The 64,493-nt window shown below is 47.7% G+C and overlaps 2 protein-coding genes and 1 long non-coding RNA gene across 5 annotated transcripts in view; 1 reads left to right on the forward strand and 2 right to left on the reverse strand.

Moving 5' to 3' along the window:
• Window positions 1-608, reverse strand: part of Commd7 (COMM domain containing 7) — a 14,861-nt gene extending 14,253 nt beyond the window's left edge. For 2 of the 3 annotated variants that reach the window (XM_032904480.1, XM_032904479.1), the window contains exon 1: window positions 434-608. In XM_032904480.1, coding sequence (XP_032760371.1) covers window positions 434-517 — 84 coding nt within the window. In that variant the 5' untranslated portion in view covers window positions 518-608. The remainder of the gene's footprint in view (window positions 1-433) is intronic. The other variant, XM_032904478.1, reaches the window with a different exon arrangement.
• Window positions 609-16,435: 15,827 nt separating this feature from the next.
• Window positions 16,436-56,340, forward strand: LOC116902148 (DNA (cytosine-5)-methyltransferase 3B). The gene is made up of 22 exons (XM_032904481.1): window positions 16,436-16,528; window positions 29,520-29,697; window positions 30,227-30,288; window positions 30,760-30,876; window positions 33,211-33,336; window positions 33,873-34,067; window positions 35,467-35,625; window positions 37,561-37,668; window positions 38,505-38,649; window positions 40,461-40,583; window positions 40,742-40,786; window positions 42,731-42,810; window positions 43,089-43,201; window positions 43,610-43,796; window positions 44,369-44,456; window positions 45,195-45,340; window positions 45,602-45,692; window positions 45,924-46,072; window positions 46,895-46,980; window positions 52,324-52,393; window positions 52,988-53,106; window positions 54,884-56,340. The coding sequence occupies exons 2-22, from the start codon at window positions 29,526-29,528 to the stop codon at window positions 55,023-55,025; spliced, it is 2,523 nt and encodes an 840-aa protein (XP_032760372.1). The 5' UTR covers window positions 16,436-16,528; window positions 29,520-29,525; the 3' UTR covers window positions 55,026-56,340.
• Window positions 31,511-39,118, reverse strand: LOC116902149. The gene is made up of 2 exons (XR_004388044.1): window positions 38,801-39,118; window positions 31,511-34,107 (listed from the first exon to the last, which is right to left on the reverse strand). It is a non-coding gene; the product is annotated as an uncharacterized LOC116902149 (long non-coding RNA).
• Window positions 56,341-64,493: the final 8,153 nt, after the last annotated feature.

The following is a 64,493-nucleotide window of genomic DNA, read 5'->3' on the forward strand; positions in this document are numbered from 1 at the left end:
GTAAAGGCTGGATCTGAACTCCTGCTCCCACCTCTTAAGGACTGGGATTGACAAGGACCACTGTAACCCATTTACTCCGGGCAGATGCCCTCACTTGGCTAATTCCTGCAGTGTGAACAGGAGGCGGCATTCGGAGCTCTGCAACAGGGACAGAGCCTCCAAAACATGCACCTTTCCTTTCCTGGGCTGGAAAGGGGTGTGGTCACCGGTCCTGTCTGAGCCTCTTCCGGCTCAGGCCCAGGACCCCACTTAGGCCAGGCCACACTGATACCCACACCCCATTTGCAGTTGATTTGCCCTCCCTAATCTGGTCAATCCGGGGACTCTTGGAATCCCCTCATTCCCTCCTCTAGGAATCTGGTCCCTAGAGGTCCCCACCTCCGAAGTGCGTCGGCCCATTCCTGAGCCCCTCCCACGCCCAGGCGAGGCCCACCTGCGCGCCCAGCTGGTTCAGCTGCTGCATGTCGCCACGCACGGCCTCGGGCACCGGGTCCTGCGTGCAATGTAGCCGGCCCATGGTGCCAGGAGCCCCGCAGCCGGGTAGCGGCGCTCGCTTCCTCCTCCCGGGTCTCGCTGCGCTTCCGCAGCCGCACTTTCGCCACACTCCCAGCCGCCAGTCTCGTGACAGCGCACGCGCGGCCGCCGGGTTCCAGGAACCGCTCTGAGCATCCCAGTAGGATTCCAAGTCTCTGCCTGGAAGACCCTGTATATAAAGCATTTGTCCTATCTGAGCCTCAGTTTCACACAATAGTGTTATCTAGGGTGGCTGCTGGGGTTTTCATCCTCCCAAAACTTTTGAGTTTAGAGTCTGGAGAATAGGTATTCCTCAGTCGATAGCTTGTTGCTGTTAAACATAGGATACGTCTACTATCAAATATATCTACCCTTTTTCTTTCTCTATCCCCTCTATACATTTAGTTTGGAGAATTAGTTCTGGAGCTTTACAAAGTCTTGGCAAGGACTCTGCTACTGAGCTGCATCAAAAGCCCCCAGAAAATACTAAATGCCTACCAGAGGCCAAGCACTGGTAACAAGGAAGGGCATAGACCAGACTATGGTGTCCCTTTGAGAGTCTATACCAGAGTAAAGTAGCAGATCTGAAACTTGGACAGGCATTAGTGTCATCTGGACAATTTCGTGTAACTGCCAATTGCTGGGTCCCACCACCAGCCTCTGAGTTCTGAGCTGAGAGGCTTGGCAAACAGTCAGATAATGAACATTTTCCATGAACTCCCAGGAACCAAACTTTGAGAGTCTCTGGAATAGAGGAATCTGATCCAGCTAAGGACTGTTGAGGGCCGTGGACAAGGTGGTGATCAGAGGGGTGAGATAATAAGACCCACGGCAATTATGACGGGGCTGGGGTCAAACTCAGAGCGCTTGCCCAGGATGTTCACTTTCAGAACTCGGTCCCTGGCTGGGTGGGAAGACCAAACCTGAGTTCTCTGAGTTCTGTGCAGCCAGCCACTAGGTGAGTGCGGACTTCACCCTCCTTAGACCAGAGAAAATAAGGGTATACCCCCTGGGTCCTAAGCAAGGGCTGTGTCTGCCACCAGAGTATCCTAAGAGTACCCTGGAAACCTGGGGGTAGAATTGGCTGGCCTTCTGGCACAGCTTTTGACTTTTACACTTCTCTGAAAAGTTTCCCTTTGGAAAACATTGATAAAAAAGAGTCCTTTATCCAGAGACTAAGCGTATCCAAGAGTGTGCAGCTCACAGGGCACAGGTGGCCAAGGAGAGCTATGAATTGTCCCAGTACAAAACTGTAATCACCTAAAACATGGAATGTGGCGGTGCACTTTTAAAGCCAGTACTCAAGAGGCAGAGATAGGTGGATCTCTGTGACTTTGAGGCCAGCCTGGTCTACACAGCAGAGTCCAGGCCATGCAGAGCAACATAGAAACCCAATCTCAAAGAAAAACAACAACAAAACAAAACAAAAACAAAAAAAATATAAGCTTTTCCTTTGTAATTTTCTTTTGTAATTTAATCGCTCAATTCTCAAGTCTCAAGTGTGAGCTTTGGAGATGACAGTGTCCTGTGGCAGTGCCAAAAGCGTGGATGTCCCTGCAAGTTAGTCCTTCTTTCTTTCTCTCCTACCATTTGCCAACCCTTGCTCCCAAGATCTAGCCATGTAGCTACCCGGAACTACGTAGACCAGGAACCAGGCTAGTTTGAGTTTGTAGCGTATGCTCCTGTCTACCTCTTAAGTGCTGGCATGGCAAGCCTGCCCATGCTACTATGTTTGCTCTTTCCTAGTCTCCTTTAAACTCAAGTTTAGACACGGGGACTCCCTGTATAGTGCAGGCTGGCCTCAAATCTTTCCTTGTTGCTTTTGTTTGCTTGTTTTGAAACAGTGTTTCTCTGTGTAGCTCTGGCTGTCCTGGAACTTGCTTTGTAGACCAGACTGGCTTTCAACTCAGGGATCTATCTGCCTGTCTCTGCCCGCCTCAAAATCTTAATCCTTCTGCCTTTGTACAAGTGCTGTGCTGAGATTCCAGGTCCGTGTCACCATAGTCTCTCATCATTTTATCCCAGCATTCGCTTTACAAATATTGACCCCTTGTAGGGATATGTAAAGCCACTGGCTGACCAAGCCTACACCGAGGAATACAATATGGAATCTCAGGCTTAGGAGACTAGTGAGGATCAAACTCATAGCCTAATGCCTGCTGGGCACTTGCTCTACTACAGCACACTCACCCTAACCCTTAGGGTTTGCATTAGCACAAGCAGGGTAGGACCTTCTGTCTCCACCTCCTGAGTGCTGGGATTGTAGGCCACCAGGCCAAGTTTATGAGGAGATGTGGGTGAACCTCAAGGCTGTGCTCATACTAGACAACCACTCAACTTGTAGAGCTCCACGCCAGCTCTTAGCGATCAGGTTTTTTTTTTTTTTTTTGGTTTTTTTTTTCGGAGCTGGGGACTGAACCCAGGGCCTTTGCGCTTCCTAGGTAAGTGCCCTACCCCTGAGCTAAATCCCCAACCCCCTCTACGATCCAGTTTTTTATGTGTTGGATTTTTTTTTTTTTTCAGAGCTGAGGACCGAACCCAGGGCCTTGCACTTGCTAGGCAAGCGCTCTACCACTGAGCTAAATCCCCAACCCCATGTGTTGGATTTTAAGTAACGGAATACACATCATGTATGAAGATATACACCACATTGTCTGTATATTGGTCCCACTGGTTCTTTCTTTTCTAACTTTTGTGGTCCCAGGAACAGAGTACTGTTTCTATTTTCTGTTTATCACATTCTTGTTGTCTTCACATTCTTTTGTTTTGTTTGAGACAGGATCACTGGTGAGTGGGTCTAGTAGGTAAAGATGCTTGCTATGGAGCCTGAGGACTTGAGTTTGATTTTTTTTTCCAGTTTCATATTGCTACACTTGAAAATTTTTTTTGAGCTTAATTCTTGAAATATATAAATGGAAGGAGAGACTCAGCTCTTACCTCCATTCACACACACACACACACACACACACACACACAGAAAGAGAGAGAGAGAGAGAGAGAGAGAGAGAGAGAGAGAGAGAGATGAAATTAAATAAACACATAAGTTTAGCAAGTGCCAGGGTCTCATGTAGCCCAGGCTGACCTTGATCTTACTATACAACGAAGGCTGCCTCACCTCCTGAATGCTCTGATTATACATGGATGCTGCCATGTTTATTTAGCCTTTCTTATTTTTTGATTTATCTTAAAATATATATATATATATATATTAGTGTTTTGCCTACATGTATGTATGTTGCCTGCAGAAATCAGAAGAGGGCATTGGATTCCTTGCAGCTGGAGTTATTGGTGGGAATTATGAAGGGTTGTCAGTCACCATGTCACTGTTGGGAACCTTACCCAGGTCCTCTGCAAGGACAAGTGTTCTTAACTGCTGAGCTATCTCTCCACTCTCCAGCCACCACCACCACCACCACCACCACCACCACCACCACCATCATTATCATCATCGTTTTGACACAGGGTCCTACAACATAACCCTGCCTAGCCTGAAATTCAAGAACTTGTCCATGGATAGTCTTATCCTACAGGGATCACAACCATATTCCTGGTTCTGCTTCCTGATGGTTGAAATCACAGGTATGAGCCACCACTCTCCCTGCCTCTGCCTTTGTCCCTGGAGTGCTGATAGTATAGTTGTACACCATCACACCTAACTTTCCTTTATTTTTCGGTTAAAAATTTCACAATCGGGGTTGGGGATTTAGCTCAGTGGTAGAGCGATTGCCTAGCAAGCGCAAGGCCCTGGGTTCGGTCCCCAGCTCCGAAAAAAAAAAAAAAGAAAAGAAAAAAGAAAAAAAAAATTCACAATCTTGGGCTGGAGAGATAGCTCAGCGGTTAAGAGCACTGACTGCTCTTCCAGAAGTCCTGAGTTCAATTCCCAGCAACCACATGGTGGCTCACAACCATCTGTAATGAGATCTAATGCCCTCTTCTGGTGTGTCTGAAGAGAGCAACAATGTACTACTAATAAATAAATCTTAAAACAAAAAACAAACAAAAAAAGAACTTTGCAACTCACAGAGACAATACAGTGGGCTCCCTTTTTACTTTTTTTTTTCTTTTTTCTTTTTTTCCGGAGCTGGGGACCGAACCCAGGGCCTTGCACTTGCTAGGCAAGCGCTCTACCACTGAGCTAAATCCCCAACCCCTCCCTTTTTACTTTTAAAGCTTTCTGTGTTCTGTTTTGGTCTGAAAATGTTGAGCAAAACATTTCGGAAAAATACTAATTTATGCATTTTAAATTGCACACCTCTCTGAGTAGTGATGATTTCTTTGGCCAACCCAGTCTGTTTTACCCTTTGTTCGGTGTGTCCACATTATATAAGATACTTGCCTTTCAGGAAAGGATTTTTTCCCCCTCTTTGTTTTTTGAGCTGTGGTCTCAGTTTGTGTCCTGGAATGGCTTGGAGCTCATTACATAGATCAGGCTAGCTTTGCATTTATTGCAACCCCCCTGTTTTTGTCTCCTAAGTGCTGGGATTACAGGAGTTTTGAACCACACCTGAACATAACCTGTTTGTTTGTTTATTGACACAGGGTTTCTCTGTGTGGCCCTGGTGTCCTGGAACTTGCTCTGGCCACAAACTCTGAGATCTGCCAGCCCTTGCCTCCCAAATGCTGGAATTAAAGGTGTGCCCTACCATCACCCAGCTTGAACATAACCCTCTTGTTTATAGATGGAGATTGTCCTGTGTTGCTATGCCTACATTCAAGTTCTATAAGATCCCCAAAACACACAAGTAGGGTGATGCTGGCAATATGGTTATACCAGACAAAAGAGCCTCCTTTAAGTAAAAAGGTGAAAAAGTTCTTGATGTAATAAAGAAAGAAAACAAAACATCAGTCTGATGTGGTAGCACTTGCCTGTAATTTTAGCACTTGACAAACTGAGGCTGGAGGATGGATGGGACTTGACTGTCCTGGATTGAGTTGTGAGAATACAGCCAGAGGTATACAGCAAACCCTGTCTCCAACAACATTTGTCCTATGCTTAGGAGCAATGATGGGAACAAATCTTTTTCTGTGAAACTGTAATGAAGGGAAAGTATTTGAGGGAACACACAGGTGAACCAGTGTGGGGTGGTGTCCCAGCACTCCAGAGGTGCAGTTACAAGGATCAGGACTCAGGATCAGCAAGGACATGATAAGAATGGCCACGTGTGACCCTGTCTCAACAAAGGAAACAACAACAACAACAAAACAACAAGTACAGAGAACGAAGTATGGTTTATAGAGCAAGTTCCAGGCAAGCAAGTGTTACACTATAAAACCCTGTTTCAAAAACAGAGTGGGTAAAGGCACTCACCATACAATGCCTCGCCCTCTGAATTTGATCGCTGAGACCCACATGTTGAAAACAAACAGCTTCCAAAAGTTGTCCTCTGTAGCTGTTCTCAGACACAGTAGAAGAGGGCATAAGACCCCATTACAGATGGGTTATGAGCCACCATGTGGTTGGTGGGAATTGAACTCAGGACCTTTGGAAGAGCAGTCAGTGCTCTTAACCACTGAGCCATCTCTCCAGCCCCCTAGAAGCTGTCTTTGCATATGTGCTCCCTTAATCCCAGTACTTGGGAGGAAGAGGCAGAGATAGGAGGATTGCTGAGTTTAGGGCCAGCCAGGACCACACACACACACACACACACACACACACACACACACACACACACACACACAGAGAGAGAGAGAGAGAGAGAGAGGTAATGGTGTACATGCCTGTAATCTCAGTACTAGGAGGTTGAGGTTTGGAGGATCAGACTTCAGAGTCACCACCATTGGCTACGTAATCAATTCAAGAGTAGCCTGGCTACATGAGGCACCCCCTTCTCCAAATGTGGCATTAAATTTGTAGTTAGGAAACATGTATGTATGACAGCGAAATGTTGAACCAGAAAGCACAAACCCTGTAGAAGATTTCCTCATGGGACTGACTCCCTGGAAGGTGTGGCTCTAGGTCTTTACCACAGGATGGACTAACAGTGATCAGAAATAAATTTAGATGGGAAAATATAAACACCCTAGCAGAGTCTGTCTCTACCTTTGAAGAGCCCGATACCACATTATTCACATCTGTCTGTCTGTCTGTGACAGGGTTTCTCTGTGTAGCTCTGCCTGTCTTGGAACTCTCTATAGACCAAGCTGGCCTCGAACTCAGAGATAGGCCTGCCTCTGCCGTGTTAGGATTAAAAGCATGCACCACCACTCGGCTCGCTCGCTCTTTCTTCCCTTTTATTTATTTTTTATTTTTGGTAGGAGGATTTCACGTGTGCCGCCAGAGTACCTGGTAGTGTGAAGGACTGATTTAAAAATAGAGAACGTGCAACCGCACCTGTCAGCCCAGTTCTGAGAGAGCAGAAGCAGGCTGGTGTACGTATTAAACTCCAGGCCAGCCAAAGGTATACAGTGAGACTCCTTCTCACAAACAAAGCAGACAAAAAGCTCGAAACACTTTTAATCCCAGGCGTGGGGGAGGGGCGGAACATTTCCAGTGCTCACTCAGGGTTTGAGGACCGACTCATCCTGGAAGTGCTGAGGACCACTTTTTTTTTCCGGTCCCCACAGCCTTGCTCAGGAAGGAGAAAGTGCCCGTTACTGTAGCAGGAAATGCATGCCCAGAGGCTTCCCTTCCACAGTACCTCCCACCCCCACTGCAGACTTAATGAGGGACCTGCTCCCTTCATTCACTTTAAAATATCCCTCTCGCTTCTTTTCCTCTGCCCTCCAGTGAAAAGCCTTGTAAAGCAGGGGCCTGCTCAGGCCGGGATTCCTACTGTGAAGCTCCAGGGCCCACATTTCCCCTAGGGGAAAGATCTGAGCTTGCTGCTCTAAAATGCTGCCTTAAAGCTTTTTCTTAAATTAAGCCTTTAAATGTTGTAAATTCTTATCTGATTGAGAGAAATAATATCCCTTGCCACCTTCATCTGGTTTGTCTGCCTGCAGGATTCCTCCAGATTCAAAACATTCCATCCCAGCCAGGCCTCGCTTTGGGCCTAAGGGCCATTTTACAAAACGTAACTCTCACCTTAACCTCCTGCTTAGCACCTCTGTCCTAACAGCACTTCAAAAATGCAAAAGTGAGGGTGACTTAGAGTCTTGCCGGCTCTGTAAAAAGATGTGCAAGTCCTCTATAGACAAAGGAAGGACAAAGAATTATTATACATCAAGAGAATCGAAAGCCAGGCATAGTTAGAGACAAGCCAGTTTGCCTCCAACTTAGACTTGAAAGCAATCTTCTACTAAGGACCACCTAGATTCCTTACTGCTTATAATTAAATTAAATCTGTTTTCCAGCTCCTACCTGTGATCACAGCTGGGAGGCTGAGGCAGGGGGATTGCTATAAGTTTGAGAACAGGCCTGGTTACATACCAAGTTCCAGGCCAGTCTGGCTTTCTGTCTCTGTTTCTGTCAGTCCCACTTCTCTCAGACACAACACACACACACACACACACACACACACACACACACACACACGCACGCACAAGACATCGTGCATGCCTGCAGGCTGTGTGCCAGTCTGCACTCTCACGCAGGCACAGTGTGAAAGAAACTGAAGAAGAAGGTAAGGTTTGAGGTGTAGTTCCATAGTAGAGTCCCCCTCTAACATTCGAGAGTCTTGGGATTTGATTTCCACCTGATACTGAGAAGGGTGGAAGCCAGGAAAGAAAGGAAACGAACTCATCCTCACTGAGGATGGTGAAGAGAACACTAAATTTTTGAGATTGGTTCTCGGATTGCATGGAAGCCAGAGTGCTGGGTAGGAATCAGATCCATGTTTTGTTTCTATCATTACGTGGGGGAGTGATTGAAAACAGCCCTCCAAGAGACATAGCACAGTCGGGAGAGTAGTCGCCTAGGCTGCATGGAGCCCTGCTCACCCCCATGGTTGCAAAAGCAGGTGAAGGAACACATCCCTGTGGTTTCAGCATTTAGGAGCCACAGGCAGGAGGATCAGAAGTTCCAAGTCATCCTTGGCTGCACGGTGAGTCTGAAGTCAGTTTGAGCTACACGAGAGGCTGTCCTTCCAGAAGAAAGAGCCCTTTATGGGTAGCCTCACTTCCTTCATGTTTCTTTTTCAAGACAGAGTCTCACTATGTAGTTCTGGCTGTCCTGGAACTCCCTTCGTAGACCAGGCTGGCCTGGAGCTCAGAGACCCTCCTGCTTCTACTTCCCACGTGCTGGGATTAAAAGTATGTGCCAGTATGCCTGTCTGTTATCCCTAAAGGGAAGCTCCAATTCTCCAGTTTCTCTATAAGGTTGGTGAACCTTGTTTGTTTAAAAAAAAAATCCCTCCAAAACTAGTACTGGCCATGGTGGGACATACCATTAATCCTAGCAAGAAGCAAGAGTCAAGGGGATATCTGTAAATTCAACGCCAGCGTGGCTTGCAGAGCGAGTTGCAAGACAGTCAGGACTACAGACTATGCACAGAAACCCTATCTCAGTAAATCAATCAATCAATCAATCAATCAATCAATAAGTAAATCTTCCAAACTTTAAATGGCTTTTTGGGCATTTATTTTAAAAGTTCAATTCCTCAAGTGACAGTGTTTCCCTTTCAAGATCTTTTGTCTCTTAGCACTCAGGAAGCAGAGGCAGGAAGATGTCTGTGAGTTCCAGGCCAGCCTGGTCTACATAGTGAGTTTCAGGCTAGCTAGGACTATGTAAGAGAAATCCAGTCTCAAAATAAAAAATTTAAAAAAATAAATTAATTAGAGCTCTTTTTGCCTAAGCTCCCTGGGACATTAAAGCTGTCCACCTGGGACATTTGCCTTTTAAAGGACCCATTGCCAGCTCCTAGTCTGAGGCGCGGGTGATAATACCCGAACCTTACGGAAATCTCACCCCTCATTTCAAATTCATGGCAGGAATTACTTTGCGGGAGAAAATGAGGGCCAGGTTCTCCATTGTCTACTCTGTTTTCCTCTTTGGAACAATTATAAAGTGAATGCCTGTTTCGACCCCATGGAGAATTGCAAAGTTGGTCTCTGCAGGGTGCCGTGAACCTGGCTGGGGGTTTAACTTGAGAAGTGTTACCGAGGAAAGTCTTCTTCTAAAAATACTTTCCTCTCCTGTGATACGGAGGAGACCATTCAATCATTCAATCCGGAAGGGCCTAGCTATTTAATAAGCACGTACTCTGTAGTGGGAACAAAGGGGAGGATTCCTTCTGTGACTTTGTGTCTAAGGTATATTGTTTGTTTGTTTCCTTTTTCTTTTCTTTCTTTTTTTTTAACTGGGGATTGAACCCTGGGTTCTCTTGCATGCTAGGCAAATGTTTACCATGCAGTGTTTGAAAAGTCACCTAAAGCCACTGCAAAGGAGAAGAAATCTAGGGGCCGAGTGGCTGTTGGCAGGTTTTATGGGCTGTAGCCAGTCAGTGAGGGGAGGGAGGGGAGTGGGCAGGTTTGAAATATGAGCAAATATGAAATAGTCCCTAACTCTTGTCAGGTTCAGGACACCTGACAGGACTGGAAGTGGGTGAGAGGGATGTGTGAGACCTGTCATTCCTTAACTTCCCAAATAGCCGCTGTCTGGAACATTTTTCTAGGACCAGTCCAAGAAGGGCTATCCGCAGACTTTGCATGTGAACTTCAGGGAGCTTGGAGGAGGTAGTCCGGAGCAAGCAGTCTGGACCTAGAACTGAGTAGGAAGTAGACTGGGTACGGGGGCAGGTAGCCAAGGGCAACAGCGAGGTCCAAGGCCTTAGAGCCTGCCATGACATCTGTACCCAGAGAGGGAAAGCCACAAGCTTTCCTAAGTCCCTCACTGACTTCCAGAGCGGATGAGAATGCACTGGGCAGCTGATGTTGCCTGTACCTGTTCCTTCTTGGGGATCAAGACTGTGCTTCTAGGAAGTTTCAGGGATGCTGACTGATTTGTCTGAAGGCAGCGCAGTGTATGAGGGGAGATGGTAATGAAGGAGAGATTCAGGAGACAGGTGTTTACTGAGTGCCTAATTTGGAGTGGAGGTGTTGCTTGATCTTGGTAAGCAAATAGGGTGGATGACTTAAAGTCACATCAGGGGGCTGGAGTGTTGGCTTAATAAGTGTGAGACCCCCTGGTTCCAGACCCCAGCACCGCCACTACCACCACCACCACCACCACCAAACGCTTAGTCTAGTCAGTACTAGTCAAGAAAATAGTCAGTGGCCCATGGGGTGTTGTAGGGGTTTTAAATGAAAGGACCAGAGCAAAAGGCACGAGTGTTCCTGTTGAAAATGAAAAGTGAGGAGTGGGAGAGGTGGCCTCTAAGGACACATCAAGCCTGAGCACTTTACAATGGGCTTCTTTCTCTCCCCAGGGCTGGGAGAACCCCTGTAGTCATTCTGGGAAATGGGCCCCATTCTCATTATTATTCCAATTAAAGTTGGGATGGGGGGGGTCTAACGTCTCAGCTTGGTACACAAAGTGGGAGATGGGGGTTTGCTCTTGGATGTAGGGGATCGACTGGCTGCATTGTTCCAGCTCTCCCACCAAGCCAGCTGTGAGCTGTGGCTCTCAGACAAACCTTCTCCCCGTAGCTCAGCCTCAGTTGCCTCAACTGTAAAACGAGGCTCTTCATGTTTGAGGCAGTGTGAGTGAAGACCTTGAGGAGAAAATGGGCTAGCCTTGAAAGCAGGTGCCCAGGAAGAGCGCCTGTGAAGAGACAGGAGAATGTTCCGTGCAGAGGAAAAACATTTCCACTCAAGTTCTCATTAATTTTGTTGTTAATTTATGCGTGAACGTGAGTCTGCCTGGCTGTGTCCTCCCGCAGGATGACCTCCTGCCACAACGTGTGCAGAGATTAGAGGACAGTTTTCTAGAATCACTCTTTCCACCACAGGATCATCGGGAATTGAACTCTGCTCACTGGGATTGGTGGCAAACACCTTTACCTGCTGAGTCCACCCTCACTGCATTTTAAAACAAAGTCATCGTCTCTCTCCCATGCTGCCCTCCATCTCCCAGAGCTGAGGATGACCTTGAATCATTTTTTTTTTTTTTTTTTGGTTCTTTTTTTCGGAGCTGGGGACCGAACCCAGGGCCTTGCGCTTCCTAGGTAAGCGCTCTACCACTGAGCTAAATCCCCAGCCCCTTGAATCATTTTTAATTAATTTACTTTTACTCATATGCATGTGTATGAGTTTATGGGCAGCACATGTATGCAGGATCTGGAGCTGCAAGCAGTTGTGAGCTTCCCGACATGGGTGTTGGGGAACTGAACTAGGGTCCTCTCTGAAGAGTGAAGGGTGCTTTTAACTGATGAGCCATCTTAACAGCCCAACCTAAAAACAGGCTATCTCAATGTAGCGCCCCATTCCCCAGCCATTCTGGCTGTCCAGGAACTCACTCTGTGGATCGGACTGTCCTTGAACTTAGAGATCTACTACCTGTTTCGGCTTCCTGAGTGCTGGAATTAAAGGCATGTGCTGAATTCCAGGTCACCCACCTTGAATTTTTGATCCACTTGTCTCTGTCTCTCTCAAGAGTGATGGAGTGATCAGCATGGGCTCTTATGTCCAGTTTAATTGCACCACAAGACTATGGTTATTTATTTATTTATAGTTTATGTGTGTTGGTGTTTTGTCTGCTTGTATATGTGAGGGTGTTAGACCTTGGAGTTACAGACAGTTGTGAGCTGCCATGCGGGTACTGGGATTTGAACCTGGGTCCTCTGAAACTAGTCAGTGTCATCTCTCCAGCCCCCATACACTATGGTTTTATATAACAACATCTTAGTGATTTTTTTCTTTTTTTTTCTTTTTTTTAAAGTTTTTTTTATTTATTTCATGTATGTGAGTACACCGTAGCTGACTTCAGACATTACAGATGGTTGTGGGCCACCATGTGGTTGCTGGGAATTGAACTCAGGACCTCTGGAAGAGCAGTCGCTGCTCTTAACCGCTGAGCCATTGCTCCAGCCCAGTGATTTTTTTCAATGAGCTAGGTACTGTGTGAGATGCCTTCTGTGTGTTTAATTACATAATTCTTCAACAAACTTTGAAGTAGCTAAAGTTATCATCTCTGTTTTTTTTTTTTTTTTTTTTTTTGTTCTTTTTTTCGGAGCTGGGGACCGAACCCAGGGCCTTGCGCTTCCTAGGCAAGCGCTCTACCACTGAGCTAAATCCCCAACCCATCATCCCTGTTTTAAAGATGATTGAGGCATAGCATCTAGGCTTGGGTACTCATTAAAATACTTACCCCACAGTGAGGACCAGTATACATTAGGCACTCTGTCAAAAACTTCACAGTCAGGAGGCCAGGGATGTTGCTTAGTGGTAGAGTGCTAGAGTGCTAAGTTCTGAGTTTAGCTCCCTGTACTGCTAAATAAATAAATCAATAATAAATTAAGCCAGGTATGGTGGTGTATATCATTTTTTTTAAAGATCTGTTTATTTATTTTATGAGTACACTGTCACTGTCTTCAACACACAAGGAGAGGATTCCATTAGAGATGGTTGTGAGCCACCATGTGGTTGCTGGGATTTGAACTCAGGATCTCTGGAAGAGCAGTCAGTGCTCTTAACCACTGAGCCATCTCTCCAGCCCGGTGGTGCACATCTTTAATCCCACCACTGGTAGGTGGGGGCAGAGGGAGGTGGATTTCTGAGTTTGAGGACAGTGTGGTCTACAGAGTGAGTTCCAGAGAGCCAGGGTTACACAAAGAAATCTGTCTCGAAAAACATAGATAGATAGATAGATAGACAGACAGACAGATAGACAGATACCCACAGCTGCTCTAAGATAGTAGGGCTGAACACAAATATTGACTGGTGGACGTCTACCAGTGTTCATTCATCAGCGCAAGGTGTATAGCTTTCATTTTAACAGTCTGATGTACCCCAGGCTGGCCTTGAACCCTGATCCTCTTATACTACTCAAGACCTAGAATCACAGGCCCAGGGTGAGTGTACCCAGCTACAGAGGAGAGGGTGGTTTGTTTGTTTTTCTCTCATCCTTTTGGGGCAGGGTCTTGTGCTAAATGTGTCTGGTGGCTGGCCTGGCTTGGAACTCATGGATATCCTGCTGGTTTTGTCTCCCACGTGTTGGGATGGCAGGTATGTGCGTGCATTGATTTTCCTGTATGAGGGAATAAACAGGTGCCAGTATACTCCTTTCCTAGATACTTCCTGTTTGTTAAGAGCAAGGACATCCTTTTGTATATGTGTTTTCTTCCTTCTTTGTTGAAGGAGGGGGGAGGCATCTGAGTCTATAGTCCAGGCTTATCCTGAACTGTCTTTGTAGGCCAGCCCGGCGGCTCAGACTCCTAGCAACCCTGCCACCTCTGCCTCCCAAGAGCTAGACCGGAAAGCTTGTGCCACCAACCCCAGCTTGTTTTTTGTCTCCTGGATGTAAAACAAAGGGGCTTAAGTCACAGATGTGTGTGGTGTGGCACTAGCGATGGAGCCCCTGGGCCTTGCCCAAGGTGGGCAAGCCTTCATCCACAGAGCTACAAATCCAACCCCGATTCCCATCATGGCTGAAGTGACTATGATCGGTCATTACAGTAAACACTGCTGGCAAACCTCCACGTACAGGTGGTTCAGCCAACATCACGTTATATAAATGCCTCCCTCTTCCACTGGGCTTTTGCTTCACTCGCCCAAAATTTAGGCTTGTGCTCTTTGCTCTGCCTTTTACAGGGCAGTCTTGTGGCTCGAGTGAGTCAAACTGGAGATTATTTTCCTTCTTTTAACAAGGTCTCATTGCACAACCCTGGCTGAGCTGACTTGCAATAGAGACCAGGCTGACCAGTGATCCATCCTGTGTCTGCCTCTGAAGTGCTGGGATTAAAGGTATTCACCACCACACCTCCCTAGCGGTAGTTTTCTTTCTTTCTTTTAAAAATAAGCTCATTCTTTTGTATGTGTGGGTGTTTTGCTTCTTATGGAAGCCAGAAGAGGATATCTGGTCTCCTGGCTACAGACAGTTGTGAGCTGCCAAGGGGGTGCTGGAAATCGACCCCTGTTCCTCTGGAAGACCGGCCAGTGCTCTTAACCACTGAGTCATCTGTCCAGTTCTGTCTATAGTTTTCTTACTCCCATTTTCCTGAACTTTTTTTTTCTGGGTGTGGGAAACGGGGATTTAGACAGGGTCTCACATAGCTACAGCCCAGTCTGGTCTGGAACTTGCTGTGTAGCTGAGACTGAACTTAAATTCCGTAACCTCCAAGTGCTGGGATTCCAGGCAGGACCCACCCTGCCTTGATTCTCTTGATAGTTATTGTCCTTCTCAAGTGACAGACCAAGACCACCTGCTCATCCAGACTCTTTTAAGGCATCCTCTTTCTGTGTCAACTTCCGGACACCTTTTAGAGCCCTGAAAGTCAAGATGTCCCTGCTGTCCCTCCTCCCCAGGGGGCCATGTACAGGCTGGGCTGGGCTTTCTTTCCTTTTGTCTTTTGGAAAGTCTACTCTTTTTTAAGTGGAAAAGGGCCCAGAAAGTGTTGAAGCTTTTAGTTCCCAAAGCAAATCAGTCACCATTTGCTCATTTACTCACTAACCAGGAAGAGGTGCAGGAGGAAAGCCGTGTTTAACACTCGTTAGAGCCCCAGAGGCAGGGAACCTGAGGGGATTCATTCGACTAACTTGAGTTAGTTCCTTTCGCTGCTAGCCCCCTAGAGAGAGCTAGACCGAAGCTGGAAGCCACCTCTGCCCACAAGGGGATGCAGACAAGACTTCAACACAATCTCAGAAGGGTTTCAGTGTTATAGGAACACGACGAGCTAGAAGGATTCGAAGACCGTTCTGTGTAGTAACAAGAAACCTTCTTCCTGTGACAAATCTGGGGAAACAAAGTCTGAGAGGAGGAAGGAGTCCGAAGCTTTTCTCAGAAGGACAATGAATGCCTGGTGTGTAGGAGGAACAGCAAAGCGGGAAAGGAGGTTGGAGTGAAGTCAGGGAGACAACAAAATAAACGATTTGTGAAAGCCGAGCCTGCATGTGGTTGGCCTTGTGGTTAGCAATCATTCCATTTGTTTATTCTTTTAACATATATTTATTTAGTATCTACTTTGGTGTTCGCCATCTAATGTATGGAGACAGACAAGCAAGCAAACAAGAAACAAACATAAACGCCAGGTGCCTATCATAAATATTTGTGTTTCGCCAGTGGTTCAGCGTGGGCCTTATGGCGGAGGCAGCCCTAAGCTGCAGAGTAGGGCTCCTCCTCAGCTGGCACGGGGAACCCAGGTAGTTGGGGGAACATGTATGCTTTTTCTTCCTCCAAGGCCTTCTTTCCCCTCAAGATGGCTGACAAAGGCCAAGCTGGGTGAAAGCAGGAAGCAGTACGGGGTTCCAAGCGGGTGACCTGCAGGGCCATCACAGCGCCCTGGCCAGCCTTGCAGCAGAGGGGTGGTCGAAAAGCCGATGCAGGGTTGCTGTGTGACTCCAGCAGGAGCTCTTCCCTCTCTGGGCCGCTCATCCAGACCTGCGAGTGTGTGCTTGCATGTGCGTGTGTGCATCTGATCTAGGTTGGGGGACAAGGGAGGGTGTCTCAGGTGGAGAAGTCTGGGCACTATCTTTGGGCTCCGGTCATCCGGGAGGGTGACCCGCCAGGCAGAGGGGGCCCAGGGGCGGCTCCCGAGGAGGCGGGGCGAGGAAGCTCGGGAGGGATTTCAAATCTCCCTCGCCCGTCCCCTTTGCTCGGCTGGCCGGTGAGTGGCTGCGGCGGGGGCGCCCCCCGGGCGGGGGCGGGGCGAGGGCCGGGCCGGGGCTACAAGGGCAGCGGCGCCGCCCCCTCCCCACCCACTCCCGTGCGCGCCCGGCCCAAGGCGTCTTCGTCGCCGCCCCTCGCCTCGCAGCCGAAGCCCGCGTGGACGCTCTCGCCTGAGCGCCCCGGACTAACCTGGTGGCCCACTGGCGCGCGGCGAGCGCACGGCGCTCCGGGCCGGCAGCGCGGGGGGTTAAGCGCCCAAGTAAAAAGTAGCGCGGCGATCGGCGCCGGAGATTCGCGAGCCCGGCACCCGCGCCGCCCGCCGGCCACGACCCGCGGCGCGACCGCGGCGCCGCGCCACAGCCAGCCTCGCGACAGGTGAGGGCCACGCGCCCCTCGGGGACTGGGACCTGATGGCTGGGGCTGTGTGGGTGCTGGGGCGAAAGGTTCCCTGGAGGCGCCTGGATCTTTGCGGGGGTCAGGGAGAACGGGGCGCGTGGCGCTTAGCGGGACGGGGACACGGTACCGGGCACGGGGACAGAGGAAGCGAAGTCCCCGCTGTACTCCGCCACTCTGAAGAGTTGAAGGCAGGAGAACTAAGCAGCTTTTCTGGAGTGTAGAGTTGAGAGAAGTTCGGAGCGGAGTGGGGCCGGAGCGGTGGCTGTCCCCAGGACCCAGTGTCCTTACCTAGCCCGGTTCGTACCCAGAGCCTCCTCGGGGAGGAATGGCTGGGATGTAGAGGGAGAAGTTGTCTCGTCAATGTGGCAGTGGATGTAGATCCGTTCTGACATGGAACCTCGCACTTCCAGGTTAGGATGGTGCTCTGGGTACCGGCATGTGGGGATGCGAGATGGGCGTTGTCCCCGGGGTCCTCCGGAGCCCAGCCACTTGGAGCTCTGGCGCAGCCGGCTGCTGGGAGGGGCTGGCCGAGCACACCTGGCCGGGGAGGAGCTAGTTGGGGGCGGTTCCTCACCGTGCCTGTTGCCCTAGGGGCTCACTTTCCATTCTTAACCTTCTTCCGGGGTGTGGTGGCCCCACTACCCAGTCCCTACAGAGAGTCCTTAATTATCAGATAACCCTCTGCCTCCACTTCCTAGCGGTCTATCGTCTGTGCTTCAGGGATTGCTTAGGGATACCTGTGGAGTCCGTCCAGGCTCGAGGGTACAACCAAAGCGGAGACATGCTACGTTCCCGAGGTTGGACTGCGGCGCAGAGGGGAAGCATTTCTTGCTCCAGTCTCACCTGTGGCAGCAGTCCTGTACTCTCCATGCCTCTGCCTCCAGCCTGCCACCCCCTGCATCCCGGAGGCATGGAATCCCTGTTTTCCTGCTTTGCACTCTGAGGCATATGAATTAAAATGAATTAAGGGCTAAGTAGAGTGCTTCCGGACTTGTGGATTTTGTGGATTGGTGGCACTCACCCACCTTCCTCTGTCCACCAGGCCTGCTGAGGCTTGTGAACCAGGTCTTGAAAACCTCAGGTATACACCTTTCCAGATTCGGGAGTCTCCCCTCCCCCACCCATAGTGCCCTGGGACCAAATCCAGGGACTTGCTTATTTCGGGTAAGCCACCTATCACTGGGTTACACCTCCCAGCTTCAAGGTAAACGTAGTAGGGTTGGTAATCCAGCAAGCACGGTCTTTATTGTGTGGTTGGCCTCATTACCTATCAGCACATGGTTAGAAGCAGGCTGCCCTTCTCAGGCGAGTGCTGTCTTGGATTTGTGCTCAAATCCTCTCATGGCAAAAGCCATTACAGGTCTATCCCTGTGCCTCAGTTGCTACCTGTTGCAATGGAAACAGTTCACAAAGGCTAGGGATGAAGGCAGCTTGTGGGCTCTTCAACCCTACGTCTTCAAGGTGGCGGCCATATGCACTCAGTGGTACAGCACCTGGAGTAGGCCTCAGTTCACGAATGCTGAGGTATGTTGGGTCGAGTGGAATGGAAAGTCACCTCTGCCAGCCCCTCCTTTTCCTGCCTTCCTGAGGTAGTGTTTCATTCTCAGCTATGGAAGCCTTTCTAAACCATCATTGTCTGTGACTGGGGAGTTGGCAGGAAGGGCCTGTCTTTGTTTCCTTTTAAAAAAATGATATTTTATTCCGTATGTGTACACGCACGGGGCACCATTGTGAAGGTCAGGAAAACATGTGGCAGGCAGTACACTCTACCATGTGGGTCTGGAGATCAAACTAAGGACATCAGCCTGGGCTGCAAGTGTCTTTACCTGCAGGGCTTTCTCCATCACCAGCCCCTTTGTTTCCTGTTGGAAAAGGACTGTGTTGTTTATGGTTTGGAGCCACTTCTTTTTTTTCTCCTTCCCGTTCCAAGTTTAAAGATTGCTAAAGGTGTAATTGACAAGCTAAGCAGAGTCCTTTACCTTTCCTGTTGGGGTGGCAAGAGCTGAGACAAAGGGGCTGGGGCCAGCCACATCCTTCTTAAAGCCATAGGCCAAACCCTTACCCCTACAAAGGTTGGGGGAGGGGAGAAGAGGATCTGGGAGCTGCAGGGGGCTGAGGGAGGAGGAAGGGAGGTGGGGCTGAGGAGGCTGCTTCCCTGCCTGCCCTTCCTCCAGCCATGTGGTGCCTCTGACCCAGAGACGCCTGTCACCCTTCATTGTTGCAGCCAAGGCACCCGATTGCAGTGGACATATTTGGACAAGTACTCCATCCAGGGGGATGTCCCTTGGCATTCTTTTGTCCCAGACCATGTTCCATGCCAACGACACCTCTAGTTCTGGATCCCGAGATAACTTAGCTTGCTAAATCTGAAGTTTCCTGGGTCCTATACTGGTACAGGGTGCTCTCAGGCCTGGTGGATTTTTTTTTTCCCCTTTAGAAATAGGGCCTTCTATGTCGCATAAGGTGTTTCAAACACAACATCATTCCTTTGCCCCCAAGTAGTGGCGTGCATCACCAGGCCTGGCCTCAGCTGTATTCTGTTGGGTGGTCTGGCCTGCCTGTTTCTAACCTCTCCCCACTTACCTCCCACAGGCCATGTCTGAATGCTTCTCGTGTCCTTTGCAAAGTGTGACCGTGTATGTGTGTGTGTTCGCCAGCATGTGCACACCTCTCAGGGACCTTTTCATAGGTGATGGGGCGGAGGTTTTGGGATATCTAGTCACATTGATTGTTGTGACTAACCTTTATTTATTTATTTGTTTGTTTATTTATTTTTTGGATCTGAGGACCGAACCCAGGGCCTTGTGCTTGCTAGGCAAGCGCTCTACCACTGAGCTAAATCCCCAACCCCATGACTAGCCTTTAATAGGGGACATTTACCCTTTAACCTTTTCTACCAGCTCAAGACGGATCGCTCTGCAGAAGGATAGGTGCCCAGTGCTGCTATTCAGATGGGTCAGTCTCTGGCTGACACAGGCACATTGGCTGCTGTGTTTAGTTAGTTTTCTGAGGCTCCTTTCTAGCTGGGGAGCTGGTATGATGCACCCTTAACCCACCAGTGGCTACAAGGGTCACATGGGATCCAGGATATTTTTTAAGTTAGTGAACTGATTCGCTAATCAGTTCAGGAATGAGGAAGCTCATTCGCAGTTAGTCGAGGAAAGCCCTAAGTCAAAACCCGATGTCCGCAGGGTAATAGGATGCTGAGGCAGCAGCAACAGGGCCAGGGTTGACGTTCCGGGTATGAGGTCATGTCCTGAGCCTCCCTTGGTCTATAAAATCAACAAGGGAGACTTTTTGGACCACCTAACATTGTTTTAAAAGGTCTATTTTACATTTACACCATCGCTGTCCTCAGACACACCAGAAGAGGGCGCCAGATCCCATTACAGATGGTCGTGAACTGTCGCATGGTTGGTGAGAATTGAACTCGGGACCTCTGGAGGAGCAGTCAGCGCTCTTAACCACTGAGCCATCTCTCCAGCCCCAGGAGGTTTCAGTTTTAAGGAGCTTATTACTGAGTAATTGCTGGAGATGGGAAAGTTCAGTTAATAGAAAAGGACCGTGGGGAGGCAAATGTTGAGGATGTGGTTCAGTAGTGGGACACTTCCTCAGCCAGCATGAGGCCCTGGGTTCAATCCATTGTAAGGTACCCACACAAAACAATACATTTTTTTTTTCTTTTTTTCGGAGCTGGGGACCGAACCCAGGGCCTTGCGCTTCCTAGGCAAGCGCTCTACCACTGAGCTAAATCCCCAACCCCAAAACAATACATTTTAGCTCTTACCTCTTGAGAGTTTCTGCATATACCTGTCTAGACTGACATTTGCTATGACATAGGACATGTAGCACAGCCTGGCCTTAAACATTGGCCATCCTTCTGCTTCAGTGCTTTGTGTTTGGATTATGGGCGTGAACCACGTGGTCTCCCTTGCTGTTGCTATTGGATTAAATCCAGCGAGGCTTTGTCCATGCCTTACAGGTACACACAACCTCTGAACTACACATAGCTTCCCTGGTGTGTTCGAAGTGAGTCTTGCTGTAGATAGGCCTGAGCGCTGGGTTTCAAGTGTGTGTCTCTGTTCAGCTCAACATTTAATGCTTACGTTTTTGACTGAGTCTCGTTCCCAACGGGCCTTACTGGTAACCAGCAGCATTGGAGCTCCATCTCGGGGTAAGGGTGCCTGAGGCCTGCACGAGGACCCGGTTGGGTTTGATCGTTACTTGGCACTGCACCCTCAAAGGAAAATAAAAAGCAGGTGTGTTGGGACAGCAAACGAACTTGCTTTGCGTTTCCTCGGTTTCTGTTACTGAATCTGCTTGCGTTTTCTGACCAGTGAGCTCTTCTCGTGCGCTGCTTGAGATGTGTGGGAGTTAAGAGTTCCCTCCGGAGCTTGTGTTTTTGCCTCCCCTGGACTTATGCTGTCTAATCCCCTGTGTTCCTGCCCAAGGCTCAGCCTGCGTGCATGCCAACGACAGAACGGTTTGAGGAAGGACACCTACCTGGAAGAGGGAAGAGTAGTTAATTTTCTGGAGTCCCATTTCCATGATATGCAGCCACATATGGTTCCAGTTGTATGCCTGCTTGGGCCAGTGCTGGGGCTATGAGACCCAACTTGGGGTGACATTACCAACAGCCGTCACTGCTTCCTGGCATTCAGCCGCCATGAATGGATTGTACTGATTTTTGTTTTCAGCTGCAACAGTGGGCATCATGTAGTGAAGCCCTTGATGAGCCCGGGGACCTGGCGGATGGTTGCTCAGGCTAGCCACGTGAGAAGGTCGGTGTTGAGGGTAGGGCTTTTTCACCAACCCCGGGGTTTATGAAAACTCTGAAGAAATGTATATAGGAAGTCATTCTTGCCCCAGGTAAAAGTGGACCCACAACAGTGTAGTGTCTGAACTTTTCCTACTCTGCCTCTGTTCCCTGATTATTACAATTACACCTTCCTTAATATTTTTATTTTTTTGTATGAGTACACTGTAGCTGTCTTCAGACGTACCAGAAGAGGGCACCGGATCCCATTAGATGGTTGTGAGTCACCATGTGGTTGTGGGAATTGAACTCAGGACCTGAAAGAAGAAGTTAGTTCTCTCCAGTCCCATGTGCAGGTTTTTCTTTTTTTTTTTTTTTTTTTTTTTCTTTTTTTTTGGAGCTGGGGACCCGAACCCAGGGCCTTGCTTCCTAGGCAAGTGCTCTACCACTGAGCTAAATCCCCAACCCCCATGTGCAGGTTTTCTAAGTTAACATGGCCCCTTCTAGCTGGAGCTGTCCTCACGTGCCCTTCAGTAGTGCTCCTTAATGGCTGTGTAGAAATCTCTCTTTCCCCACCCTAATACACAGCCATTTGTTTGCAGATTTTGCTATGACATTACAATGACTGGAGATATATATATATATATATATATATATATATATATATATATATATATATATTTTTTAAAATTTGAGTTTCTGAAGAGATGGGTCAACAGTTAAGAGCACTGGCTATTCTATGAAGGAACCAAGTGGCAGATTTCCAGCATCCACATGGCTGCATACAACTCTATAATTCCAGTTCCAGGGGATCTGATGGCCTCCTTTGGCCTCTGCAGGTAGTAGTAGGTGCCATACACACACAGACACAGACACAGAGTATACATGTAGACAAAACACTTCATTCAGAAAATAAAAGTAAGATTTTATTAAAGATAATTGAAATGGGTCTTGCCCAATAGACCTGGTAGGCTGGTGCTTGTTTTGTGGGCTAGGCTGGCCACCAACCCTGGATAGTCCTCTTGGCTTCAGACTTCAGAGTGAGGGCATTACAGGGATTGTCCAGCATGCCCAACTGATTGTACTGGTCTCTCAAAAAAAAAAAACTTGGGCAAGTAGATTCCCAACTGCTTCCCTATGGAGAAGAGAGAGAGACTTGGCATTTTCTTTGCTTTGTGTGCAGGTGCCTGATATATGTACAGGAGCCTGTGCCCCAGGTATGTTTAGGGGTCAGAGGGTGTCCTGCCTTAATCTTCTCAGACAGGGTCTCATTGGTCAGAGACTCACTCCCCGGGGCCACAGGCCCCTTTCTTGGCTACCTTTGATTTTTCTGAGTCAATCTACGTGCTTGTCTGACAAGTGTTCTTACCATCTCTCCTTTAAGGTGTTTGTAGGTGAGTCCAGGTGGAGCTGGAGTACAGGTGGTTGTGAGCACCTGGAGTACAGGTGGTTGTGAACAGCTGGAGTACAGATGGTTGTGAACAGCTGGAGTACAGGTGGTTGTGAGCAGCTGGTGTGGTACTGAGAACTGAGCTTGAATCCTTTGCAAGAAACATGGACCTAAGCACTGAGCCATTTCTAGCCAATCCCTAGTTTTTAAAATTTTATGTCTTAGTGTTTTGCTGTATGTATACAAATATGTGTGCCACATGTATAGTGTATGTACTGCACATGTGAGCCTCCAGATGGGTACTGGGATATAATAAACCTAAATCTTCTGCAACAAGTAGCCACTGCTCTTAAACCACCACGCTGTCTTTCCAACTCCACACTTTATTTATTTATTTAAAAAAAGTTGTTAGCTTTTATTATTTTTTTGTTCTGTGAGACAGGGTTTCTTTGTTCCTGGCTATCCTGGAACTCACTTTGTAGGCTAGGCTGGCCTCGAACTCAGATCCCCTTCCTCGGTTTCCCAAGTACTGGGAGTAGAGATGGGTAACACACTGCCCAGCTGCCAGCTTCTCATTGTGTAGCCCTGGATGGTTTTGAACTTGTCATGCTTCTGGTTCCCAGATGCTCTCTGAGGTATTGAGCAGTTCTGAGTCACAGAATGAGGTGTTTTTCTTATTTTTGGGGACAGAATCTGACTGTACTGTCTAGGTGTCCTTGGACCCCCAGTCCTCTTGTCCCAAGTGCTGGGATTTGTCATTTACCACCATGCCTGGCTTCAGGGAAGTCTGGTATCAAAAGTAGGGCTCGGGTAAGGCTTGTAGCAGGATGAGAAAGTCACGTTTTGGGCTAGATTGTTTTTTTTTTTGAATCTGTTCAAAGTACATGTCCATCAATGGCCACTTCTTGTTCAAATTTCATGCCCTTCAATGGCCACTTCTATCACAGGTGGTGACATGCTAGTTTGCAAGGTGAATCCTGATGTGATTTTGGTAGTATGACTGTTTTGGGTAGCATGATGGTACACACGGTTAATCCTAACACTCAAGAGACAGGCAGATCTGACTGAGCTCAAGGCCAGCCTGGTACCAAGGCTCAAAAAACTAAATAAACCCTAGCCAAAACTGTGCTGAATGCATGCAAACCCATGGACCTATGCCATGACAGTGACAGTCAGGACAACTCGAGGTACGTTCTTCTTCTTGTGTTCTTGGGGATTGGACGCACATCGTCAAGCTTGGCGGCTTTGTCACGTGACGAGCCATCTCTGACCTTCTGCGTTTAATTGTTAATGTAATTCTGCATTGTATTGTTTTTCAATGTTTCTCTGTGTCCAGGACAGCCCTGACTGTCCTGGAACTTGTTGTGTAGATCAGGCTGGCCTCAAACTCCGATCCCCCGGCCCCTGCCTCCTTCCTAAGTGCTGGGATGAAAAGCGTGCACCGCCCCCACCTGGCTTGCGTTATGTTTTAGTCAAGATTTCATTTTATTTTGTGGGTGTTTTGCCTGCACCTGTCCGCACTGCATCCACTTAGTATCCTCAGAGGCCAGAAGAAGGTGTCCTTGAAGAGCAGTGAGGACTAATTTAAGCCTTCTTTAGCCCTACACTTAATTTTAACTTACTCTGTCCCGGGCCTTGTAAGAGCTCCTGTAGTGCCCTAAGTGTCTGACTCTTGGAATGTTGTGAACCTGACAGGACTCTGCTTCCTCTGAGCCATAGTGTGTCCTGTAAAAGGTAGGATGTGTATTCACTGAGGCACAAGGGAAATGCCCCCAGCACATCTGATCACAGCTGTTTTTATGGAACAGGGAGGGGAGGACACCCAGGGAGACTGGATTCTCAGTGCCCCACACCGGAACTTCTAGAAGGGAGCAGGTGAGAATCTTTCTTTGTTTGTCCTGAGGCTGGAGGTGAGGCACAGACTTCATTTTCTCCCCTTTCATGTCCTTAACACCCTCCTTCCTGCTAGGGAGTTTACAGGATGCTGCGGAATAGCTCTTTTGCTGGCCAGCCTGGAAGAGATGGATGACATCCGCTCTAAGCTTCATTTTTGGGGTTGGAAGGAGTTCCTGGGCCCCCTCTTGAGTCTAATAGGGGGTGTCATTTACCCCTCATCTGCCACATTGCATTTGATCTCCTCTGACCTGGTTCCTGCACAGCTGCCCAGTCTCTGGGAAAGGGTCAGATAGTACCTTTGCTCCTGAGGATAGGCAGCCACCTCTTGGAAGGTAAAGAGTTCCCCTGAGTCCTGGAGTGGCATCTAAGGGTTTGTCTGCTTGCTTGACTCTGGGAACATCAGTAAGGCCTGTGCCCTCTGGACTGCCGGGGCTTTAGAATTGGCAGGGTCATTAACTCCTGCGTGGTTTCCTGGGGGGATGCATGTTTGGGCTGCTCAGGCTACTGAAAGCAGAGGCCAGAGAACAATACCCTTGTTCAATTTGACACAGTGTGTCAGCTGCACTGGGAAATCCCTTGCAAAGGTAAAACCTGGGAAGGGATAGCCAGTTCCTACTGGAGAATCGCAGTAGAGGAGGCCAGTTGGCTTGTGAGAGGGGCCATATTACTCAGGAAGTGCTAGGGCTGAAGCAGAAGCCACCATCTTGTGTGAAGCCAAAATGGGGGTACCCTGGAGGAGGTTTGTAATCTGCCCTCACACACCAGTCCCTGGTGGTGAACTGGGTTTTGGTGTCACCGTGCTCTATGAATGCTAGGCTGGCTCTCTTTGCCTAAGTTATACCCAGGCTGACACATTCTCTTTCCTCACCCACCCCCCGCCCCCATCCCCCTTTTTGTTAAGACAAGGTCTAACTTAGAGCCCTAGATGGCCTGGAACTTACTATGTAGACCAGGCATGTGCATACTCTGATCTTGCCTGGTATTTGAGGAGGCTAGAAGGAGTCCGATCCCATGGAACTGGACTTGTGTGAGCTGGAAGCCACTTTGTGTGGGGGTTGTGAGCCTCAAGCCAGGTCCTCTGCCAGGAAACTGCTCTTGAAAACCGAGGCATCAATACAGCCCCAGTGTACAAGGGGGCAGTTCCCCCGTGAAGTCCACCCTGGGCACCCAGATAATGGACCATATGGTAGGGTTCATGTCCACACCCTGGCTGTGGGTCCAGGTGGGTTTGTGACATGCTGAAGTGCTTTTGGGAAAGTATGCTGCCCACCTTTCAGACACTGGCTCGCCAGGCACTGCTAATGCCCTGGGGGAAGGTCCAGGGTGGTTAATCATTGTCAGCTCTGGGCAGCCGGTCTGCTTGGCCCTGTGTAGAAAGAGGGTACACAGCTGTCTGGCTTCTGGTTGACCCAGATAGGGCCTAGCTGAGGAGCTGAAGTCCAAGGCTGCATGAGAAAACCCACCACTGACCGTGGATGACAGGTCATGCATGTCCTTGCCTTAGGCTTCTGACTCTATGCCTCCTCTTCAAAGTGAGCCTTGAGGGAGTGAACCCTCAAGTAAGCACACTGGGGTTCAGCCTCCCATTTGTGTGCTAGGTGATGCTGGTTTTGTCAGAGAGGAATGCTCTTCTGAGCACAGCCCAGCAGGTGGCGCTGTTTTGTCTGAGGGGAATGCTCTTCTGAACACAGCCCAGCAGCTCTCCTGAATGTCTGCCTTCCTGGCCACGCAGTCAACTTCTACCAAGTCCTGGTGCTTGGCTGATGGGACTTGATCAGACACTTCCCCTGTCTGGGGAGCAGAAGAGGGTCCCTGTGTTGGGAAAAAGTCTGGAGAAAAGGACTGGCGAGATGACTCAGTGGTTAAGAGCACTGACTGCTCTTCCAGAGGTCCTGAGTTCAATTCCCAGCAACCACAAGGTGGCTCACAACCATCTGTAATGGAATCTGATGCCCTCTTCTGGTGCGTCTGAAGACAGCTACAGTGTACTCACATACGTGAAATAAATAAGTAGTTCTTAAAAAAAGGTCTAGGCTTGGGACCGTGGACCATGTTGACTTAGGCGTCCCATTTGCTGTCTGTGATTCTCTGATGCACAGATTAGCCAGAGACTTTGATGAAGTTTAAAACCCTGGTGGGGCAGGTTAGTTAGCTTTAGCCTGAGACTGCAGCTAAGGCCTGTGTATCTAGTGCAAGGCGCTGGCTCTGGTCTACGGATGGCCACGCTCTGTTTGCCAAGTGCTCGTGCTTGGGCAAGTATAAAGGATGCAGTCTAAGCCCTGTGAATAAACCTCAAATACTCTTGAGGGTGCCCAGAGCCAGTTCTTACTGAGCTACACAGCGCCCCCTGGTAGATGCTAAGCCTGTCTCGCATTCTTGGAGCAACACCAGATACTGCTTCTAGAAAGTTCACTGGGTCGATAGCTGGTGAGTGCTTTAAACAGGAACAAAGTGTATGTGGTGAGTGACGTCCTTCGGCTGTATGGTGAGAGGGAACGAGATGCCAGGCCTGGTGTGATCTGATACCTACGGTATGTGAACCTTTCACTCCAGCACTGAGGAGGAAGAAGTGGGCAGATTCTGAATCTGAGGCCAGATTGGTCTCTACAGTTTCAGGTCAGCCAGGGCTACACAGTGACCCTGTGGAAAAACAGAGAAAAACAAATAAGCAAACAAACAAAAACAAACCAAAGAGGAACAGATTGTCTGTCTTTGATGTTTGTTGAGACAGGGATTCTCTGTGTGGCCCTGGCTGCCCTGGAACTCAACTCTATAGACCAGGCTAGCCTCAAAGTCGTATCTGCCTGCCTCTGCCTTCTGAATGCTAGGATTAAAGGCATGTGCCACCACACCCAGCTATGTGTGAGATGTGTGTGTGTGTGTGTGTGTGTGTGTGTGTGTGTACATTTGCATGTACAACTTGAATAAGTAGTTTTCACATCTGAGGTTTGTGGTTAACATACTTCAGTGCCAAGAGGGTGGATACACAGCAGGTGAAGGAGCATGCCTCACACAGACAGGCCTCATGAGCCACCATTTGGGTGCTGCGAGTTGATCCCAGTATTCTGGAGAAAAAGAGCTGCAAGCCAATGTTTAACCATTGAGCCCTCTCTCCACTTGATATTTATTCACTTCTTATGTAGCCCTGGATATCCTGAAACTTGCTATGGAGACAAGGCTGGCCTCAAATTCATAGAGAGCTGCCTCCCTCTCCCTTCTCAGTCCCGAGATTAAAGGTGTTTGTTACCATCCCTGAGTCTTGTATTATAGTTTTCATCTAGGTTTACTGCCTGGCTCAGGCCATCTTTAACTCTTGAAGCTTCCCAAGTTCCTGAGTTATAGATTTGACCAGCTATAAATAGCTTTAATTTTCTCATGCTGGTAAAAATTCCCTAAGGGTTTGGCTATGCAAATCTTCTGCTAAACTAGTGATATTCCCACTCTTGGTGTGCTTTTATTTTTTCTTTCTAAAATTTAAAGTTTTATCTACTTGTGTGTGTACACGTGAGCTTACATTTGATGCAGGAGCTTTTCGCTGTGGGTTTGGGTTAGGTCTTCAATCTTCATGGCAAACCCCTCCTAGCTGAGCATCTAACTTGCTTGCCCTGATTTTTCTGTTTTATCATTTCAATCTTTATAGAGGCAGGGTCACTATTTTACCATTCATGTCTCCTGTCCCCGACCGCAGTGCTGGAAGACTCTGGTTCCTGAATTCTAGGCAAGCACTTCTGAGGTCCTCTCCACACCCTTTGCCATTCAAGGCAGCATTTCTGGTCCTCGCTGCTCTCACTCTGTCCTCAGGTTCCCTGGTGGTTCTGTAGGGCCACATTGCATTTCATGTGGCAATCTCAGTTTCTTTTCTGCACACCACTTCTCTGTTCCAGAGTTCTGGAATATTCCAGAGTTCAGTTCTATTCTGTATCCACAGTTGTCTGTTAGGCATAGTTTCTGGTTTAGTTTTTTTTTTTATGAGATAGGATCTTACAGTGTAGCCCTGCGTGGCCTGGAGATCCATGGGCCTCTGCCTCCTGAATGTTGGGATTAAAAGCATTTTTTTACCTGACCAAAGACCGGTTCTGACATGTACCTCTGTCTAATTGTCCACAAACTTGTAGAGAGTGAGGAGTGAATCAGGTCACAAGCCTATCAGCCCATCAGTGAAGCCCTGGCAAGCTGTCTTAGCTGTCTTACCAGAGGGACAGCTGTACAAGGCCAGGTCTTGGGAGTGGGATGAGGCTGTCAGAGGCAGGTCAGCTCACTCCTAGTAATCACAGCCCTTTGTCACTGCTTCTTCATCTTGCTTTCCCTTCAGAACATGGGATTCAGCACCCTCTGATGAGGGAGGAAATGAGTGGCAGGCCAAGTGACCAATGAGGCCTAGAGGATGGGCTGGGGTGGGGCTTATGCTGCCACCACCTCTTACGCAGGGGGGAGAAGCTTGTCTGAGAGAAGGGGCAGAGGGAAGGAGACCTGGAGACAGAGCGAACAAAGGGGTCATGGGAAAAGAGAGCCCTGGCGTCTTGAGGCTCTGCAGAGGCTGAGCAGGGAGAAGGGAGAAGGACAGATGGGGACTTAGGCTGGCTCAAGCAGGCCCACGTAGGCATGCCCGAAATGGCATTGTTTGAAGATCTGGCTAATTGTAGAGCAGCCCTAGTCTCAGACCCCAGCCTTAGCTCCATCCTCCAGTCCTGTCCTGGAAGCAGGCTTCAGTGGCATTGATCCTATGTAACCAAATGGAACCAAGTCCTAAGTCTCCAAGCCTGGTGAGCAGACAGGCTCTGTTTGGGGGCGGGGGTCTTGGGCTCATGGATGTGATGAGAGCCTGAGACTGGGTCATGGGGTCTCTAGGGCAGTGGATAGAGAACCTGTGGTGTGAACCTCACCATGTGCCCCAGCTACCTCCGACTTACCCTGATCTTTCCCCACAGGAAACCATGAAGGGAGACAGCAGACATCTTAATGAAGAAGAGGGTGCTAGCGGGTATGAGGACTGTATCATTGTTAATGGGAACTGTAGTGACCAGTCCTCGGACACGAAGGATGCTCCCTCGCCCCCAGTCTTGGAGGCAATCTGCACAGAGCCAGTCTGCACACCAGAGACCAGAGGTGGGTGTCACAGCTCAGACAGGCAGGCAGGCTCCATGACAGGTCTCAGAGACGGCCCCATTGCTTCTCTTGTGCGGGTGTGGGCTTCATAGCGATCAGGAGATGCTGCCGACTGGCCTCTTCCTCTTAGCAGTTCCGAGACCACTTGAAATTCCTTCGTCACTGTTTCGAGTCCCCAGTATTGTCCCTTCTTGTCCTTGACATCTAGAGTCCCTTAGGACCTTCTGAAGTGGATAAAAGTGGTCCATTTCTCCGTTGACCCCAAGAGCTACTTGGCCACATGGGGACATTTGAAATTATAGCCAGTTTCCTGGAGTGGACATGAAGGAAAGGGATTCTTTCCACCCTAAAATGTTAATACTCAGCTTGTGGTGATAAAAGCTTAAGTCAGGCCCTGTACCCCTCCTCATGTATCCTCATGGATATGGCGGACACTGGCTTCCTGAAATGACTGGGTTGGGGTCTGCTGAGACCACTCTCCAGGCTGGCTACCACTGTCCTACTCCCAATCGCATACTCTTCCTTGCAGGCCGCAGATCAAGCTCACGGCTGTCTAAGAGGGAGGTCTCCAGCCTTCTGAATTACACGCAGGTACCACCTCTCTTCGTGTGGCTCTGGGCTTTCCCCTCAGCTTTGATTGCATGAAAAAAAAGACAAATGGAGTTCTTTACTGCACTCAAGTCTGTTTCAGTCAATCCTTCCTGCATACCTGTCCTCAGTACATTAAAAGAGCAAAACTCAGTCATTCCTGGAATGAGCTCACCTTGGTCATGATATCTTTGGTGTGACAGTATGCTGGCCGTCCCTAGCGGTAAACCAGGGTGGCCACCACCAACCCCGTGGCTCATGTCTTCTCATGTGTTGTAAGTTGAGGTGTCTGGAGGCAACATTAGTCCCATTTGCAGAGTGTGCTGATGGCCTGGGATTTATCTTTTTAACCCAGTTTTGGCTTTGTGACCATGTGATTAGCAGAGGTGAAGTTTCACTAGAGAAAAACTAGGTGATTATAGGGTGTATTTTGGGGACTGTAATGATGCTTCTGTCCCATCCACCTTTCCATAGGACATGGTAGGAGACGGAGATGGTGAAGCGGATGATGGGGATGGCTCTGATATTCTCATGATGCCAAAGCTCACCCGAGAGACCAAGGATGCCAGGACTCCCTCTGAAAGCCCAGCCGTAAGTCCCACCTGCTAGCTCAGGTTCCTCTTACCGTCCTTGGGCCTGCCTAAAAAACGAGGCTCAGACATTGTTTAATCAGATTCCCCCCCCCCCAACACATTTGGTTTTAGGTGTGTTGCCCAGGTCAACGGACAATTTAGGAGAGCTAGGTTTTCACCTTGCAGCATGTAGATTCCGGGGACCAAACTCTAGATTGGCAGGCTTTGGCAAGTCCTCTAACACACTGAACCCCTTGGTTAAGTGTTGATGTCATTCAGCTACTACAGGGTAATTCAGAATATAACCCGAGCCTCAGGGTAAAAGGACATGTGATAGAGCAAAGGGCACACGAGTCACAGCCACTTGGCCCTCTCTGAATGTGACACCAAGAGCTTGCTGCTTGGCCCTCACTGAATGTGACACCAAGAGCTTGATGAACAGAAACCACTTAACTTTCGGAAATCTTCAACATTTTCTGTTACAATGCCTTTGAGGAGGACTTCACATTCATTAGCTCCTAAAAGCCAGGGAACTATTAAGGTCACCGACACCCCCGTTCTCCACTATGTGACCCGGTCTAAGTTCAGGGTTCAGGTTCTTGCTGGTGGCATGGGATGATGGGATGAGGTTTTTTTTTTTTTTTTTTTTTTTTAAGATTTATTTTATGTGACTACACTGTCGCTGTCTCAGACACCAGAAAAGGGTATCAGATCTCATTAAAGATGGTTGTGAGCCACCATGTGGTTGCTGGGAATTGAACTCAGGACCTCTGGAAGAGCAGTCAGTGCTCTTAACCACTGAGCCATCTCTCCAGCCCCCGGGATGAGCTTTAAGCTTGGGTGTGTGGAGGTTCTGGAACACCAGAACCTACTCAGTAGAGGCAGGCGGATCCGTGTTGCACTGCCTCAGCAGTGACCCTAACTCACTGTGTAGATCCTGACCTGCTTCTGGTTGCACTGCAGGCATGCACCAAACACACCATCACATCTGGTTTGGTGTGGGGCTAGGGCTCAAACCCAGACCTTACTCGGAGCAGGCATTCTACCAGTTTAGCTCTATGCACAACTCTCAAGTGAGTCGACTTTGTGGAAAGTATCTGCTAAGCTAAGTCATCGCTGGCATCCTTTGTATGTTTGGTTTTTGAGACAGGGTTTCTCTGTGTACCCCCAGCTGGGACTCACTCTGTAGACTGAGCTGGCTTTGAACTCAGAGATCCGCCTGCATTTGCCTCTGCAGTTGCTGGGATTAAGAACATAGGCTTCCACACCTGCCACTGCTGTTATGTTATGTATTCAACATTCCGTGTCCAAGAGAGAGAACAGGTTCACTCCTGACTACTGTGAGCTTGTCATTTTTTGGGTGGTTGATTGGGGTTCCTGCCACCTCTGTGGGTTGTTTTCTCTGAGCATATGCCCTGGCTTAAGAAGACGTTGACTAGGCCTTTTATGTATTGATTTCTAATCTAGTTCAATGTACTCATACACTATGTCAAACAAAATAATGGACATATATCAGTTAGAGCTAAAAACAGAAAAAAGTCTATTGAATGGGAAGTCCCAGCGGGTCAGCAAGAACATGGCGGCTACTGCAGTGACATCACCTTCTGTGGATTTGTACTTTCCTTGTCTTACACACTGGAGACAATTCCCAGTAACTTCAACTCTGTTCTTGAGCCGAAGGTGGGTTTCAGGCTGTCTCCTGTGTCTTCTGTGTCTTCTGTGATGTGAGTACAGGCAGGTGACACCCCCCACACCTGATTAACCATAATGTTTATATAGAGTTTGCAGCAACAGGCACGCGCACACCGAACTGAGAAAATGCACTTTCTGCTCTGCCCTCATTCAGTGCCTTGAATAAGCCGGTATCAAGGCCTGTGCTTCTTGATGGAATACTTGGTTTAAGGCAATGGTTCTCAAACTGTGGGTCTCAACGCCTTGGGGGATGTGGCTTGAAGACCCCTTTCACAGGGTCTCATATCAGATAGTCCTCCATTATCAGTTACACTGTGATTCATAACAGCAAAATTGTGGTTACAAAATCGCAACAAATAATGTGGTCGAGGGGTCACCACAAGTCGAGGAGCTGTATTTAAGCCTTGCAGCATTAGGAAGGCAAACAATTCAGTCCCTACTTGCTGCTGCCAGTTCAGGTGGCCAAATGTATGTTGTGTCATGGAACGGTCTGATGGTCTCCTTCAAAGACAGCCCTTGTTAAATACATCCCGGAGATTACATCCAGCCGTCTAACCTCCAGGTTGAATTGAGCGAGGCCTTCTCACGGTCTTAGTCCTTTGGGAGCCTTTGTTGGGCCCCATGCATCTCTTCCCCTAAGGCCCAGTGTTTATTCTTTCAGGTCCGAACCCGAAACAGCAACAGTATCTCCAGCCTGGAGAGGCAAAGAACCTCCCCCAGAATCACGCGAGGCCGGCAGGGCCGCTACCACGTTCAGGAGTACCCCGTGGAGTTCCCAGCTACCAAGGTTGGTCCGGTTTCTGATTGCGAGATCTGCTTCACTCACTAACACAGTGCCGTTGTGTGTATAACGGGTGCTTTCTTCACACACTCCTGCTTTCCAGGGTCTGGCTTCTTACTTTCTCTCCTGACTCATCCTACTTGGAGCGACTTGGAGGAAAGAGTTTCCAAGTGCTCGGGTCTCTAGCCCACCTTGGAATTGAGCCGGAAGCCACTGGTGTCATCACCTTTGTCTGGTGTCTTTTTTCCTGCTGTCTTGAGGCAACCCCAGCAGGGCCAGAACACTCTTCTGTTTCCAGATGGACACAGTTAACCAGGGACCCTGCCCTCCGAACGCAGCTTCAGAGCCCCTGTTATCGAACACACACTGTGTCTGTGTGACACTATTCTGTCTCTGCTCTCTGCCTTGGGGTCAAATGGCTGCCAGTTCCTGTAACCCTGTCTTCTGGGGTACTGATTTGTTCCTTCATTCGTGCTTCTCTGAGAACCTGTTGGATACTAGTTGTGCGCCTCATTGCGTCTCCATCTCATCCTTCTGTCTAGTCTCGGAGGCGGCGAGCATCGTCTTCAGCAAGCACGCCATGGTCATCGCCTGCCAGCATCGACCTCATGGAAGATGTGACACCTAAGAGCAGCAGTACGCCATCGGTTGACTTGAGCCAGGACGGCCCTCAGGAGGGCATGGATGCCACACAGGTGGATGCGGAGAGCAGGGATGGAGACAGCACTGAGTATCAGGTACCACTGAGACGGGCTACCGGCCCATGATTGCGTAAGACTGAAAAGAAGGGACAAGGAAACTGTAAAACTTATTCAGTGACTAAAGGATTTTAAGATTTCATACCGTGTACATCTAATCATAAAACACAGGAGGCAGAGGCAAGCCTGTTCTACATAGAAAGAAATCCATGCTAGGGCTATAGTGAGATCCTGTCTCAAAAAAAAAAGAAAAAGTTGTGTAGCCCAGGATTTCCTCCAAATCCTTGATCTCCCAAATGCTGGGATTATATGCATATACCTTTCGGATTACTTTTATTAATAGAATTACAATCCAAGGACTTCATAATATGGCTTTTCTTTGTTCTAATCCCCACCTGACAGTTTAGCATCTGAGTAGTTGCTGTGGGGATGTAGTTTTTTAAGATTTGTGGCTTTTATCAGTTAAGCGATAGTGTAACACTGCATGTATTCAGTCTCTGAGTTAACCACTTGAGGCTGCTGGTATACACTGCCAGTTAATGAATACATTTCTAGCATCTTGACAATGTCAATTTTGTGTTCATTCAGAATACCTCCTGATGGAGCCCCATGTGTTGCTTTTTTATGAAGCAAGGTTATGGTTAATTATTTAGGAGAAGGCCATTAGCCCAAGGAATATGTACTCAAGAGAGAGCACAGGCTTCTTTCTGCTTTCCTAATGTAGCAGAGATGGTTGGTTAAGTCAGTGGTTAAGATACTTCCCACCAGGCTTGAGACTCCCTAAGAACAATGCCAAGCAACCAGAGCTTCCAGGACTAAGCCACTACCTAAAGACTATACATGGACTGACCTGGACTTGACCTCAGGTAGCAATGAATATCCTAGTAAGAGCTCCAGTGGAAGGGGAAGCCCTGGGTCCTGCTAAGACTGAACCCCCAGTGAACTAGACTGTTGCGGGGAGGGCGGCAATGGGGGGAGGGTGGGGAGGGAACACCCATAAGGAAGGGGTGGAGGGAAGGGGATGTTTGCCAAATGTACATAAGAAATACTCAAGTTAATAAAAAAAAAAAAAAAAAAAAAAAAAAAAAAAAAAAAAAAAAAAAGATACTTCCACCAGGGTTGGGGGAAAAAAAAAGTGGTAGAGCTTCCCCCTGGGTTCGTCCCTCCCCAGCTCGGGGAAAAAAAAAAAAAAAGATACTTCCCACCAAGCCACATTTGAGGTTTAATCCCTGAGGCAGTGGAAGACAGGATAGACTTCCAAAATGATGGCCTCCACTTGATAAAACCCCTTTTTCCTGGGTATCTTTAATACCACTGAGCTGTTTCATGAATTCCTACGTCACATTTTATGGCAAAGATTTTTCTAGCCCTTGGTCGGTAGAGTTTCTCAGGGTTCACCTTCCCTAGTAACTACAATTCTTTCTGTTGATTCTTCCAGGATGACAAGGAGTTTGGAATAGGTGACCTTGTGTGGGGAAAGATCAAGGGCTTCTCCTGGTGGCCTGCCATGGTGGTGTCCTGGAAAGCCACCTCCAAGCGCCAGGCCATGCCCGGAATGCGCTGGGTACAGTGGTTTGGCGACGGCAAGTTTTCTGAGGTGAGCTAGGAAGGAGCAAGGCAGGTTTGGGGGTTCACACCTCAGGCCTTGCTTCTTCTCTTGGTGGCTCTAAGGTTGACTCTCTGCCTATGGCTACAGTAGTAAGCTTGGCACTGGTACTGGAGTAAAGAAAACCACTTCGTGGATTACCTGTCTTAGATAGACACTTACTGTAGAATCAGATTTACTGCTTTATTCTTAGAGATGGTCTCTCAGTGTTACTCTCTGGCCTCCAACTCTGTCTCTGCCAACTGAGTAATGGGACGGAAGGTGTGTGCCGCCATGGCTGTGACAAGTCTGCTGAGTGACTGAGTTACATCAGGCTGCCCACGACTGCCTGTCACTCTAGTGCCAGGGTTCTAATGCCCTCCTATGGCCTCTGTGGGGCATCTACACACACACACACACACACACACACACACACACACACACACACACACACACACACTCTCCTTCCTACCCCTGTAATCCCAGAGAGACAGGCCTTCTCTACACAGTGAAGTCTGTGTCAGCTGCATGAAAAGATAACTTGAACTAGTGCTAGCCATTTAAATCTTTCTAATGAGGGTCTTCTGGGCATAAATTGAGAGTTTATTTCGTGCCTTTTTAAGTGTTGTGGGTCCAACCCATGTACCTCACATGTGCTAGGCAAGTTCTACCATCCCAGCAGCATCCCACATGTTAAATGCATGCACCACAATCTGCTTTAAACATTTTTTTTGTCACTATGGGTGTTTCCTTGAATGTAGTTTTGGACAGCATGGGAGGCCAGATTTTCAGATCCCTTGGATGTTCACTCAGGACTTATAAATCATTATGAGCTACCATTGAATGCTGGTAACCTTAACCCAAGTCCTGTGTACAAGGAACCAGTGCCCTCCTAACCCCTAAAAATTGTGCATTGAGCAATGCAGGTAGAATGTATTTCCTTTGGGGTTTCCTTAGAAATGTCATTGTTATTTCAATTCCTGTCCAGACAGAAAAGGGTTCCTGAGGTACAGCAAGCAGTTGGGTGAAATGGCATTTAGAGGACTTTGTTCCATTTTAGGTTCTGTTTGCTACGAATCTGTAGTTATTCTGACTTTTTCAGAAATACAGTCTACATTCCCCTGGGGTAGGAATCAGGACATGAAGTCTGATCTGAGAGTTACATGCAGTTGTCGTGTCTTAACAGCAGAGGGAGCAATAGGACTTGTTTCTTGGGCCTATGCTACTCTCAGAAGCATCAGACTGCAGGGATCTGCCATTGCTTTGATCCAGTGAGACATAACTAATACTCATTTCTAGACAGGATCAGAAATCTATATGGGGCAGCGTGGAGATGGTAGGGTTATGGAATGGCATTACAATGTGCTGTGGTCCTGGCCAGAGGCCAGGTACTACCCAAAGCCTCCATAATACCCACTTGATGCTTATGGTAGATAGAGCATGGTAGCTGACCAGAGTTGAGGCTCTGAAGCCTAAGATGGGACTGAACACGGAAACGAGCACTGTATCCAGGGACCCCATACATTCCTACAGCCTGAGTCACCCAAAGTTATACTTGCATTCGTGAAAGATTCCATCCATGACTCACTTCCGTATCTGCACACACGATTTGCCTTAGAGATCAAGATAAGGAAGACAGTCATTGTGGTTAGTAAGGGCTCAAGTGTGCACTGTGGGAACTCAATGAATCAGAGTCAGCGGGTGTTACACACCCAGGAAGAGTGGAGAGCACGCAGAGTACATGGAGGACAGTTTCAGGACTGAGCCTCACATGATGCTGTCTGTTCACGCGCATGTACTCAAAACTGCAGGGTGCTGAGGAGACTTCCCGTGGACCTTGTCTTACCCACACTGGGAGTTTCTAGCTGTGGAGTCTGCTGGAATGGGCTCTGGGTGAACCATGAGCTTAGGTGTGGGTCAGTCACGGTCATGTTTTTTCTCTCCTAGATCGCTGCTGACAAGCTGGTGGCTCTGGGTTTGTTCAGCCAGCACTTTAATCTGGCCACCTTCAATAAGCTGGTTTCTTATAGGAAGGCCATGTACCACACTCTGGAGGTAACATGGGTGTGGGTAATGACTAGGGTAACTAGGGTTTCAGCCTGTAGGCAGGGAAGAAGGGACCAACGGAAGGAAAGTGATAAGATATTACCAAGACTGGCTTGGAAGCAGGAATACCAAGGAAGGGATACCAATGGGGAGAATAAGCAGTCTGACTTAGACTGGGTCTCACTTGTCTGAAGGGGGTCGGTCACTAATGAGTTAATGCTACTAGCTGGATAAGTCAGGATGAGCACCGACTCCTGCGGTCATAGGCATACTACTGAAAGGGGCCTTTTACAGACATTTGTAGACATTTATTTATCCTTTTGAAATATTAGGCTTCTCCCCTCCCTCACTCTAGCCCCATATACCTTTGTACCACATAGACAAGTGTCCAAATATAATAATGAAAGGTAGGGGTTGGGGATTTAGCTCAGTGGTAGAGCGCTTGTCTAGCAAGCGCAAGGCCCTGGGTTCGGTCCTCAGCTCTTAAGAAAAAAAATTACATCAGGCCCGAATAAAAGATACTTAAAAAAAAATAATGAAAAGTAGTCTTCCTGGACAAGCTGGAGGTGGGACAGCCTGAGCTTTGCTTCTGTGTCTTAAAGAATAGCTCAGGATACTCAGTCTCTTTTAGGAATGTGATGATATCTGGTACCTATAGGAAAGGATCCCAACACCAAAGTCCCTTTCTGTTGCTTTCCTAACTGTCCCTTAAATTAGACCCCATGTAACTCTGAAAGACACCACCGTTTAAGGAACGCCGTCCTCAGCAGGGGGAATCCCTGGGTTCATACCTCATTCACCCGCTCTCATTCACACAGACTTGTTCGACCTTTGTGTCTTGGCAGAAAGCCATGGTGCGAGCTGGCAAGACCTTCCCCAGTCGTCCTGGAGACTCACTGGAGGACCAGCTGAAGCCCATGCTGGAGTGGGCCCACGGGGGCTTCAAGCCGACTGGGATCGAGGGCCTCAAACCCAACAACAAGCAACCAGGTGGGAATGAACCTGTGCCTCTGTAGATAGTATAGCCCCCAGCCACACGGCCACCCCTAGTACACTCAATGGGCCAATTCAAGCAAGGCCTTTTGTCCCCTGTGGACCCCAGGGCTATTAAAAACCTATGGAGACTTGGGGGATTGCTTACTTGAAATGTGGCTTCCCAGACGCGTTGCTTCCATGTGCAAGTAATTCATCCTTTGTCTTTGTGTTCCTGCTTCTCTTTAAAATAAATAGATTGGGTCACCTGCCATTTTGAGAAGCATCCAATCTCTCTGAATGATACCCATGATGCAACATAATGAAGGGTAGACCCCCAACAGTCCCTTGATCTAATATGATGTCTTTGTTTTGTCTTCCTGCCAAAGAGGTTCATAAGTCGAAGGTGCGTCGTTCAGGCAGTAGGAACTTAGAAGCCAGGAGACGCGGTATTACCTTACCACTCCTCAGTGGTTTTCTTTGCTCTGTCCTGCAGTCTCTCTCTACAGCACTCACTGAAGAAGAGTCATCTGCTAAGCGGATCTGAGTCACTCACCCCCACGCCCTGCCCCCACCCCACCCACACTGACCCTCAGGCTAACCTCGGGTGCACATCCAGTCTTCTACACTCTTTGGATTATTGCCTTCTCTCCTGTTTGTTAATATTAACGACACGTGCGCACTGGCAATTGATTGTCACTTTGTTTGTCCAGGGCTCTTAAGAGTTTTGTGGTCTATAAGTTTTTTTTTTTTAATTTTTTATCCTTTTTTTTTTGTATGTTTATGCTTGGAGACATGTGGAAATAATACAGTAATGAATAGGCGTATAGCCTCTACTCTCAGGAGCCAGGTATCATGATGTGTTAGACTTAGCCTCAAACGTGTTTACCCACAGAGCCATCTCAAGGGACATGTTTCTGCTTCTTGAAGCAGGGTCTCGATATGTAACCCAGGATGGATTTGGGGTATAAGAAAGTACTATTATACGTATCTTCCTTAGGGATTTTGATTGCCTGCCTGCCTGCCTGCCTGCCTGCCTATGGTGGTCCATGCCTTTAACCCTAGCACTCAGGAGGCAGGGGCAGGCCAATCTGAGTTTGAGGCCAGCATTGTCACAGCATGAGTTCCAGGGCAGTCAGGGCTACACAGAGAAACCCTATCATGGGGAAATTATTACCTTAGTTAGAGTTGTCAGTTTCAATGATTTGCAATATGAGCCAATATAAAATCTATTTCTGTTAAAACTGGGTTTTATTATAACCCTGTTATGAAACCTTGTAGGCTTAAAGGTACCATTTATGAAAATTAGAATATGGGGGTTGGGGATTTAGCGCGCGGGGAGAGCGCTTTCCTAGGAAGAGCAAGGCCCTGGGTTCGGTCCCCAGCTCAAAAAAAAAAAAAAAAAAAAAAAGAAAATTAGAATATTTCAGATTTTTAGTGATGTCTAGAGGTGTATATTAACTAATACACATCAGCTATCTAGCGTAATTATTAAATGCATATTAACTAATATACAATTTGCTAAAGCAGATTCCATTGTTCAAATCCAGTTGAACCAGTCAGTAGCATCAATTTGGACCTGACCCTCAGTGTGAAATCCTGCCTCTCCTGGCATTTCAAATGCTTTGTAGCTCAATGCTCCTGTTTGTCATTGGCAGACAGCAGTGTATGTCATAGTATTGGCTTCTGCTCTGGGCTCCCCACCTGGGTTCTCTACACCCGACACTGTCCCCTGCTATAGAAGCAGCTGGATCCCAGGCAACACATGGTCTTGTCCTGGGCCTGCCTTGTCTCAGAACCTTCAGTCAGTCTGCCTGCTTCCCTTGCAGAGAATAAAAGTCGAAGACGCACAACCATTGACTTTGCCGCTTCTGAGTACTCCACACCCCCTAAGCGCCTCAAGACAAATAGCTATGGTGGGAAGGACCGAGGGGAAGATGAGGAGAGCCGAGGTGATTTGAGGGAGATGCTGAAAGGTCTGGGGATGCATGGTGCAGAAGTGGGAGCAGCAGGCCCTCAGGACCACTGCACTGTAGGATACAGGGTGAGAGGCTGAAGTCAGGAGAGACGTCCCCACCTCATCTCACACCTGTCCCTCTTTCCCCAACAGAACGGATGGCTTCTGATGTCACTAACAACAAGGGCAATCTGGAAGGTACTGTTGTCTCCCATCCCTCCTGGGGCTGCCCCAGGCCTGCCTCACCCTGGCCTTGCCCTTCTGCATGGGTTTAATCCAGAGGACTGGGCATTGACCTTAGTCTGTTCCCTGTGTATTAATATCTCCTTATTTTTAACTGAATCTGATTTGTACTTGGAATACTTGATGGGTTTGATGTCAGTAGGGGAAATGTGGGCTGTGGCCCTTTGCCTAAGCATTGGTACTGTGAGCTTTCTGTGAACTACGTTCCCATTGGTGTAACTAACGGCTTTCCCCATAAATAATGACTGTTGCTTAGCATTGAGAAACATCACATCACTGGAACTAGGGAAATGTCTGTCAGTAAATAGCTTGTGGCTCAAATAAATCCTGGGCTGCATTCCTACTGAAACCATGGGAAAAAGCCAAGCAGGGCTTGGTGTCTTCGTAGTAAGACACACGTACAGTTTTCTGTCAAGAATAGCTATGTCTGTCCTGTGTGTGTCAGTGCATAGACTAAGGGACTGAGTGCAATTTTTTTTAAACAGCTTGGTTTGTTTGAGTGGCATGGCTCTCTGGAGACAGACGGATATATCACTGTTATAGACACAGGTTTCATGAACATGGGGCGGGATACCATGCCACTCACTATGCAAGGGTAATTATTTTCCCAGAAATACACTTCCACAAAGCTATGACTAAGCCACCTATAATCATGGGGTTTGTACAGGGAGAAACAAGACAGGCCAGTATGGGCTGGAGAGATGGCTCAGTGGTTTTAAGAGCACTAACTGCTCTTCCAGAGGACTTGAGTTCAATCCCCAGCAACCACATGGTGGCTCACAACCATCTGTAATGAGATCTGATGCCCTCTTCTGGTGTCTGAAGACAGCGACAGTGTACTTACATATAATAAATCTTAAAGAAAAAAAAGAGGTCAATACAACATATTCTGTTCAAGATTAGAGTGCAGGGGCAATAGTGTTAGATACTGTGCCAGACGAGGAAGAAGAGGGAGAACACACGATGTTCTCTTCAGTTTGATCATGGGAATGTCGTCATTCAGGCATGTTCATATGTGCACAAATCTGAAGCACATGCATGCATACAGACTGTGAGGAAAAGCAAGGAAAAAAAGGAGGCCCAATATGGACCTGTGGTTTCGTAGCGTACATGTGTGCATGTACTTTGACATGAGTATATGCAAATAAATTGCAAAAGTCACTAATGGAAGGAGACAACCTTGTATCTCTCTCATCCCTGGAAAGATGATGCTTATAACTGGTCTGAAAGTATGTTGGTCACACTTCCATATACTAGTCACTTACCACCTCCCAGCCTTGGCTAACAGTACTGTCTGTCTGTCTCTCTACCTATGTATTTATTGAGGCCCTGTCTCTCTAGCCCTAGCTGTCTCCCTAGCCCTAACTATAGTACAATTCTCCCTACAAAGACCAGGCTGGAGCTAAGAGTCCCGTTGCCTCTGCCTCAGAAGGAATTGGGACTAGCGTGTGTTGCAGTGCACCTGGCTATGGCCACTCCTGGCCACTGGAATGTTCACCTCAGGAACAAATTGACTCAGATATGGTATTGGATCCAGTTAGTGAAAATGTGCTGACTGAGGGTGGACGACACAGCTTGGAGTTTGAAGGCACTTGAATTTGTAAGGATTAGATGGGTCCTGTCACCCACCAAGCGTATTGGAGTTACCATTAGTGCCTGTATTTTTTGTGCCATTTGTATGCAAACCAGAAATGATCGAGGCTGGTATTTTAATTTCTTCTTGAGGCTGCCCTTCATGGTGTTTGATACTTTCAATTTTGTTGACTTGAAACAGTAACATTTACACTAAAATACAGCATTGGACATAGAACAATGTCCTCGACACAGGTCTGGCTTAGGCCAGGTGTTTAGGACTTGAATGCTTAATGCCTAAACCCTGATACCCCATCTTTATTTCAGACCGCTGTCTGTCCTGCGGTAAGAAGAACCCTGTGTCCTTCCACCCGCTCTTTGAGGGTGGCCTCTGTCAGAGTTGCCGGGTAAGTCTTCTCCCCCTTCTTCCTCCTGCCACATCCCTCCCCATCTGGGTCCCCAGCACACTTCCTGCTCCAGGCATTAGTGAACAGCTTCCCCAGGGCACACTCCCACAACCTTCCTGTTTGGGGGACAGGTGCTACCACAGAGAAGGCCCCCACAAGGCACTCAGGTCACATGTACTGTGGCTGAGGTGCAGGCCGGGTCACCAGCTGGGGCCCCATGCAACTCACTGCATGGCTGAGATCAGGTCTGCAGTGTCACCTGCTTCTCTCTGGACCAGGATCGCTTCCTGGAGCTCTTCTACATGTACGATGAGGACGGCTATCAGTCCTACTGCACCGTGTGCTGTGAGGGCCGTGAGCTGCTTCTGTGCAGTAACACAAGCTGCTGCAGGTGAGTGGGCCTTGATACGGGATGGACAAGAGGGCCTTGGGTGCCGGGTTGTACCCCACAGATCCAGCAGCCTGTAGTCAGCTAAAAACAAACAGGAAATGAGCACACAGTGGGTATCTTGTGGAATCCAGTGCTCGCAAGCTTGTGCTGCATTGATGCATGTGCTTGGCTTGCTCAGGTCAGGAGTGCCTGTGAGGTCAGATCTGTGAGCTTCCTGTTGGAAGGGGTCTAGATTTGGAGGATGTTGGATGATCCATTTCCAAGAAGTGGTTTCTTACCCTAGAGCTGAAAAACCCTTGGAGGCAGGAGATTGACCAATTGGCAGGGATGGTTGTCCCTAGGGAACTTGGTCTGCGGGACAATTGCCTGGTCACCTTGGTGCCCATTCTCCCTGGATACTCAATGCAGGTGCTTCTGTGTGGAGTGTCTGGAGGTGCTGGTGGGGACAGGCACAGCGGAGGATGCCAAGCTGCAGGAACCCTGGAGCTGCTATATGTGCCTCCCGCAGCGCTGCCATGGGGTCCTGCGGCGCAGGAAGGACTGGAACATGCGCCTGCAAGACTTCTTCACTACGGATCCTGACCTGGAAGAGTTTGTAAGTCACAGGCTCTGCACTGACCCACTCCTTAGTGTCCCCAGGAATCTGGAATCCTGTGTACACGTAAGAGCAAGAGTTAACGCCTTTAATGTGAGAACCTAGGAGGCAGGAGCAGGCCTGTCTCTGAGTTCAAGGATAGCCTGGTCTACATAGTGAGTTCTTGGCCAGTCAAGGCTACATAGTGAGATATTGTCTAAAACGGTGAGATAACTGTCTAAAAACAAAACACCAAGCAGAAGGCTATAGTAATAGGCGTAATAAGAAAGATTGAAATCACAGCACAGAAAGCTGAGTCACGAGCTTGGTGTCCAGTTGACAGGCAGCCTGGGTTAAGTAGTGAGGTTGGGTCCATCTGGGAGTGGGCAGCACCGTCCGTCTTAGAGGCCTTGGCAGTTACCAGTCAAGCACCTTATCTGTGTCTGTGTGTCTGTAGGAGGCAGCTGTGCCTCCTGTCTGAGGACGGAATGGCCTGCCTGTGCCAAACACGTGCTCCCTAGTTCCCATCAAAACTCTTGGGCTCTGGAGGATGGATGGACACTCTGAGGTATCTCTTTTCTTTCCTTATCCAGCAGGAGCCGCCCAAGTTGTACCCAGCGATTCCTGCAGCCAAAAGGAGGCCCATTAGGGTCCTGTCCCTGTTTGATGGAATTGCAACAGGTGAGTTTGCTGCTCTGTTGGGACAATGAAGGAAGCATCTAGGCAGCTCGAGGTGTCTCCTATGTGACAATTGAGAACATTGGTAGCAGAGATGTCAGATGTGCTGCCCTCCACGGCCTCTGCCTTCTCACACCTCCTGGGCTTGTGTGTGTGTGTGTGTGTGTGTGTGTGTGTGTGTGTGTGTGTGTGACTGAGCCTGTGCTTGTCCCACAGACACCTGTGGAGATCAGAGACAACGTCTGTGCTGTGTGGGTCGCCCATGTATCAGGCCTGGTGTCAAGTTCCTTTTCCTGCCACTTTCCCTCCTGGCCCCACATGCATCTTGTTTTCCTTCTGTGCAAGCATCTGAGAGCTCCTGGCGGACAGACAGATGCTGGGATAATCAGGCAGTGCTGTCCAGCAGGCAGTGCTCTTCCGTCTCCTCTCTGTTTTCTCCAACTTGTGTACCTGCAGGACTCGGTCAACGCGCACTGCACTCAGGTCTTCTGTGGCTCATGGCGCTCTTCCTCCCTCTTTCAAAAGGTCACACTTTGTACCTCTTGCTTCTTAACTTTTATTCTTATGGTTTCCCATATATATATATGAAACACCTACATTCCTCACCCCTTTCTACTTTGTGAGATTGCCCGTTCTTCTAATGAGACAGTCGGTGTGGTCCATGCTCTGAGGTCCCCTGGGGCTAATGGCAGCCTCCACACTTGGCCTCTCGTCCTCACATTTCTCTTGATTCTTCCACAGGGTACTTGGTGCTCAAGGACTTGGGTATTAAAGTGGAGAAATACGTTGCCTCTGAAGTCTGTGCAGAGTCCATTGCTGTAGGAACCGTTAAGCATGAAGGCCAAATCAAATATGTCAATGACGTCCGGAAAATCACCAAGAAAAATGTGCGAGTCTCCTTTTTCCTGGGCTTCATCACAGCTCCCTTATCCCTCTTGTACTTGGTACTTTTTCTGGTCTTGTGCTGTCCCCATCCCCTCAGGTCCAGGGTTGGTAGTTACAACACAAGCTTTGAGGCTTCTGGGCTCAAATTTTAATGAGATAAAGGAATATTCTAGAATTGACTTCTTAGCAGTTTCCCCTGGAGTCCAATTGTTCCTTCCTCAGGCTCATACGAGCTGTGTATGCGGTTTTGTCTTTTCCCTCAGATTGAAGAGTGGGGCCCATTTGACTTGGTGATTGGCGGAAGCCCATGCAATGATCTCTCTAATGTCAATCCTGCCAGGAAAGGCCTATATGGTGAGCAGACTGGGTTTGGGACCCCCTGACCACTATATGCCGTGTGTCTGTTCAGGTGGAAAATGCAACAAAGGAACCGTTGTCAGTTGTGCCTTGTTCCTGGCTCAGGGCTGGCTATGCCAGGACACGCACAGCCGTGTACTGCCGTGCCTCGGATATTCTTGGTCTTCTGAGGCGTATGTTGAATGACGGTTTTGATTGAACCCTGTTCCGATGCTGTTCCCCATACAGAGGGCACAGGAAGGCTCTTCTTCGAGTTTTACCACTTGCTGAATTATACACGCCCCAAGGAGGGCGACAACCGTCCGTTCTTCTGGATGTTCGAGAATGTTGTGGCCATGAAAGTGAATGACAAGAAAGACATCTCCCGATTCCTGGCAGTGAGTGGACTGGCAGGGAAACCTGGCAGGGAAGGCACCGAGAACACCCAAGGCTGATGATATTGCTGAGGAAATTCTTTCCCGCTTAGAGGGGGGTGCAGTTTGATCTGAGGACTAAGTAGCAGGCTCTTTGAACTTCGAGGATGCATCCATGTCAGTCAGTTCTTCTATCTTCTATTTGTTCTGAGAATGGCTTGATTTAAGGACTGTGGGAGATCCATAGGCTTGTGTTTTTCTCTTGGTTTCTTTTCTTTCATTTTAAGCTTTATTTTGTATGTGCACACAGGCCATAGGCACACTTGCCATTCTGTGTGTTTGAAGGTTTCAGATTTACAGATCACTTCTCTCTACAATGTGGCTTCCAGGAATCAAACTCTTGTCATGAGGCATAATAGCACCCAAACCTGCTGAACCATCCTCCTATCTCTGTTCTTTTTGACACTGGTCTCATGTACCTCTCGCTTTCTTTGATCTCTTTCTCTTCCTGTCTCTGCTTCTGGAGAGCTGGGGTTACAGGTGTTCACCGCCACTGCGGGATTATAATTCAGCCTTAAGCAAAGGCAGTATTGAACCTTGAACCTCTGGGGAGGTGTCCATAGGCTGTCCGTACAACCTGCAACTAGAATTCTGGCTTGAGTCAAAGGGCAGGTCCGATGTCATCTCTCGCCATGTACAGACAGATCTCAGCTCTGCCAGCCTGCCTCTGGGTGGGAACTGGTGTGTCCTTTCCTCTTGTATAGCTAGGAAGACCTTGTCACAGAGAGGTCAGATCTGTGCTCAGTGCTACCTGAGACTCCAGCAGCTCCTCTTCTCTTCCTGCAGTGTAACCCAGTGATGATCGACGCCATCAAGGTTTCTGCTGCTCACAGGGCCCGGTACTTCTGGGGTAATCTACCTGGAATGAACAGGTAAGAGCCCTGAGGGCATAAGTTATAAAACAGTGCAGTTATGCATCAGTATAACTGATAAAATTAATCCTCTAGAACAGTGGTTCTCAACCTATGGGTTGTGACCCCTTGGCAGAGATTACCTATAAGTGATTTACATTACTACATTATTTTTTTTTCCCTTTTTTTCGGAGCTGGGGTCTGAACCCAGGGCCTTGCGCTTGCTAGACAAGCGCTCTACCACTGAGCTAAATCCCCAACCCTCTCATTACTACATTATTTTTACAGTACTCACATTACCTATCAGGTAATTTACAGTGTGGTTCATAACAGTACCAGTTATGGAGTGCCAATGGAAAATGTCTGTCTTCAGACACACCACCAGAAGGCATCAGATCCCATTACAGATGGTTGTGAGCCACCATGTGGTTGCTGGGAATTGAACTCAGGGACTCAGGACCTCTTCCAGAGCCGTCAGTGGTCTGTACTGCTTAGCTATCTCTCCAGCCTCAGAAGGAAATAATTTTATGGTTAGGGGTCATCACAACATGTTGAACTGTAATTAAAGGGTCTCAGCATGAGAAAGGTTGAGAATGAGTGTTCTGGACTACTGCCTTGAAGATGCGTGCTCTGCAGAACTGGACAACGGGGCAGGAGCCTTGGTAGCCAGCCAGCTAGCTGTCTTGCTCTAGCTGCAGGATTGATGGTTCTTAAAGTCCCCATGAGGACTGACAGCTCTGAAGCCTCCCTGTTCTTTGCGCTACAATTCCTTTGCAAATAGTAAATGTCAAATACACCATTCCTTTGGCCCCTGAGGGTATAAAGTGTGCCCTGAATGAGGCCCTTGGTAACCAACCAGGCTGTCAAGCTGAGCTGTCAGTGGTAGGGTGGCAGCTGAGGAAGGAATGGCTCAGTGGTGAACCTCACTTGCTAACCTTGCTTTATTTATTTAGTTATTTAGTTATTTAGTTATTTATTTATTTATTTAGTTAGTTAGTTATACCTACCTGGTGCTCCACAGCCATCTCTAACTTCTTCCAAAAGTTTCAGGTAGTCCAATTCCCTCTTATCCTAGGAATCCAGGCATGCACACAGGATACAAGTAATACACGCAGACAGAAACTTCTCATGATCCTTATGGAATCCATCAATTATAGTTTCCCTCTCTAAAGCACTATTTCTCCCCCTCCCCCATGTCCTTATATATGTTTAACCTCTGGTGTGTTGTAGCACACTATCAAAGGCTTAACACCTAGTATTCACTTATAAGATAAAATATACAACATTTGACATATTGGGTCTGGGTTACTGCATTCAGGTTATCTTTTAAAGGTTTATTTTATGTATGTGAGTATACTGTTGCTCTCTTCAGACACCGGAAGAGGGTATTGGATCTCATTCCATATGGTTGTAAGCCACTGCTGGAACTTGAACTCAGAACTTCTAGAAGAGCAGTCAGTGCTCTTAATCACTGGGACATCCTGCCCTATTTTCTTAGTTCTATCCTTTTACCTTCAAGTTTCATAATTTTAAATTTTTCTTAATGCCTGGATAATTTCACTGTATAAGTAAATGACATTTTCATTATCCATTCATTTCTTGAAGGGTATCTAGGGAGTTTCCAGCTTCTGGCCATTTTGTGTAGAGCGACAGAGAACATGGCCGAGCAACTCTCTGTAGTTGTGTGTTTTAAAGTCCCTTGGGTTTGTTAGTACCGGTACAGCCGACCTTGCCGCAGATCCATTCCCAGCCCACTGAGAACTGCCACACTGCACAGTGTCTGAGCCACTTTGCACACCAACTAGCAATGAGTAAGGTTCCCCCTGGCCTGCATCCGCAGCACCACAAGCTGTTCGGCCATTAGGCGATCGTAGGATGCGATCTCTGTTACACTTACATTTCCATCATGCCTGTTTGTATTTCATCTTTGAAATGTTCACCTACTACTGTTCCCGTGCTTTAGTTCTATGTATGCACGTGTGCATATGGTCTCATCAGAGGTAGAGTTGGCAAATGTCTTCCAATTCCATAGGCTGACACTTTGCCACGTGTGGTGGAAGTTTATAGCTTCTAAATATTATCAGATTAAAGTGTCTTGTTCCAGGGACTCCGCCTTTTTGTCTTCTGAGGGTGCCAGACTTGCATGCGACACGCAGATAATACTTCCATGCACGTAATAAAATTTTCTAAAGATTTATTTATTTAGTATATGAGTACACTGTAGCTGTCCTCAGACACACCAGAAGAGGGCATCAGATCCCATTACAGATGGTTGTGAGCCACCATGTGGTTGCTGGGATTTGAATTCTGGACCTCTGGAAGAGCAGCCAGTGTTCTTAACCACTGAGCCATCTCTCCATACATTTTTTAAAAGAGTGGGTAGTACAGACACTGATAAGCTCTTGATTTCTCTGTCAGTGTTTCCCACCTTTGATCATGACCAACACTTTCTTAGTCCGTGCGGATTATGCATAAGCATCTATGCGCACATACTGATTTCAGAAGCTGTCATCTGTTTGATTCCAAGACCATGCCAGTGAGGACGTACAGTGTAAAATGGCATTGATAATCTCTGACTCTCCATGAGTTTTGGAACATTTTCAGACAGATGTTGATTTTGATATTGACCAAGGGACAATATTGACAGGTGGGAGGGTACTGCCCTGGGATGAGTGATTTATTTATTCATTTTACGGTATCATTAATCATCATAGGTTGCTGCATTATTGGTTACCAGTCCACGTTTATTCTTGGGATATCCTGTGCTAATTTACCCAGCTCTCATTGTTTTGCCTGTTCAGTGGTGACTCTATCAATGTCGCATGTGGAGTGGACAAGCTAATGAGGAGGGTGGTGTGTGTTCAGGACTGGGAAGGTGACTTTGCAACTGCTCTTGTGGGTTCAGAGAGATCCCCACTCAACAGAACAGAAGGAATGCCACGTAAATAATGAGTATTCTTTGCCAAAGGAAGGACTTTGGATTGTGAGTTAGCTTCAAGCTTTAAGATCAGTAAATTTAGGTCAGGAGTGCCATGGAAAGAAACTCCCAGTATGGATGCAAGCAGTTGTGTCTGAACACGGCTCCACAGACGTACATGTTGGCATTGGAAGTTATAGGAGGTCGTTAGGAGCTGTAATTGACATCTTGGAGTCCTACTGTTGAGCTGTTCTAGCCTTTCCAAGCTGACTGATTCATTTGGCTTCGCTCGGGTTCTGATTGAATTGCTCTGCTTGGCCTCAAACTAACTTTGGCTCCTTCTCATTCTCTAGCTCATTCTGTCTTCAGCCGTGTCTAGTGTATTCTCCCTGCAGGCTGTCCCTGTAAAACTGTCTTAGTAGAACTGCCATACACACCACACTCCACACCATATACCACACACCACAGCTATGCATCTCTCTCTCCCTGTGCTATTCTTACGTAGCCTCTTGTCATAGGGTTTTATTGCTGTTGAGGGGACAAGATGACCAAGGCAACTCTTATGAAAGACAACATTTAATTGGGGATGGCTTACAGTTCCAGAGGTTCAGTCCATCATGGCAGGAAGCATGGCAATGTGCAGTCAGGTAGAGAGTTAGAAGAGCAAAGAATTCTACATCCATAGGCAGCCAGTAAATGGCTGATTCCACACTGGATGGTGCTTAGACAGAGGGGACCTCAAAGCCCACCAGCACAGTGACAACCCTTACTTCATCAAGGCCACACCTCCTAATAATTCCATGGTTATGGACCAAACATTCAAACAACATGAGTCTATGGGGGAACCAAAACCATTCAAACCTCACACCTCTTTCCTGTGCTGTTCTTGTGAGTGTTGTGCATAACCTGTCTCTGACTCATTCTGTCAAATCATTGCTTGACTTATCACCTCGCTACTCAGTTAGACATCACTTTCAAACATGGCCGCATCCTTTACAAACTAACTTTACCTTCATTGTTTGGTATTAAAGGTATGAGTACATGTGTGGGGTCATGTTGGATGTGATCCCTTGGCTGAGCAGACAGATTGCTCAATTGAAATTTCTCGAGAGCTAACAAGTAAGATGCATTATGTCTAGTGGGAAATAAATAGTAAGAAGGCAGGGAGGAGACACAAATGAGGTGGTAGATAGTTTTTCTATGTTCAATAGGATGCCAATCACTAGACACATGAGTCAGTGAATGTTATGTGCTCCAGGTGTAGGAGAGCAGTCAGTTGGCCAAAAAAAGGAGTCTGGTTTGATACATTGAGCATTTGAGGTATAGGAAGAGACATAAGACTGCACTACCTGATCTCTGGTATGGGATACACTGTCACACACCCCCCTTTCTTTTACTATTATACTGTGTGTGCGTGTGCCTGTGTGAGCATGTGTACACTGACTGACTGCTCAAAAGCTTTCTTTTGGTCTTCACCATCCACTAGAGCATCTTTGCATTGGACTTGACCAAGTGTCACAAACCCTACTTAAGTTTCGTGTGCATCTTTGAATCTATGTAGGTCTAACTGCTTTTTATTGGTATCATAAGGTTCATGAGGACCCTAAAAGAAAGTGGGGTTTGTCATTTGGTAGTGTCAGAACTGTCTGTGTGTGTGTGTGTGTGTGTGTGTGTGTGTGTGTGTGTGTGTGTGTGTGTGATTCCTTAACTAATCTGCTTCCATTGTGATGACTCAGGTGTGTTTGCCTGGGACGGGGCTGCACACCAGTGTGTTGTTCCACGCCCTGTGCGCATGTGGGCATGCTCCTGCTTTGAAACCCATCTCTTGATGTTTGAATCTGCATTCGCAAGTCAGGTAGCCTGAGTTCAAGGGAGCAGTCACTGAATGTGTATGAGAGGTTGGTCCTCACTAGCCTTCTGCACCGCTCATCCAGGCAGTGCATATGGATGGGAAAGATGCCTACGGTGATATCCATTAAAGTGATATGGTGCCTGTATATAGATATGGAAGAGTACTTTCTGGTTTACATAAGGCTTTCTTCCTCCTTAATGCATGTCATTCCATAGAAAGACACTGTACTATGTGTAGGGCTGTCCTCTGGCACTTCACACACAGCTTTGTGAACTCACCATGATCGTGGACAAAGCACAATGGAGCAGGTTCTGGAGCTGGGGACTGGCAAGCTCCTTCAGAGTGCCTGCTGCTCTTTGTTCTGTCCCCAGCAGCCAGATATCAGCTCAGAACTGTGTAGTTCCAGTTCTGAAGGATCATGTTCTTTTTGCTTCCATTGAACATTGGCATCAGCATTGAACAGGCAAAGACACACAGACATTTAAAAAGTTAAATCTTACTCTAAACGTTAGATTCTCCCCTCGTCTGACTGGTGAGGTCTCACTTGGACCTCCCGGGCAGACACTGGAGAGTAACGGGTTTTGGCTGTCCCCAGGCCCGTGATAGCTTCAAAGAATGATAAGCTCGAGCTGCAGGACTGCTTGGAGTTCAGTAGGACAGCAAAGGTAAGATGTGGAGTGCTCTATGACACTGGGACCATGGCTCTCTCCTCATGGTGCCCGCTCATTCCCTCACGGACTCCTGGTGCTGGGCCTCTTTCTGTCCCTCCTTCCAGTGCAAAGTAGGTGATGTTCTGGATAACTGAGAACTAGATGCCACTGGACTCTGTGTGGTTAATGTTGGACACGCAGGGCCGTGCTGCAGATGCTCTGAGGACTAACAGTGCTGGATGCCACTGCAAAAGGCTATGTGCTGTGAAGTCATAGACACACAGGAGGGCCTCGTGTCTGCCTAAGGCACAGGCCTGCTGCTCAAGCTCTGGTTGGCCATTCTGAGTCTGGATGCTTTCTGCTCTTTCACGACCCTTCTGTCAGTAACTGCTGTCTTGGCCCCCATGTGATCCTTCGTGGTCACTTTTGGATAAATTTATGTGTCTGGTCCTCCCTGTTCATTGACTTGGCATTTGTGGGACACATAAAGAATCCCTTCCAGTCCTCTCCCTGTCCCTGCCACCTCTCCAAACCCCTCTGGATGCTTCTGAGCCTGAGCCCACTTGGAAGCCTTCTGTGCTCACCCTGCGATGTTGTTTTGTTCTCCAGTTAAAGAAAGTACAGACAATAACCACCAAGTCGAACTCCATCAGACAGGGGAAAAACCAGCTTTTCCCTGTAGTCATGAATGGCAAGGATGACGTTCTGTGGTGCACTGAGCTCGAAAGGTGAGCTGCACTGGAAGCTGTGGGAACGACAGCAGGAAGGGGGAAATGGGGTGAGACACAGGATGGCAGAGGTCGAGACCTTTCTGCACCGACTGTTATCCTATCCCAAAATCTGGTCTAAATGAGAAGCTAAGGAAACTGCTTAATTCCCAGAGTCCTGTTATATCTGTTATCTCTTCAATTCAGCCTCAGTCTCTCTGATCTCTATATTGTACAGAAGCAGTCACCTCTCAGTTTCTGTTGCTGTGGTTTTTTAGTTTTTATACAGGGTGGACTGTCCTTGAACTTGCTGTATAGATCGTGGTGGCCTCCTAGGTTTACCAGATACTTAATATTAACCATTTCTCGAAGATGTTAACACTCCATATTCCCACTGGAGATTTGTTTCTTTACACAAAGACCAAGCAGGAACTCTTACCTGAGGCCTTCCTTCTGCTGCAGCCTTCTGAACGCTGGGCTTATGGGTGTGAGTCACCAGAGCCCATCTACACCCTTCCCTCAACTCCGTTACCACCCTGTTCCACCCTCCCGTCCTTCTCACCCCACTGAGATACTATTTCCCCTTTCTTCCTTGAGTGGACTCTGTTCTGCTGTGCAGTCAACCCAGCGGGGCTCACATCGCCTGCTCTCCCCTTTCCTGCAGTGTCAGTAGTCCTTAACCTAATAGTGGGGTTTTCACCCTCTCCACACTGGTAGACTCATGCACCGGTGCACACCATCAGGACACTGGTTCACTTGGAAAGTTTCAGGATGTTATCAGCTCCCTTGGGCTTGTAACAGTTCCTCTTCTACAGAGGTCCCTGAGCCGTGGGGCTGTATAAGAATTAAGTTGTCGTTTGTGGGATTGCTGTGATGTCCAAGCTGTAGGTTGCCCTGCGATTTGGAATCTCAGATTAAAGTGTTTGTCAGAAGTGATTGGAACATGCAGATGCTGGGAATAATAAATGAGGGCTGGGTTTGAGGTGTTGAAACCCTACTGGTGACTCTTGAACTGGGGTTCGGGGACACAGGTCAGTTTCTTCTTGTTCTAGTCTTGGTAAGGCTCTGGGATTAGTTTTCTGATACTTTAATAGAAACAACCTTGTGGATGTGTGTCTGTATCTGAATGTGTCTAAGTATGTGTGTTGGTTTGTGTGTGTGTGTATGTGTGTGTGTTCGTGTGCTCAGAACTTGTATCTATGACCCCATGTATTTGTCATTGAGAATGTCATCTTTTTTTCCTCAGAGAACAAATTGCTTGATTCCTCATAATGCTGCTTTTTTTTTTTTTTTTTTGGTCGGAGCTGAGGACCGAACCCAGGGCCTTGTGCATGCTAGGCAATTGCTCTACCACTGGGCTAAATCCCCAACCCCTCATAATGCTTTTAAGTCAAGTACATGTGTCTTCTGGCTAAGTGGCTGTCATTCATGAACCAGGTCACACCACGTGTTTTAGCAGTAGGATATGTCTTTCTGGCTGATTGTCAGTCACTCATGGGTTAGTTCACACTAGATGTTTAAGAAGGGTTTATGGCATGTAAGGACCAGGAGCACAGTCCCACTGAGGATGTACAGTACCTGTTACTGTCAACAAGTGTTCAAAGGAACCAGTGAAAATGGTAGTCCCAATGGTTCCTCTGAGCCCAATGGTCTTGTCAGAAGGCATGGGGGACGGTAGAGAGATGTGGGCAGAGATAGTGTCAGCCTGGTGGCTTTCCCAGGCCTGATCCTCCAGAACAGAGTGCTTAGAGACAGGGACTCTTCTAACTTCACATCTTTTCTCTCTGTACTCTGCCAGGATCTTCGGGTTCCCAGCTCACTACACAGACGTGTCCAACATGGGCCGGGGCGCCCGCCAGAAGCTACTGGGAAGGTCCTGGAGTGTGCCAGTCATCAGACACCTGTTTGCCCCCTTGAAGGACTACTTTGCATGTGAATAGTTCTACCCAGGACTGGGGTGCTCTTGGTCAGAGCCAGTGCCCAGAGTCACCCCTCCCTGAAGGCACCTCACCTGTCCCCTTCCTTAGCTCACCTGTGTGGGGCCTCACATCACTGTACCTCAGCTTTCTCCTGCTCAGTGGGAGCAGAGCCTCCTGGCCCCTGCAGGGGAGCCCCAGGTGCTCCCTCTGTGCACAGCTCAGACCTGGCTGACCTGGCTGACCAGCCTGGCATGGTGCTCAAGTTTTCTTATCCTGAAATTTTAAAACTTGAAGTAGGTATAGTAAAATGGCTTTCTTTCTCCCTCCTGAGTTTATCACTCAGAAGTGATGGCTAAGATACCAAAACAACAGCTCTCTTAGTACTCAGGTTCGTGCTGCAAAATCACCTGAGATTTTGCTTTTAAGTAACCAGAGCTCCACATTTGCTAGAGCATGCTCTAGCAAATGTGGGCTCAGACGAACAAACTCAAAGGACCAAACATTTTTGGTTTTGTTTTTTCCCCTAGGAGTAGTTGAAGATGACAGATGACGTTTATGGGTTAAGTCTTCCTGGCACCTTCCCCTTGCTTTGGTACAAGGGCTGGAGTCCTGTAGCATTTCCCAGTATGATGATGTCAGCAGGGATGACATCATCACCTTTAGGGCTTTTCCCGGGGCGGGAGCCCATGTAGCTAGTCCTCCAGAGGACTGGAGTAGAATGTTTTGAGCTCAGGAAGGATGGGTGGAGTGGCCTTCTTCCAGGTGTGAGGGACTCGAAGGAGGGAGCTTAGGGAAACCTATCCCCACTCCCTCTCTGCCAAATGATGGGCCCTGACCCCAACAGCTCAGGTCACCAGATACATATGACCCCCTAATTCCTCCTCATGAGAAGCCAGGACCAGAAGCACGTTGTTTTTCCTTATCTAAGTGATGGTTGGGGAAATGACAAAGAGAAACTTGGATCTTCTGGAGATTTTTAAGTCCTTTTCACGCCCTGATAGATATATTGTATTTTTAAGGGGTGTTCTCTTTTAGGGGCATCACTGGAAATGAGAAAAGCTGCATTTCAGAAATGCCATCGTAATGGTTTTTAAACACCTTTTGCTCTGATTACAGGTGCTATTTTTTAGAAGGCGGATGACATTCAGGCTTTTTATACCTTTTTTAAGACTCTCTGACTTCTATTTTCATGTTTAAATTTTTTGTAACTGGAGCGGTGTCATGAGTGGGGAGACCGCCTCATTTCCAGTTTGTCTCCACTGCTGTCTCAGTTTTAGGTGCAAAGATGACAGATGCCCAGAGTTTACCTTTCTGGTTGATTAAAATTGTATTTCTCTATAAAGTGCTGTGTGGTTTTTTCTCTGCTAATGTGTGCCACTGGAGGCCTCCTGCCGGGTTTTGTGACCTATCTTTACTCCCATTGTGCTTTAACACCAAACCAGGTGTCTCAAGGTGAGTTCTAAGACCAGCCTGGGCAGCATTGTGAGGAACAATGTTAACTTGCTGGATCACATGGCTGTAACAAGGAAAATCATAACAAATATTTCTACTTTGTAGCACTCTTAGTTGCTACCATAATAATCGTGAAACTTACTTCGAGGGAAATTTATTTGTAAAAATTGATCTTCAATCCAGTATGCCACTGTTTGGTTACCAACACCCACAGAACAACTTCAGTCCCAGGGAAGCCATTGCCCTCTTCTGGCCTCTGTACCAGGCATTCATGTTGTGTGCAGGCATCATTCAACACAGTAAAGAATTCTGGAAGAGACCAGCTTGAAGCAGCATTGGGGTTTTTATTAAAAATAGAAAGATGTACCAGGAAAGGGAATAACAATCAATGTAAGTAAGAAAAACCCAAGTTAATAAAGATGAAGAAAAAAATAGAAAGATGTTCAAGAAAAAGTCATAGGAAAGCATAGATACCAGTTTAATAAAGATTCATACACAGGGCTGGTAAAATGGCTCAGTGGGCACAGTACCTGACTCCAAGCCTGACGTCCTTACCCCAAGACTCACATGGTGGGAACAGGCTGACTCCTGTCCTCAATATGAACACTGGCACAAGTGTATACACACAAACATGTATGCATGCATGTATATATGTACACATGTATGTTGTATACACAAATATGTATATGTACTGGCTGGTTTTGTGTGTCAACTTGATATAAGCTGCAGTTGCCAGAGAAAGGAACCTCCCTTGAGGAAATGCCTCCATGAAATAGAGCTATAAAGCATTTTCTCAATTAGTGATCAATCGGGGTGAGCGGGCAGCCCTGTGCTAGTAGTCCTGGGTTATATAAGTCAGCAAGTTGAGCAAGCCAGGGGAAGCAGTCCATTAAGCAAACTCCCTCCCCCCATGGCCTCTGATCAGCTCCTCTGTCCAGATTTTCCCTGTGAAGAACAGCAATATGGAATATTGAATAGTATTGAACAAACCCCCTTTCTCCCCAGTTAGGTTCTTTGATCCTGCTTTGTGCAGGAACACAAACCCTGACTAAGACAGGGTATTTGCTCATGCGAGTGTGTGTCTTGGTCCTTCTATTGCTGTGAAGAGCCATCATGACCAAGGCAACTCTACAAGAAAGCATTTGATTGAGGGCTTGCTAACAGGTTCAAAGGTCTAGTCCATTGTAGTAGGGTTGTGGTAGCTTTCATGTTTCCAGATCAGAGATGAGAACTACATCCTGATCTGCAGGCTGAGATAAGAGTGGGGTGGGGAGCCTGTGCCTGGCACAGGCTTTTGACAATGCCTCACCTCCTAATCTTTACTCCTTTTAAACTCCCTCCAGACTAAGCATTCAAATACATGAGCCTATGGCAACCATTCCTATTCAAACCACCATAAAACATTTAAGAACTATTGAAAGGCTATACAGAGAGTTAAGCAAGACGTAGAGGGAGAGAATAAGAATAAGATATGTGGGGTTGGGGATTTGGCTCAGTGGAAGAGGTTTGGTCCCCAGCTCCGGAAAAAAAAATAAGATATGCAGGTATGGTAATGAGCTTAAGGGTGAGAAGCCATTGCCTCTCTTAGCATTAACTGTCTATGTCATTTTGGTGGTTGTCAAGTTGGTTTCCAAAGGTTGCTAACTAAGACACCATCTCTCTGTCAAATGAGATTATAAAGTGGGTACAGAATGGTTTGGATGGAATTAAACTCTGATAGGGCAAAACCAGGATCTGCTGGGAATCCACAAGCAGCTAGGATGTATCTTCCCTGTCAATGTGTTTTCAGGTGAGATCCCTAGCAGATTGTAGGTTTATTAGCTGGGAAGGGAGAAAGACCTTAAGCAAATGCTAATTGTGTTGGAATTCTAGATGCTCAGCTTGCCAGACACTTCTCATGCACTTGTGGTTGAGGAGCTCCCTTCTCTCTTCAATGTTCCTGAAGTGGAAACTTAAGGGTTCTTTGGAAAGTCAGTTGTGTTGAGTGGTGTTTTGCTCAGGCAAACGTGAAGGGATATTTCGTGGAAGTGGACATAGGTAAAAGACTAAGGTAGACTCATGCAGAAACACTTTGCTGAGGCAGACGCAGGAGAAAGGATGCTTTGCTGTGGAAGGACAGGAAATGCAGGATTCTTTGCTAATGTCACACATGTATTGGTCTGCCTTACACTGTGTAGTTGAGCAGTGTTTGTCAGGACTCCATAGAGAGAATCATCAAAAAGCTTCTGGTAGTGTGCTGCTGTTTCCTGATCCTTCCTCAGCTTCTGGCTGATGGGCAAAGTGATGCCAACTGAGACAGATGCACATGCGAGACTCGGGGAGGACAGGTGATGTTTTGAGGGAGAATAAATAGACGGGCAGTGGGAGGCTGCACTTGCTGGTAGAGCCTGTTGGTCTTGCTTCTTTGCTGACCAGAGATTTCTCCTGGTGTCCTTCCTGGGCCCCTCCTGCTGCCCAGGCTGAGGCCTGGCTCTCTCCTAGGTGGGGCCACTGCTGTGGATTTGGGTTGGCTATCCCGGCTCTACTGAGCTGGGCTGCTGATTTATCTGTGAAGTGTTTGCCAGTGGATCGAGCCGCTGACTCCTGTGAACTGAACTGCTGATTTCCCAGCACAGATGGGAGTTGCTCCAAAGAACCATTTCTAAACAAGTCCACTTCCTCGTTTCCTTTCTTTTCCTCTATCTCTGGTGGGTGGGCTAAAAGGAAAGTTAAAGCACTTAAGAAGGTTAAAGCACTTACCATTAAAAATAAGGTTTGAAAAAATTAAATGTCTCCATAATATTTTCTGTATGTTTTTTTTTTTTCTTTTTTTTCCGGGGCTGGGGACCGAACCCAGGATTCTGTATGTTTTTGTCCCGAGTCATGGGAATTAGATTTGTTTTGCCTTTTGGGGGGTCTGGAAATCACTGTGCAAAACAGGTTGGGTTTGATACATGCACACCCCAAGACTGATTGATCAGGGAAGCAGTCCAGGCTCGGGACCTGGCTGTGATGCCTGGCTAAAATCCTGTAGTGTGCTTAAAGCCTGAAATCCACAGACGTCAGCGACAAGTTCTTCCGGCAATGAAGATTTAGGGATAGGGGACTTCCTTAGGAACACGTCTTTGTTGTACATTTATCCTGTTCTCATTGGTTAGGGTATTCAACTGTGGCAGAGGACTGGCCTTGCCTAACATTCATGTCCTGACTTGCCAACCAGGATGTGCCTGTCTCCTTCTGTCAAGTAGGATGTCAATTCCCAGGGAGGTCTTAGAAACATAAACAATATTCGACCCCCCCACTCAAAATGGAAGTTTTACTCCGAATGGCTTCTTATATTGGTGCAGGTGTCTTTCTTATGTTGAGATTCATCCCTAGGGCAGCTTATAAAGGCGAGAAACCATAAAAGCTCATTCACAGGTGCAGGAGGTGTGCTGGATGGTTGGTTCTGGCCCAAGATTATTGTGGTGAACTATGTGAAGCAATCTTAACTGACCTCTATTGTGATTGGTTTTTCTAAGGACACCAAAGCACATAACGTCACATAATATGCAATCAACTCGGGCCTGAGGAATTTTGCTAGTGACAGCACATGAGAAAGTTTTCTTATAATATTAGTAACAGTATAAAATGGCTGACTAGACGGGCAACACTTACCCAGGCCTTAACAGGCCTGTCTGTAGAACAGGGGCAAAGAGGAGAAAAACTGACCTAGCTATATTTTAGTCATGGGCACAGAACCTGCATATTAGAGGATGTAAGACAATGGCAGTGACTAAATAGAGGGACTGTCACTGTGCAGCCAGCCCAGGTCAGCCCTGAGTTCGTTCCAGCTCAGGAACTATCCTTCAAGATTGGGGGGAAAGAAACATTTTTTGAGTCTTACTATACAGCCTTGGCTCACCTGGATCTTGCTGTGTAGACCAAGCTGGCCTTGTACTCACTGTTATCTGCATGCCTCTGCCTTCTATGTGCTGGGAACAAAGGTATGAGACACTATGCCCAGCTTAGAGTGTTTTTTTTAATGAATCAGGCTCATGCATCACTGTGGAAGTTGAAACAGGAGGATTGTTGGGAGTTCAAATCCAGCCTGACCATGAGAGACCTGTCTTAAAGAACCAAAACAACAGAAAAGTTTCTGTTATCACAGTAAGTTGCACAAGTGAGAAGGAGGCATCGTTCCCTTGTGCAGTCGCCCCTGGGCACCCAGATAGTACACCATATGGTAGGGTTCATGTCCACACCCTGGCTGTGGGTCCAGGTGGGTTTGTGACATGCTGAAGTGCTTTTGGGAAAGTATGCTGCCCACCTTTCAGACACTGGCTCGCCAGGCACTGCTAATGCCCTGGGGGAAGGTCCAGGGTGGTTAATCATTGTCAGCTCTGGGCAGCCGGTCTGCTTGGCCCTGTGTAGAAAGAGGGTACACAGCTGTCTGGCTTCTGGTTGACCCAGATAGGGCCTAGCTGAGGAGCTGAAGTCCAAGGCTGCATGAGAAAACCCACCACTGACCGTGGATGACAGGTCATGCATGTCCTTGCCTTAGGCTTCTGACTCTATGCCTCCTCTTTCTTCAAAGTGAGCCTTGAGGGAGTGAACCCTCGAGTGAGCCCACTAGGGTTCAGCCTCTCAGGCCGCACTGAGTTATTTGGTCTGAGGGGAATGCTCTTCTGAACACAGTCCAGCAGCCCTCCTGAATGCCTGCTGCCTTCCTGGCCACAGTCAACTTGTTTGTTCTACCAAATCTTGGCTGATGGGACTTGATCAGACACTTCCCCTGTCTGTGAGGAGCGGAAGAGAGTCCTTGTGTTGGGAAAAAGTCTAAGCACTGTGGACCGTGTCAGCCTAGGAATCTCATTTGTTGTTTGTGTAACAACAGCTTCTTTAATGCATGGATTGACAGCCAGGGTTTTAGTCAGGATGGCTATCACTGTGACAAAACACCATGACCAAAAGTGAGATGTGAGGAAAGGCTTTACTTGACGTAAGCGGCAACATTCATAGTCCTTCACGGAAGGAATCCAAGGCAGGAACTCAAACAGAGCAGGAATCTGGAGTCGGGAGCTGATGCAGAGGCCATGGAGGGGTGCTACTTACTGGCTTGCTCTCCATGGCTTGCTTGGCCTGCTTCCTTATAGATCTGGGAACTCTGTTCTGGAGAGATGGCTTAGTGGTTAAAGCACTGACTGCTCTTCCAGAGGACCTGGGTTCAATTCCCAGAACACACAGGGCAGCTCACAACTGTATGTAATCCAGCTTCAAGTGACTTGACACCTGCACACAGACATACAGACAGCTAAAAACATTATTTGCCAGTATTGCTAACACTCTGGAGGCAGAGGCAGGTGATCCTCTCTGAGTTCCAGGACAGCCAAGGCTGTTACTCAGAGAAGCCCTGTCTGGAAAAACCACCAAAACAAACAAACAAACAAACAAACAAAAAGGGCTGGAGAGATGGCTTAGAGGTTAAGAGCACTGTCTGCTCTTCCAGAGGTCCTGAGTTCAATTCCCAGCAATCACATGGTGGCTCAAAACCATCTGTAATCAGGTCTGGTGCCCTCTTCTGGCCTGCAGGCATACATGCAGGCAGAAAGCTGTATGACGTATACATAATAAATAAATGTTAAAAAAAAAAAAAAACAAACCACACCCCTCCCCCCCAAAAAACCCAAAACCCAAAAACCAAAAAAACCCAAACAAACCCAAAAACAAAAATAAAGAAAACCACCCCCACCACCAACAACAAAAAAGAACCCAGGACCATCATCCCAGGGATGGCACCATCGACGATGGACTGGGCCCTCCCCCACGAATCACTAATTAAGAAAATGCCCTCCCTATAGGCTTGTTTGCCACTGTTTTTTGATTATTTATTTATATTTTCGTTTATTTATTTTTGCCCAATTCCAATGTCTCTCCCTCTGTCCCTTGATTTCTAACTTCTCTCCTGTTTCCATGTCCAATCCCAGTCTACCCAAAAACATCTATTCTATTTCCTCATCCCAGGGAGATCCATGTGTTTCCCCCTAGAGCCTTCTTAGTCTCTCTGGGTCTATGGAGTGTACCATGATTGTCTTTCACTAACAGCCAACGTCCACTTATAAATGAGCACATACGATGTTTGTCTTTCTGGGTCACCCTAGTTAGGATGATTATTCCCCCTACTTCCACTCATTTCAAGATTTACTTTTCTCAATTGAGGTTCCCTCCTTTTGGATAGCTCGATCTGGCCTGTGACAAAATTAGCTAGGACAGCTAAGGGACCTTGGTAAAGTTTAAAATACTAGGGGAGCAGATTAGATTCAAGATGGCGCCCAAGGTTCTGAAATTCGTTTTCTTTAAACAAAACAAAACATTGTTTAGTCATATTTTGTGTGTGTGTGTGTGTGTGTGTGTGTGTGTGCGTGTGTGTGTGTGTGTGTGTGTACGTGCCTGTGTGTTCTTCAGAGAACAACCTGAGGGAGTCAGTTCTCTCCTCCCACCATGTGGGTTCAAGAAATCACACTCACTTTGTAAGGCTTGCCAAGAAGTATCTTTACTCTCAAGCCATCCCGATGACCACGAAGTCTGAAGTTCTAAGAAACTCTAAAGTCATGCTTGTACTAGCTCAGGGTCATTGGCAGGATAAGAGAGGACCCCTTGCCCAGTTTTCCCGGTGCCCATTCGTGTGTGATAACCACATATAAAGGATACAGTCGGGTCTCACTTGAAGGTATTGCAAATACATCTGTGGGCAACGCCCAAGCCTGTTTATACTAGACTCCCCAGCGCCCTCTGGTGGCTGCAAAGCCTGTAGCATCCGCAGGCCGCTACAGGGTGCTTCTAGAAGGTTCTCTGAGGATAGCCATTTTCAGGTGAGCGTCTGGTTGGGATGGAAGCAAGGAGACTAGAGCCAGATAGCAGCTACCAAGTGGCGAACTTTCCCTCGTTAAAGTTTAGAGTGACCACCCTGGGCCGTATGACATGAACGGATGGCACTCCGGTACATCCTACTCAGGCCTGTGCAACCTATTGCCCACAGCGACTAGTAGCGCTGAGCGAGACCAACACAAAATTGTAAATTTACTTAAAACATTAAGAATCTTGTTTTCAATGATGAGTATCATCAGTGGTCCTCAACCTTCCTAATGCTGCGACCCTTTAATACAGTTCCTCATGCTGTGGTAACTTCTGAACCATAAAATGATTTTTGTTGCTACTCCATAACTGTAATTTTGCTACTGTTATGAATCATAATGTAAATATCTGTGTTTTCAGATATCTTAACTGACCCCCAAGAGAGGGTCATTTGGGGGTCACGACCCACGACCCAGGTTGAGAACACCATTGTAGCTCCTAATGTTTTCCCTCTGTTGGATGTTTGTAAACTAACATGGATTTTAGAAACAATGGTGACTGGTGGGTAACCACAGTATTTGGGAGGCTAACCTTGTATATCCTTGGCCCTGGGGCCACTTTTTAGATGATTTTATTTTATTTATTTGTTTTTATTTTTTATTTTTTTATTTTTTTTTAGTATAGAATAGAGTTTGTTCAGGGCACGGGGAGGGAAGTTAAGAGGGCAGTAGGGCAGAGAAAGAGAGAGAGTAGAGAAGAGTAAAGAAGGAAAGGAGTAGAGGCCGGCCATGAGCACGTGGAGAGAAGGAGGGAGGAGAATGGGGAGCGATGGGACAAAGGGGCAAGAGAGAGCAAGAGGAAGCAGGAGCAAGAGGTTTTTATTTTATTTTTGAGAGAGGCTTTCACTATGTGGTCCAGGCTGTCTTCATCTGCAGAAAATGGTGCCTCGGGTTCCTTTTTTTTTTTTCTCGGAGCTGGGGACCGAACTGGGGACCGAACCCAGGGCCTTGTGCTTGCTAGGCAAGCGCTCTACCACTGAGCTAAATCCCCAACCCCAATGCCTCAGGTTCCTAAGCAACAGATATGTACACCCATGGGTAGCTTGTGTGTTGTTTTCAAGGTGGTGACTTACTTTAAGTGCTTAGATTTGAATCTAGCACCTTGGTAAGCACATGTTGTGAGACTTGGATGTCTTTTGTTTTTGTTTTTTTTCTTTCTTTCTTT

Source organism: Rattus rattus, chromosome 5 (assembly GCF_011064425.1).
Source record: "Rattus rattus isolate New Zealand chromosome 5, Rrattus_CSIRO_v1, whole genome shotgun sequence".
Taxonomy (NCBI): domain Eukaryota; kingdom Metazoa; phylum Chordata; class Mammalia; order Rodentia; family Muridae; genus Rattus; species Rattus rattus.

Excerpts from the sequence above, each read along its gene's own strand:
- LOC116902148 (XM_032904481.1), top strand. The coding sequence starts at position 29,526 with ATGAAGGGAGACAGCAGACATCTTAATGAAGAAGAGGGTGCTAGCGGG. Across the intron at positions 30,289-30,759 it reads GCCTTCTGAATTACACGCAG|GACATGGTAGGAGACGGAGA; the intron begins GTACCACCTCTC and ends ACCTTTCCATAG. Across the intron at positions 40,787-42,730 it reads CAACAAGGGCAATCTGGAAG|ACCGCTGTCTGTCCTGCGGT; the intron begins GTACTGTTGTCT and ends TCTTTATTTCAG.